We start from the raw sequence: 58176 nt of genomic DNA, 5'->3' as shown, positions 1-58176 counted from the left end.
CTAGGGGATATTTTCCCTGAAAATTCAGGTCACCATCTAATCCAGAAAGAGAATAGGAACTTTATTATATTCTGGAAGAAAGGAGATAATAGTGACAATAATATAAATCAAATCATGTCCCTTTTCTGTGCAAAACCCTCCAGAGACAGGAAGTAGACAAGAAGTAGCTTGGCAATAGCCTAGAGGAACTGGACACAAAGGATCTCTTTGTTGGAAAGGTTCTAAACTTGGATCATGGCCATGACTGCACATCTCTACAAATTTCAGTTCAATTCAGTTGTCGCTCAGTCGTGTCCGACTCTTTGTGACCCCATGGACTCCGCAACCCCATGGACTCTATAAACTTACCAAAAGAAATTAACAGTAATACAAATAATTGCACACTTGAAATGAGTGAATTTTTTGGTATGTGAATTATACCTAAATAAAGCTACTAAAAATAACTAAGCCTCCTCTGTTGCCTTGTGTCACCTAGAGTCAAAAGCAAAGTCTCAGAAACAGTTCTCACCGGGCTTATTGGACGGCAGCCACAGTGGTCTCCTTGTGGGACTGAAGTTCTGGCTTGGGGTGGGGCTGCTGGTAAACTGGTTCTCTGAGAACAAAAACCGCACAAGTGATTTACAGTGTTTGTCAGTACCTGTGGTTAAAATTCCCACCATGGCCAGTTTCAATTCCCACAGGTTCCAACCTACAAGAGTTGCAAAATTTCTAAATATTAACAAGCCCTCAGGCTGGCTCTGGCCAGTGCTGCTTCAGGTCTTCCTTCAGATCCTCTGCCAGGAAGCTCCATCCACATGGCTCAGCTCATGGAGCCTTCAACCCACTCCCTCATCAAAAGTGGAATCCTCTCCTATCTGATGCTTCCTATCCACTGTTCTCTGCTCAATCTTCCTCCACAGGATTTATCACTTTAATCCAAGTCTATGCCCCAACCAGTAATGCTGAAGAAGTTGAAGTTGAATGGTTCTATGAAGACCTACCAGACCTTTTAGAACTAACACCCAAAAAAGATGTCTGTTTCATTATAGGGGACTGGAATGCAAAAGTAGGAAGTCAAGAAACACCTGGACTAACAGGCAAATTTGGTCTTGGAATACAGAATGAAGCAGGGCAAAGACTAATAGAGTTTTGCCAAGAAAACGCACTGGTCATAGCAAACACCCTCTTCCAACAACACAAGAGAAGACTCTACACATGGACATCACCAGATGGTCAACACCGAAATCAGATTGATTACATTCTTTGCAGCCAAAGATGGAGAAGCTCTATACAGTCAGCAAAAACAAGACCAGGAGCTGACTGTGGCTCAGACCATGAACTCCTTATTACCAAATTCAGACTGAAATTGAAGAAAGTAGGGAAAACCACTAGACTATTCAGGTATGACCTAAATCAAATCCCTTATGACTGTACAGTGGAAGTGAGAAATAGATTTAAGGGACTAGATCTGATAGAGTGCCTGAAGAACTATGGAATGAGGTTTGTGGCATTGTAGAGGAGACAGAGATCAAGACCATCCCCATGGAAAAGAAATGCAAAAAAGCAAAATGGCTGTCTGGGGAGGCCTTATAAATAGTTGTGAAAAGAAGAGAAGGGAAAAGCAAAGGAGAAAAGGAAAGATATAAGCATGTGAATGCAGAGTTCCAAAGAATAGCAAGAAGAGATAAGAAAGCCTTCTTCAGTGATCACTGCAAAGAAATAGAGGAAAACAACAGAATGGGAAAGACTAGAGATCTCTTCAAGAAAATTAGAGATACCAAGGGAACATTTCATACAAAGATGGGCTCGATAAAGGACAGAAATGGTAGGGACCTAACAGAAGCAGAAGATATTAAGAAGAGGTGGCAAGAATACACAGAAGAACTGTACAAAAAAGGTCTTCAAGATCCAGATAATCACGATGGTGTGATCATTCACCTAGAGCCAGATATCCTGGAATGTGAAGTCAAGTGGGCCTTAGAAAACATTACAAGGAACAAAGCTGGTGGAGGTGATGGAATTCCAGTTGAGCTATTTCAAATCCTGAAAGATGATGCTGTGAAAGTGCTGCACTCAATATGCCAGCAAATTTGCACAACTCAGCAGTGGCCACAGGACTGGAAAAGGTCAGTTTTCATTCCAATCCCAAAGAAAGGCAATGCCAAAGAATGCTCAAACTACCACACAATTGCACTCATCTCACATGCTAGTAAAGTAATGCTCAAAATTCTCCAAGCCAGGCTTCAGCAATACGTGAACCATGAACTTCCTGATGTTCAAGCTGGTTTTAGAAAAGGCAGAGGAACAAGAGACCAAATTGCCAACATCTGCTGGATCATCAAAAAAGCAAGAGAGTTCCAGAAAAACATCTATTTCTGCTTTATTGACTATGCCAAAGCCTTTGACTGTGTGGATCACAATCAACTGTGGAAAATTCTGAAAGAGATGGGAATACCAGACCACCTGATCTGTCTCTTGAGAAATTTGTATGCAGGTCAGGAAGCAACAGTTAGAACTGGACATGGAACAACAGACTGGTTCCAAATAGGAAAAGGAGTACGTCAAGGTTGTATATTGTCACCCTGCTTATTTAACTTATATGCAGAGTACATCATGAGAAACACTGGACTGGAAGAAGCACAAGCTGGAATCAAGATTGCTGGGAGAAATATCAATAACCTCAGATATGCAGATGACACCACCCTTATGGCAGAAAGTGAAGAGGAACTCAAAAGCCTCTTGATGAAAGTGAAAGAGGAGAGTGAAAAAGTTGGCTTAAAGCTCAACATTCAGAAAATGATGATCATGGCATCTGGTCCCATGACTTCATGGGAAATAGATGGGGAAACAGTGGAAACAGTGTCAGACTTTATTTTTTGGGGCTCCAAAATCGCTGCAGATGGTGACTGCAGCCATGAAATTAAAAGACACTTACTCCTTGGAAGGAAAGTTATGACCAACCTAGATAGCATATTCAAAAGCAGAGACATTACTTTGCCAACAAAGGTCCTTCTAGTCAAGGCTATGGTTTTTCCAGTGGTCATGTATGGATGTGAGAGTTGGACTGTGAAGAAAGCTGAGCACTGAAGAATTTATGCTTTTGAACTGTGGTGTTGGAGAAGACTCTTGAGAGTCCCTTGGACTGCAAGGAGATCCAACCAGTCCATTCTGAAGGAGATCAGCCCTGGGATTTCTTTGGAAGGAATGATGCTAAAGCTGAAACTCTAGTAGTTTGGCCACCTCATGCAAAGAGTTGACTCATTGGAAAAGACTCTGATGCTGGGAGGGATTGGGGGCAGGAGGAGAAGGGGACAACAGAGGATGAGATGGCTGGATGGCATCACTGACTCAATGGACGTGAGTCTGAGTGAAGTCCAGGAGTTGGTGATGGACAGGGAGGTCTGGTATGCTATGATTCATGGGGTCGCAAAGAGTTGGACACGATTGAGCGACTGAACTGAACTGAACAGTCGATATATGTTAAAATATGTTTTTATTTTTATTTTTCTTCAACTTCACGGAGGTATTGATTCTGGACACATGCAGCAGCAAGTGGTAGCTGGAAACAGGGTCTTAGTTTCCCAGACTGGAGTCCTAACCACTGAACCACAGGGGCCTGCCTAGTCAAGAACGAATTCAGGTGAGGAGGCAGAAGGTAAAGAGTAAAGTAAAAAGCTTATTGAAAGGAAAAGTACCTGCGGAAAGGCTCATGGGCGAGCTCAGAGAGACAGTCAAGCCTCTGGGAAGTTTAAATCCTTTATAAGGGGCATTTCTCCAGGTCTGTCTTCCCTCAGGTCAATCACCTTGCTTTGTTCCACACTGGTTAATTTGTCTCAGGACACTCCCCTGGGGTGCACATGTACACTTTAGCCATTAAGGTGTGGCTAATCTCATGCACACCATTTGAATCTCAGAGTGAAGTCTTCTGGGAGGAGCAAGACCTATTATGGCCTGGAATTACCCTCTAACTTTTGACTCCAAGGAGCCTTTCTGTATGTGTATCGGTTCAGTTCAGTACAGTTGCTCAGTTGTGTTCAACTCTTCGCGACCCCATGGACTGTAGCATGCCAGGCCTCCCTGTCCATCACCGACTCCCAGAGTTTACTCAAACTCATGTCCATTGAGTCGGTGGTGACATCCAACCATGTCATCCTCTGTTGTCCCCTTCTCCTCCCTCCTTCAATCCTTCCCAGCATCAGGATCTTTTCAAATGAGTCAGCTCTTCGCATCAGGTGGCCAAAGTATTGGAGTTTCAGCTTCAGCATCAGTCCTTCCAATGAATATTCAGGACTGATTTTTTTTCGGATTGACTGGTTTGATCTCTTTGCAGTCCAAGGACTCTCAAGAGTCTTCTCCAACACCACAGTTCAAAAGCATCAATTTCTCAGCGCTCAGCTTTCTTTATAGTCCAACTCTCACATCCATACATGACCACTGGAAAAACCATAGCCTTGACTAGACGGACCTTTGTTGGCAAAGTAATGTCTCTGCTTTTGAATATGCTGTCTAGGTTGGTCATAACTTTTCTTCTAAGGAGTAAGCATCTTTTAATTTCATGGCTGCAGTCACCATCTGCAGTGATTTTGGAGCCCAAAAAAATAAAGTCTGACACTGTTTCCACTGTTTCCCCATCTATTTCCCATGAAGTCATGGGACCAGATGCCATGATCATCATTTTCTGAATGTTGAGCTTTAAGCCAACTTTTTCACTCTCCTCTTTCACTTTCTTCAAGAGGCTCTTTAGTTCTTCTTCACTTTCTGCCATAAGGGTGGTATCATCTGCATATCTGAGGTTTCTCCCAGCAATCTCAATTCCAGCTTGTGCTTCAACCAGCCCAGCGTTTCTCATGAGGTACTCTGCATATCAGTTAAATAAGCAGGGTGACAATGTAAGCCTTGATGTACTCCTTTTCCTATTTGGAACCAGTCTGTTTTTCCATGTCCAATTCTATTGCTTCCTGACCTGCATACAGATTTCTCAGGTCAGGTGGTCTGGTATTCCCATCTCTTTAAGAATTTTCCACAGTCTGTGGTGATCCACAAAGTCAAAGGCTTTGTGGTAGTCAATAAAGCAGAAATAGAAGTTTTTCTGAAACTCTCTTGCTTTTTTGATAATCCAAAAAATGGTGGTCTCCCTTATTTTTTACTCAGACAAGACATGGTTTTTTCCTTCTCTTTGTCTTTGCCATGATTATTCCCTTGAGGTGTTTAGAAGAGACTCCAGTTCAGTTCAGTCACTTAGTCATATCTGACTCTTTGTGACCCCATGGACTGTAGCACTCCAGGCTTCCCTGTCCATCATCAACTCCTGGAGCTTGCTCAAACTCATGTCCATTGAGTCCGTGATGCCTTCCAACCATCTCATCCTCTGTCGTCCCCTTCTCCTGCCTTCAATCTTTCCCAGCATTGGGGTCGATTCCAATGAGTCAGTTCTTTGCAACAGATGGCCAAATATTGGAGTTTCAGCTTCAGCATCAGCCCTTTCGATGAATATTCAGGACTGATTTCCTTTAGGATGGACTGGTTGGATCTTCTTGAGTCCAAGGGACTCTCAAGAGTCTTCTCCAACACCACAGTTCAAAAGCATCAATTCTTCAGTGCTCAGCTTTCTTTATGGTCCAACTCTCATATCCATACACTGGAAAAACCATAGCTTTGACTAGATGGAACTTTGTTGGCAAATAATATCTCTGCTTTTTTAATATAGCTCTACAAGGCATGTTGGATGTTAGCTCCCTGTGTGTTAGTTGCTCAGTTGTGTCTGACTTTTTGCAACCCCATGGACTGTAACCCACCAGATTCCTCTGTCTATGGGATTCTCCAGGCAAGAGTACTGGAGTGGATTGCCAATCCCTTCACCAGAGGATCTTCCCGACCCAGATATGAAACCCTGGTCTCCTTCATTGCAGGCAGATTCTTTACCATTTGAGCTACAGGGAAGTCTCTTGTTACAAGAGACTAAGACTGGCTATTTACCAGTCAACAGGGGGCTGGTTGTGAATGCCTCAGCTGGACCCCACCTGTCTCTTATCTCAGGAGGCTGACTGATTGTAAAGCTCCAGCCTGGAGCTTTCAGTATGACTGACAAATGAAGTTGTATATACTTAGGCATACAATGTGATGACTTGATACACATGTACATGATTACCAGGGCAGGGTTTCCTGCCTTCCAGGTACTACCTGTAGGTATCATCTCATCTAACACTTACAACCCTTCTAGGTGTTGTATGTCATTTTGAAATGAGAAGAAAGGGGGCAGGGCACAACTTTTGAAAGAATGACATAGCCCATGGATATAACATAAACCAGTTAGAATCCAATGGGCCCCAGATGGCAGACAAGTCAACTTCGACTAGACTTTGATTCTCAATCAGCAAGCTAAATGACACACCCAGAGGTGCCATGACAGTTCTACTGCTAAGTCACTTCAGTTGTGTCTGACTCTGTGTGACCCCATAGACGGCAGCCCACCAGGCTCCCCCGTCCCTGGGATTCTCCAGGCAAGAACCCTGGAGTGGGTTGCCATTTCCTTCTCCAATGCAGGAAAGTGAAAAGTGAAAGTGAAGTCGCTTAGCTGTATCCAACTCTTAGTAACCCCATGGACTGCAGCCTACCAGGCTCCTCCATCCATGGGATTTTCCAGGCAAGAGTACTGGAGTGGGGTGCCATTGCCTTCTCCATGACAGTTCTAAGCCACCATCAAAACCAAAAAGTGGTCAGTGGCCCAACTCCTGGAAATCTCCACCCCCTCCCCAAAGTAGTTAGAATAATCCTCCCACTCATTAGCCTATGAAATTGCCCAGCCCATAAAAGCTAACCGCACCACATTTGGGGGCCCCTGTTTTCATTCTCTGCAATGGCCCCACACTTTGTCTATGGAGTATGTTTCTGTCTGAATAAAGCCACTTCTTAACTATCACTTTGTCTCTCACTGAATTATTTCTGTGATGAGACATCAAGAACCTCAGTTTCATTACTATGGGTTTTGGCTGGGTTCAAGTGCTGGTCATGTGAGTTCAAGTCCCAATCTAAGGTAAATGGTTTCAATTTTACTGGTGAGGAAACTGAGCCTCAGAAAGCCTAAGTGATGCTCCTGAGATCACACAGATGCTTAGAAACAGAGCTGGGATCCAAATTCCAATCTATAGGTGCCTTTGATGGGGACACCCAGTACCCTGTAGTGTGTTTTGTTTCTGGCCCTTCTTGTGACCTTCAGTCCCCCTCCCCCAACTCAGCATGGGCAGAGGAGGCCCCCCCTCTTACTCAACAATGGCCTATTTTTCTCCCGGGCCACCCCTGGTCCTCCAGAACTCCAGAACTCAGAATACTGTGGCTACGGCTACTGCAGCCTCAGTGTGTCCAGGAAGGGCCTCCATTTCTGCCTCTGGATTTCTTTAGGACACTCAGCTGCTTTTGGGTCCTTCTCTGGTCACAAAGAGAAGTCAGGAACTTACTCTTCAGCACATGACTGCCCTCCTCAAGGGCCAGAAGAGTTCGTTGTCCCAGCCCTGGCTCAGCCCCAGTAGGCCTGAGAGAAACCAGGCTTCTTGCAGGTATGAACTTGAGTGAAAACAGCAATTCTGACTAAAGGGCCCTGCCTTGACAGCCTTCCTTCTGCCAAGGTGGTTACGAATTTAAGTGTGAATTTCAGCATAAATGGTTATACATTAAGATGACCAAGAGGGCTTAAAAAGAAAAGATACCCAGACTCACCCCACCCCAGATCAATGGAATTGAATCCAGTGCATTTGAGTTCAAGCATCAGTATTTGGCTGAGAACTACTGAAACAGACTTGTGGAGTTTGCGTGAGAATTAAATTAGCATATTTATTCATTCATTAATTCAAATCCCTTGAGCTCCAAATCTTGGCCGGATACCATTCCAGGAGGAGGGGAAACAGCCACAGCCATGAACAAGGGCACTTACATTAAAAAGTTAGAAATATAAACAAGATGCTGTGGGAAGTAAAAACACAAAATTTGAAGCAAACTGTTGTGATGTGACCAAGAGTGCTCAAAGTTGGGGTTTGGGGAGACAGAGTGGCCTGCGGAGACCCTTCTGAGTTGCTGGTGTTTGCACCCGGACCCTCAGAAAAGGCTGAATGAAGAGCAGGATGAGGGATTCCAGGCCAAGGCAAAGGCCCAGAAGCAGGGTGTGTTTGAGGAGAGGAAAGGAAAGCAATGTGGCTGGTGCCCTGTGAATGGGGGTGGAGAATGGAGGGCTGGTGTCAGAGGGGAAAAGAGCTATGGAGGCCGGAGTTGGCCTGAGGGGCCTGAGAGGACAGACGTGTGGTGGGATTGTCCGGACAGCAAGCCATGGACCTTTTAGTAAGAGAGCAATGTAATCTACATTATGTTTAGAAAGAAAATTGATAACTGAGGGGAAGTAAAGAGAATAAGGGGAGGGATCAGACAGGAAGGAGGCCACTGCTCCAACTGGACGAGGGCCGACAGTACGGGGACGAGGGGCCTCTCTGGGAATGCTGGTGGAGACAATGCACACACCGTGCTCAGCGCACTGGCCGGCGGGCAGGAAGCCCCTCCGTGGCAGCTATTCTTATTCTTATTAATAAACATTTCCTATCACGGCACAGTTCTCCCAAGTGAGTGAGGTGAGACCACTGGCCCAGGCTTCCCTTCCCTCTGATAAGAGCCATCCGGATCTCTCAGAGAGAGCCTAGCAACCTCAGATCTTGAGATTTCTTTCCAAAAGACCCATTGGTACTTTGGCAAATCCCTCCCACCCCTGCCAAACAAGAGATTTTGGGTGCCAAGGGGTTTGAAAGTGGTCACCAATGGTCAGTCACAGAAAGGCTCTGGGTGGCTCTCACTGTCTTATGTTTGCATAATAGATAAGGGATTATTCTGGTGATTGTCTGTAAAATAAAAGTTAACTCTCTGGCACTTTAATGTCTCCATCTAGACAAAGAAATTTAGATGAGAGTTTCTCTTGCAAGTAAATTAATCAATGAACAAACAAGCAAACAGGTGCTAATGAAAGAATAGAGCTCACCACCTGGTTCTATAAGAATTAAGTCATTAGTCATTGCAGTCCCTGACCTTCAATACATCCTGAAAGGAGTTCAGGGCAAAGATGAAGAATGAAGTACTCTGTGCTCTGGGAAAACTGGCAGAATAGGTCTTCAAAATAGTTAGATATTTTTAGGAGAAATTTTTATGAACCCAGTTTCTTGCATTTTCTCATGTTTAGAAAAGCACTAAAACCAATAACTAGAACATTGGTTCCTTGTGATCAATAGCAACCTTCTACTGAGATGCGTGTTTGATTACATATACTCCTTCACCAGAATTATATATACACTGACCTCCTCCCTTAACATCTTTTGAGCAGTTTCTCAGAGCCATCTGAGAGGCTGTCTCCCCAGGCTATAGTCTTCAACAAGATACTAAGTTCAACTCACAGCTCTTACGTTGTGTGTTTTTTCCCAAGTCGACAAAAGTGAATTAATACTGAAAACAAAAGCTCCATCTAATAGTCATCATCCTGTACCAGACTTCCCCAGGACTAACAAGTGGCTTGTTATCTGTGGGTCCTGGGATTCTGGGGATCATTAAGCACCCTTCAGGCTGGGTGGTAGTAATGAGCCCTTTGGTTGAAATGTAGATTTGAATAATATACATCACAGCTTTCCAGAAAACCAGGCTCTCCACTCTGCCTTCATCCTTATCTCAACTCTCCTTTATTGATTTTATTTGACCATGTAGTTCTCAACCTATAGGCTGCAGGATGAATCACCTGGAAGGCTTAAGAGATCCAACACGTGTATCCTATGACAATACACGAATCTCAGTTAGATTCTGACTCAAACAAACCTAAAACTTATGAAATAATCAGAGTAGTTTATTGTCTAGGTATTTGATGATATGAGGGATTAGAGTGAATTTTGTTGTGTGATAATGGTGTTGTAGCTATGTTTTATTATCAGATTTTCATCTTTTAGAGATTCACGATGAAATATCTATGGATGAAATAATATGATGCATGGGACTGGCTTCAAAATAATCCAGGGTGGGGAGTTGACAGGAGTATAAAAGATATGATTGGGAGTGACAACTGAGGTTGAGTGGTGAGTTGCCTTGGGGGTATGTTGTACCATACCATTCTGTTTTTATGTTCAAAATTTTCTAAATAGAAGGTTAAAATAATCACCTGGAGAGCTTTTAAAACATACATATATCTGGACCCCATCTTGAGCAATTTTGAATTAATAAAGGGTCAGAGGAGCATCAGTATCACCTTAAAAACTCCCTAGAGAATTTTAATGTGAATCCAGGTTCTTAGTTCATGTTAGTCGTTCAGTCATGTCCAACTTGTTGCCAGCCTGTGGACTGTAGCCTGCCAGGTTCCTCCGTCCATGGGATTCTCCAGGCAAGAATACTGGAGTGGCAGTGCCATTTCCTCCTCCAAGGTATGTTCTCAACCCAGGGATAGAAACCGATCTCCTGCATTGTGCTAATCAAGCACAAGTTCTTTATGAATCTTCACAACTACTCTGGGATGAAAGGCCACTCACCCATTCTGCAGAGGGAGGTACTGTGCTCTGATTTGCTTTGCAAATCTGAGAATCTGTGACCACTTCCCAAGTACAAAATCTGAGGTATGAACATGAGGGCAGTGTGGTATGGTGATTTAGACCCGAGGTTAGCAAACTTTTCCTGAAGAGGGCCAGATAATAAATATTTTTGGCTTTGCTGGCCACATAGGGTCTCTATTACAACTACTTAATTTAGTAGTTGTGGTAATGGCTGCTGCTGCTAAGTCACTTCTGTCGTGTCTGACTCTGTGTGGACCCCATAGATGGCAGCCCACCAGGCTCCCCCGTCCCTGGGATTCTCCAGGCAAGAACCCTGGAGTGGGTTGCCATTTCCTTCTCCAATGCATGAAAGTGAAAAGTGAAAGTGAAGCCGCTCAGTCGTGTCCGACTCTTCGCGACCCCATGGACTGCAGCCTACCAGGCTCCTCCGTCCATGGGATTTTCCAGGCAAGAGTACTGGAGTGGGGTGCCATCACCTTCTCCGGTAGTAAAGGCAACCGTAGGCAATTGTGATGGGATGGGTATAGCTGTGAATCCTCTAACATGGTATTTACAAGAAAGGCAGAGGGCTGTAGATTGCGAGTCCTGGTTTAGCCCCATATGCATTAGGCTTAGATATACCTGAGCTTAAGTCTTGCTCCTTCTTCTAGGGTGGGTCTCTACTTTTGTAAGTTGGGCTTCATAATTGTACCTACCTCACAGACATGCTGTGAGGGTTAATGAGATGATGCGTGTAAAGCTCAAATGCTAGCTTAATACATGGTGATTCACTTATTACTGTGACCAGAGTGTGACTGGGGATGGGGACTGCAGTGGTGAGCAAAAAGAGAAGGGACAGAGGGTCAGAACCCTTTCTCAGGACCCTAGAAGCATCAAAGCTCTTGCCATTCCTCCCTGCCCTTCTGATAAGAAGGCACACTTTTATCTCCTTTGGGGAAGGTAAGGTAAATGTTCCTTCTGTCAACGTCTTCTTCCTTACCTAGAGTTTATAGCAGAAACCTTTGAGTAGTCAAAAACCCTTTTATATTTTCCTGAAAAGCTTAGTTCTTACAATTAGAACCTTGACTTGCAAGCCCCTCCTGAGTTTTAAAGGCCTGTTTTGTAACCCCAAACCAAAAATTTTGATTCTGTTCTGTTGCCAGCCTCAGTCCTCCCCTTCTGAGACACAGCATGATTAGATGGTGGATACCAGAGATGGTGGTTGGAGTCAGGGAGCCTCAGTTACTGTCTCAAGACACTGTTCACTGCACCAGTTTTACAGGGGGCATAGAGAGACAGTACATCATTCTGGTTAAGGACATGGATTCTGTAGCTAGATTGCCTTGTTTGAAATCCTGGCTCTGTCACATATTAGCTGTATGGCCTTGGACAAATCACTTAACACAAATCTATGTGCCTCATTTTATAGTCACTAAATGGGGATTATAATATTACTATCTTATAGAATTGTCATAGGAGAGATGATGGCATGGAATGCATAGAACAGCCATACATGACAAGTATATTTAGCTACAGGTATTTATAAAATTTAACACTTGATACATAATTTAACAAGTGTGTTTAGCTATAGTAAAGTGAAGTCGCTCAGTCATGTCCGACACTTCACGACCCCATGGACTGTAGCCTACCAGGTTCCACCATCCATGGGGTTTTCCAGGCAAGAATACTGGAGTGGGTTGCCATTTCCTTCTCCAGGAGATCTTCCCGATCCAGGGATTGAACCCGGGTCTCCCACATGGTAGGCATTGTAGGCAGATGCTTTAGCTAGTTATAGGTATTTATAAAATTTAAGACTTGTGACCAATTATCTAATACCAATTATTTTGGTATTAGACCAAAAAATTACATTAGAAGATCTACTTTTAAAAAATCCTCAGATAGTGTGCCAAACATATTTACCAGGTACATATCAAATATCCACTCATTCATTCATGTTTATTTGCCTATCATAAATACCAAATGCTAGGAACACAGCACTCAAAGAAATTGAGGTCCTTATAAATTTAATCTGGACCAGCTATTTGCCATGTTCAAAACACTTGAGTAGTCTGTATGCTACATAGGAAAATGGCTCTGTGCTTGAGGACAACATGCAAAGATCTGTGACAGTGAGCCTATGCTCTAGATTATTAGGGAAACATTACTGGGGAGAGTGGCACTTAAGGAGAGACAACTGCTGACCCAAACCATCTGAACAGATAAGAATTGTAAAAGAAAAAAAAATGAGGGGGAAAAAAAGAGGAAAGGAAATCATGTTATAGACCTAATATGTACTCTTATCAAAAAGGTATCTGGAATATATTTTACATCACTGAGTAAGACAGTTGGACAATGAACAGTATTGCCTAATTCCATTTATTAATATGTTTATATATATACAGTTAAATACACATTCATACTGGCATTTTCAACATTGGTGAAGATTCATTCCAAACTGAGTCACTTTCTCAGAGGTGGGGTAATGGGAGAAATTTTTGTTTTCTAATTAACATTTTTTTATTGTGTTGCTTGGAATTTTTACATGAGTGCATTATGGTGATTACTTTTGAAAGAAACATTTACACTTGAGAAAATTTGCTCAAAAATCAAATGGGTTACACTGCCAGCAGTAAGCTTCCCATCAAAAGAGGTATTCAAGCAGGAGTTGGGGGAGCATGAAGCAGAGGCTGTGATAGGGATTGGATTAGTCATCTCTGAGACCCAGAGGCTCGCCTTGGGATTCTGGACTGAGTTTCATATCTAAAAATATTCTTACCTAGTGTCTGGGGAGCCAGTGGGCTTGAGTGTTGGTTTGTGATTTGGCTTTCTGTTGCTCCGAGTGGGACCCTGCTGCTCTGAGCTAATCCCATGCAGTTTCAATGGGCCCCAAGGTTAACCTCACTGGCAAAGTTTGCCTCTCCTTTACCAGCTTGCTTTGCTGAGCTCTGGGCACTGCTAAGAAGCCAGTGGGGAGTGCTGAGGCCATATTCTCCACATCAGGACTGACCTTTTAGGAAAGGAGATGGGGAGGGAGTGATGACGTGGGTCCCCACCACCCGTGTTGGTAAGAGTTCTTGTTCTTTCTCCTGCCCTTGAAGGACAGCTATGGAGCTGCTCTGTATGTCTCTGCTGCTGGTAGCCTCTTGTGTTGGCACTGTCCAGGGCTCACCAGAGATGAATGGCAAGAAGGAGAGCATCAACATGTCCCAGCCCTTGCATATCCTTGTGGAGGAAAACTTGATGGTGCTAACACCTGCTGGCCTGACTCAGATGCTGAACGAGACGCGCTTCCTGATGGTGCTCTTCCGTGAGTGTCCCTAACTCCTGGGCAATGGGTGATGGGTGGGCTGAGACCTGCCCCCTTTCTTCTGGCAGCCAGAGGAATTTTAAGTATTGTTAAACAGGTGGCACTAGTGGAAAAGAACCTGCCTGACTGTACAGGAGATGTAAGAGACGTGAGTTCGATCCCACGTTGGGAAGATCCCCTGGATAAGGAAATGGCAACCCACTCCAGTATTCTTGCCTGAAAAATCCCATGGGCAGAGGACCCTGGCAGGCTACAGTCCATGGGGTCCGCAAAGAGTCGGACACAACGGAAGAAACTTAGCATAAATACATGAGAACACATTTCAATAATAATTAAAAAAATAGCATCATCCTTAATTCCCAGATGAGAGTACTGAGGTCCAGGGAAACTAAGTCATTTGCAAGATACTATGTCACCTCTTTGGTCTTGATTTGTATCTGGCTCCTCTGTTCCACTGAAGGCAAGAAGCCAGGATTTACCTTCCGGTGTCTTTACCATTCTGAACCTTAGTTTTCTCCTCTGTAAAATGGATATAAACACAAGTGCCATACTGGATTATTGTGAAGACAAAATATGTTGTTAAGTTGCTAAATAATATTGTAAGTTGCTGGGACACAGTTATGGGCACTGTCTCAAGGAAGATTTTTAGATCATCAGGTTTTTCATCTGAATTTATAGTCTTCAGATTTTGCATCAGCAGGCATTTTGATGGAGGAAACGGACTCCTTTTCCCTGAGACACCGACACAGACCCATGTCTATGCTTTGAGACGGGATGGAAGGGATGTTCATAACAACTTTCACATAGCGGGCACTTACTGTGTGCCGGGAACTGTCCTTATAGCCCCGCTAAATGTTCTCACACAGCACTCCTCATAATCACCCAGTGTACTGCCACTATTTGTCTCCCTATTTGGGGACATTTCATAATTGAAATTCAATTTTTACATCTGCTCTTGAAAAACCAAAAGACCTGGAAGCCCTGGCTTACGTTCCTATAATGTGACAGTTGGCTGGAGCTAAGTGACAATTTGCCCCTTGTGATCAGGAAACAGCACACTTGTCAGTTGCCACATTCCTAGTCAGCCGGCCCCACATAGTCACACCCCTGCCTCACCCCTCTAGCATTTGAGTCTGTGTCTTCTGCCTGAAATTCAGGCCTCCCAGCTCCTTCCTCAATTCTTGTCTCTTCTCATTTGATACATTCTCTCTGAGTTGCGCCACTTCAGCGGGCGGTCTTTGCATCAGCAGGCATTTTGTGACACTGAGAGTGTCAGTAGCTCAGTTACCATGAATCCCATTGCTTCCTCAGCTGACTTGTGCAGCCACTTTATAGCAACATACGACAAGCTTAACCTTAACCCTGCCCTTAACCTTGGTAGTTCCCAGGAGACAAAATCTAACTGGGTCATTTTGCCTCCTTCCAATTTTCACCCTTATGGCAGACAGTGAAGAAGAACTAAAGAGCCTCTTGATGAAAGTGAGAGAGGAGAGTGAAAAAGTTGGCTTAAAGCTCGATATTCAGAAAACTAAGATCATGGCATCAGGTCCCATCACTTCATGGCAAATAGATGGGGAAACAGTGGAAACAGTGGCTGACTTTATTTTTGGGGGCTCCAAAATCACTGCAGATGGTGATTGCAGCCATGAAATTCAAAGACGCTTACTCCTTGGAAGGAAAGTTATGACCAACCAGACAGCATATTAAAAATCAGAGACATTATTTTGTCAACAAAGGTCCGTCTAGTCAAGGCTATGGTTTTTCCAGTAGTCATCCAGTCATCCAGTATGGATGTGAGAGTTGGACTATAAAGAAAGCTGAGTGCAAAAGAATTGATTCTTTTGAACTGTGGTGCTGGAGAAGACTCTAGAGAGTCCCTTGGACTGCAAGGAGATCCAACCAGTCCATCCTAAAGGAAATCAGTCCTGGGTGTTCATTGGAAGGACTGATGTTGAAGCTGAAACTCCAGTATTTTGGCCACCTGATGTGAAGGTCTGACTCATTTGAAAAGACCCTGATGTTGGGAAAGATTGAAGGCAAGAGGAGAAGGGGATGACAGAGGACGAGATGGTTGGATGGCATCACTGACTCAATGGACATGAGTTTGGGTAAACTCTGGGAGTTGGTGATGGACAGGGAGGCCTGGTATGCTGCAGTTCATGGGGTCGCAAAGAGTCAGACACGACTGAGCAACTGAACTGAACTGAACATGAAGTGTGCCTGTTGTGTAAAGTTCTCTCAAAATAATTCCAAGCCTCCGACCTCCATCCAGTTCAGGCTGTTAATGGTTTGTTTCCTTCAAAGTGTCAGAATGCACACCTGATTTTGCTTCAAGCCCATGGAGCAAGACCTAGGTGAGATCCAGTTTGGGTCATTTTCTTTATAGGAGCCTGTGAGCAGGACATAATTTCCACCTTACTGAACTACTCCTCCAGCTGGTTCCCTAGCTCCCTCATCCACATCAAGACTTGGGTCACTACTTGAACATTTGGTTCATGGTTTTTTTTTTCCTCAGGGAAGAATTGAGAACTCTACAGCTGCTGTGGCTTGTGAGTTAATGGTTTGCACAGGTCAGCCATCTAAGCCGTCTTCTCTTTTTTGCTGCAGGCTTAATCCCTGAATCCTGGACCCTCAGTGGAGATATTGAAGTATTTAGAGCCACACACTTTGCATGACACAACACACCCCACAACACTCATTTATGCTTCCAAAATGACCCGGCAGGTGGACAAACCTGGGTAACCTATCCAATATGTGTGAGAATGCAAGACTCTGTCCACGACTACTCTGCTTTAATCGGGGCAGAAGGGCAAGTTCATGGTTCTTTGGGATATTGACATTTTATAACTTAGGGATTGACATTGAGCCTGGGACTATGAAGGGAGCCAATCCATTTTATATTCTTTAATTATACCTGATAACAACCAATTTGAATACTTGAAAGTCTTCCCACCAGCAGGTATTTCAATTCGGTGAACACCGGCAGAGATGCTATCTAAAAGACACTCAAACTCATTTCATTTGAAAATTTAATTTCTTCAAATATGCAGTTTATATAAAAATGAATTCTCAAAAACTGGCAGACCCTTTAAAATGACCTTTGGAAAAACGAATCACTTAGGATGAGCATTATAAAAAGTTCTTTTTTTATTTTTTCAGGAGTAAATGGCTCTTTACAAAAAGGTCTTTCCAATATTGTCCAGGGAAATACTGTCCTGCTAACTATCAAATCCTTAGCTGCTGCCCAGTTTCTCATTTCTCCAAGGACTCCAGATTCAAGAATCAACACTCAGAGGCATCTTTTCTCTTGGATATCTCACACATCTCAATGCCACATGTGTCCAAAATAGACCTCAGCATCTTTACTTGATTTGCTTTTTCTCACATCCTGTCTTGATTGACAGCATGGCTATCTTTATAATGTCAAAGTCAGAAATCCTAGATCATTCTTGACTCCTTTCTAGTCTCATCTCTAATCTCTCACAGAGTCCTATTGAAACTACCTCCCGAAGCCCTCTGCAATCTCCAGTCCTCCCCATTCCTCCTGCCACTGCTGTAGTTATGGCCTCATCATTCTCTCCCTGAACCACTGTGGCATCTTCTAGATCAGGGGTAAGAACTGGGCCACACAGCAGGAGGTGAGTGGTGGGTCAGCAAGCAAAGCTTCATCTGTATTTACAGCCACTCCTCGTTATTTGCATTACTGCCTGAGCTCTGCCTTCTGTCATGTCACTGACGGCATTAGATTCTCACAGGAGCACAAACCCTACTATGAATTGCACATACAAGGGGTCTAGGTTGTGTGTTCCTTCTGAGAATCTAATGCCTGATGATCTGATGTGGAGCTGAGGCAGAGATCATAATAAATCAATTGCTTGCAGACTCATCAAAAAGCTGCATCTGGGGGCAGACTTTATAGTGGCAAGGGAGGTGAATTTCCTCAGTTGTACAGTTGCACCTTGGTGGCAGGCTTTAAGTTAGAATCCAGCACTTATTTCAGTCCATGCATGGCCTGCCCGTGTTTTATTTACCACTTCTGTCTCTGCCTCTTTTCCACACTGTGCACTTGTCTCAGTCACAGTTTTGGCAAACTCACAAGCTAACTCTAGCCAAAATGAGTAAAAAATAAGTGTCACTGGGGAGCTTTTTGAAAAGGGGGAAAGACTAAATTATGAGATAGCAGAATATTCTAAGACTGCCAACAAAAAGAAAGCCACAGTTACAAGAAAATATCAAGAGACTTAAGTTACAGGCTCATTGCAACAGGTGATTTATATTCTCTAAGCTCACTTTCTATGGTGACCAGCTATCCATCAAAGCCATGAAATCTTCAAATCTGCTTTGCCACATGGAGACCTAGCACCCTGCATTAAAAGACAAGCCTTTGGAGCTTTTCAAAAGAAAAAATGTGAACAGGAAGAACAGACGCAATTATTGAAGGGCACCACACCATCAAGCATTTCTGCACTGACAGCATCATTCTTAGAGGCTAAAATGCACGTCTGATTGGATCACTTTCTGATTGAAAATCCCCAAGTTTCCAAACTCCTTAACATAGCTACAATGTCCTTGGCTTGATTTAACCCAGGCCTGCTTTTCCATTCCACTTGAAGTCTGTGCTCTACACCCGGAGTGTGGCTACCTGGTAGGTCACACTGGCATTAGCCTCCTGGCCTTTACACTTGAGGTTCCCTCTACCTGTAGTGTCCTTCCTGAACTTCTTAAGCTGGATTATGAAGTTTAAGTTCATGAAGTTGCCTTGTCAAGAGGCTGTGTTCACCTCCCTCCCACCTAGGCTCTGGCATGCTCACTCAGCCCTCTGCACCCTGCTTTTTATAACATTTGGCACACCGCTTTGAAATTGCGTTTAAACTTGTAAGTCCCACAGGGAACAGGGGTCAAAACTGATTCATCTCTTGATTGCTAACATCTAGGATTGTGCCTGGAGCACAGTAGTCATTTGGAGATGTTGGTAAATAAATGAGCTTTCCTTTGGCCCACAGTGTTCTCCATAAATGAGACAAGAGAAAAGGAAAAGCTACATTTAGTGGAGGAGGCCAAAATGAGACTTAAAAGGAGCAGTTTCTAGGTTCACTAATTAGTAATCATCCGTAAGGCAGAGGTGGCAAGAGTCTGTCTTGGGAGCAGATTAGATGATGTAGATGGTATAGTAGATGAGGATGGTGATGATGGTGATGATGCGGACAATCGTCATGCTGAAAATGAGGAAGACCATTTACTCAGACCTGTATTCCAGGCACTGGGCTTGTTCTCATTGTTCCTGTCTTATATTATGAGGCAAATAAAGTCTCAGAAAGGTTTAGGATTTGCCCAAAATTATACAACTGGTAAGTGATGAGGATTTCAGACCAGGTCTAACACTCAATTCTTCTTAAACTGTGCTAATAATTGAAACATTCATTCATTAAACACTTATTGAATATTTATTATATGCCAGATCTCTTCTAGGCACCAAGTGGTAAGCAAAACAGACAGACCCTTGCTTTACAGATCTTTTATCATGGAGAGGCAAGTGAAAATGAAAGTGAAAGTTGCTCAGTCGTGTCCAACTCTGGGACTCCATGGACTATACAGTTCATGGAATTCTCCAGGCCAGAACAGTGGAATGGGTAGCCTTTTCCTTCTCCAGGGGATCTTTCCAACCCAGGGATTGAACCCAGGTCTCCCGCATTGCAGGCGGATTCTTTACCAGCTGAACCACAAGGGAAGCTTGGAGAGAGGAGACTCAAGATAAAATGATGCAGAAGTGAAAAATGTAGCATATCTTAAGGGTAGAAGTACTATGGAGAAAAACAGAGCAGGGCCCTTAGGAAGTACAAGGAGTGGTGCAAGTGGGTGAAGTACAGGGTAGCCAGAGAAGGCTTTCCTGTGAAGATGGAAATTGAACAAAGACCTGAAGACAGTAAAACAGCAACCTGAGAAAATTTCAGGCAGAAGGAACAGCAAGTGCAAAGGCCCCGAGGTGGGAATGTGCAGGGTGGCTTAGCTGAGTTGCCAAAGAGAAAAGTAGTGGGAAATAAGATCAGAAGGGTAAGGAGCAGATTTTTAGAGTTTTGTAGGCCTTTTCAATGGTCAAAGAAACATGTTGGCTGGACCCTGAGGAACTGGGAGTTGGAGACCATACTGAAGTCCTTATCACCTACGAGCACTATAAAGCATCCTATGGAATGCTGAGAGTATTATACTCATAAGCCTTTTCCATGCTTGATCTTGAACTTGGTCTAAAGTGGGGTTTCTCATCCTCAGCCCTGTTGACATTTCTGCTGGCTAATTCTTAGCACAGTCTCTCTATGTATGTGTGTGTGTGCGCGCGCGTGTGTGTGTGAGACAGGGGAGGAGGGTGTCTTGTGCACTGTGGGATATTTAGTAACATCCCTTGCTTTTAACAACTAGATACCAGTAGCATTCCAGATGTGACAACCAGTAATGACTCCAGATAGGGCCAAATGTGCCCTGTTGAGAACCACAATCTAAAGAAAGGCAGACTCCAGCTCCCTGTGCTGGGATCGAATCTCCATTTCCTACACTCACACCTCCCCCATCCATCAGCCCCTCCCCTGACCCACATTGGCTGCTCCAAAAAGGGAGCATGGGGTTACCTACTAAAGACCCAGGCAAACAGTGATTCTAGGTCCACTAGCCATTAACACATTTACACACTAGGCACACTCTCGAGAGCCACTGCCAACTCTAATGGGACCCTGGGTGCCATTTGCTTAACCCCAAAACCCATGAGAGAGCCACAGAATAGGCCTCAGCCTTGTTTTGGATGGCTTGTCACCCTTGTCTTCCTTTCCCCAGGAATAAGAAGATTTGCTGAAGATCCTGATAACTACATAGGATCCTTCCTCCCCAGAGAACATCTGGTCAGAGCAAGACCATGAATTTCCCCCATGTTATCATAATGCTCAATGTTTATTGGGCACTTCTGTATCAGAGCTTTGCATACCTTGGCTTACTATGTAGGCTTATTCTAAGGTATGGAAACTTATCACTATCCCCATTCTATAGGTGAGGAAGCTAAGGTTCAGAGATGTTTAAAAAACTCCTCTTCTGGACCACAGGTGCTGTAAGCCACCATAACTGTCTCTGATATATGAAACAACCTAAGGAAATGATGTTCATTGAGTATCTAGTATGTGCCAGACCATGGACCCTAGTTAGAACCTGAGGAGGGCTAAAACTGAAGGAGCTCCCAGCAAAGGGCTCCCTGCCCATCCACAGTCCACTGGGCACTGCTTTGCCCAGGTTCCAATATACAGCTGAATTGACTCTATGCCCGATGAGACATAGTCACCAAGACCTGAGGGTGTATGCATTCATTTTACCTTTACACGCTTGGTATTCAAGGCTCCAGAGGTAAACACTGATTTGCAAATTTTAAAAAGATAGAAACTAGTAAACAGGACTGGACATAAAAAGTAGATTTTGTTCTCCAGAGTCTATCTGCTCTGATATGAACCACCCAGAGCAGGGGAGATTGGAAACTCACCCCTCCAGGGAAAAAGAGCATTTTTTCAGTCTGGCTTGCCTTCGAGGTCAGTTAGAGCATGGAGTTTGGAGTCAGCCAGCCTTGGAGCTGGAGAAGGCAATGGCACCCCAATCCAGTACTCTTGCCTGGAAAATCCCACGGACGGAGGAGCCTGGTAGGCCGAAGTCCATGGGGTTGCACAGAGTCAGACATGACTGAAGCGACTTAGCAGCAGCCTTGGAGCTGAGTCTTGGCCTAATGCTTACTAGCTGTGAGACTCCTGGGTTTCTGTTTCCTTGTCTAACATTCCTCACCTGTAATAGTAGATGACTATCTACAACAGTAGATGACTCCTAGGCTTTTTCTGAGGACTAATCAAGATAATGCACGTAACACTTAGCAAAGTACTTGGCATAGTAAGTGTTCAATAAATGCTGTTATCTTGTTATCAATACTACGATCATCATCACAATCATTACCATCATCATCACTATCATCATCCTTCTGGTTGCTCAGGTCAAAATGTCAGAGTCATCCTTGATTTCTTTCATTTACATTCCATCTCCAATCCATCAATAAACCTTGTCAATTCCTCCTTCAAGACCCCTCCAGGCTCTGACCACTTCTCACCCTCTCCATTGCCACTCCCCTGATTCAAGCCATTAACATTTCTTACCTGGATTATTACAGTGGCCTCCAGCTGGCCTCCTTTTTCCTCTGTGGTCTAATCTCCATGTAACATTCAAAACAATCCAGTAAAAATGTATATCATCACATCCAACACTGCTCCAAACCCTCTAGTACATTTCCACAAGCTTCAGAGGAAAGACCAAAGTCTATTCAGTGGTCTACGAGGCCTGTGTCTCCAGACCCAATGGACTTCTTGTCATCCCTCAAACATGTTGCTGCTACTGCTGCTAAGTCGCTTCAGTCATGTCCGACTCTGTGCGACCCCATAGACGTCAGCCCACCAGGCTCCCCTGTCCCTGGGATTCTTCAGGCAAGAACACTGGAGTGGGTTGCCATTTCCTTCTCCAGTGCATGAAAGTGAAAAAATAAAGTGAAGTCGCTCAGTCGTGTCCGACTCCTAGTGACCCCATGGACTGCAGTGCACCAGGCCCTTTTGTCCATGGGATTTTCCAGGCATGTTGCATGTGTTCTTACTTCAAGGCCTTTGCTCATATGGCTCCTTTGCCTGGAACTCTCTCCCTCCTGTGAGTGAGCACACAGCTGGTTCCCTCATCATCTTCAGTCTTCATTAAAATGTTCCATTCTCTTCTCGTGAGACCTCCGTTTACCTCCCTACTTAAACTCCATTCCCAGACACTCCCAACTTCCATGTCTGCTTCTTTTTTCTCCATAGCACTTAGCTTCTAGCATAGAATACAGCCTGTTTCTTTACTTTATTCTTTACTTTATTTTCTGGCTTTTCCAATGAGAGCAGTGATTTTTATCAGTCTGTTCATTATTAAGTCCTCAATACCTAAAATACTTCCTGGCACATGGAAGATTCTAAAAAAGATTTGTCAGATGAGTGAATGAATGAATCCCATTACTGTAGCTATTAGGTCCCATCTATCCAACTCTCAGGCCCCAGTTGTCACAGTCTCTTTCTCTCACTTCCATGTTAGACACCAAAAAGCACTGGGCTATGTGTGGAACATCAAAAACTCCACTGTTTGGGCAATCATTCCAAGTGTTTCTCTTGTCCCAAGCTTAGAAACTCAGATTCGGATGCTATGTCAATCAGCAGCCCTGAGCCAGGCATGGCCAAATCCGTGAGGAAGTCAGAGGAGAGGCCTGCAGGCCAGAGCTTCTGGCAACAGGCCAACCCCTGCTGATGGTGCGGGATGGGGTATCGAAGGCAATGCCGGTGACAAAGCAGGCAGTGGAGAGGCACTGATCAACAAGGGAGGCGAAAAGTCACACTTCGTGTCCATTGATTGAGAGTTTAATGAAAGTGATCATTCACATTTGGGTTCCATTACCGGAGCAGTGTGCTGACTGGCAATGGGGTGTGTGCCAGTTGTCCCAGGCCTGGCTTTCTGGGTTTTGCTTTTCAAAAGCCCTCTCTCTTGTACTTGGAACTTGCCCATGGCAGTGGAAATGACTTGCACTGGTTTCAAGTGCTCCAGATGGACAAGGGAGTTTGAGAAAGATAAAGCATTCTGGCTTAAAAGGGAATCAATGACCCTCTACCCTGGCTCAACCCACCTGCTGCAGACACTGGGCTGTGAGAACCAGCGAGGGGCCTACAATCTCTCAACATTATCAGGAGGAAGGGAGACAAATGTGATTGCCTTTTAGCCCCTCCCATTTAGGCCAGGAAGTCTTCTACCGCTGCTGGGATCGCATGCCAGTCCCCTGGGGCTCTTTCCAGAAAAGGGCCCCTCACTTCTACTTCCAGCCCACCACCCGGCAATGTGAGAGGCCAAGGAATCTTGATCAATAGTGTCAGGTCTCTTCAACACTCTGGACCAAGGAGATGAGCTGGGTGGGTAGGGGGTCATCATAACCTCCCCCCACCCCCTTACCCTTCTCACATCTGGCCTCCTTTTCACAAGCATGTCCCCTGCCATATTACATGCAGATACAGGGCAAATGAAGGTGCAGAACCTGTCCTGTTAGCTCCAGGAACTTCCACCAGATGGTGCTCATTCTCCCTCTCTCTCCATGCCCGCCCACCCACTTCTCTTTTTCTCTCCTCTCACCTCCCTCCTTCTCACTCTCTCCCTCTACTATGATTTCTGATAGACATTTTAACCATAATGACAGTATTAATAAGAAGGCATTATATACTGACCAAGTGCCAGGCCTGATGCTAAGGACAGGCCCAGTGGAGGTTAGAGAGCAAGCACCCAAGCCAGAGTGAGTGAGTCCCATCCTGCTACACCTTCTATTGCCATGAAACTTTGGGCAAATAAGTCATTTCAATTATGCAACAGTTTCCTCCTCTGTCACAGTGAGATAATAATAGCCATACCTACTCCATAGAGGCTTCTCTGGTGGTTCAGATGGTAAAGAATCTGCCTGGAATGTGAGAGACCCAGGTTCGATCCCTGGGTTGGGAAGATCCCCTGGAGAAGGAAATGGCAACCCACTCCAGTATTCTTGCCTGGAGAATTACATGGACAGAGGGGGCTACAGTCCATGGGGTTGCAAAGAGTCAGACATGACTGAGAGCAACTAACACACACACACACACACACACACACACACCCCATAGGGGTACTAGGAGGATTCAGTGGGTTAATCCACATAAACCTCTTTGAAAGTAATAAGCACTATATAATAGATTGTTAAATCTTTTGACTCAGCTTCACAAAGCCGCCACTATTTCCCCACTTTATTGATGAGGCACATGGGTCTCTGAGAAGTTAAATTGCCCAAAGTTGTATTATTTCCAGTGTTGCTGAACCCCAAAAAATCCTGATGCATATCTCCCAAACTGATCAGTTTCATGAACTGTGATATCCGTCACATTTCTGAATCTACCCATTAGCAGTAGAACATGAGAAAAACCCAGGAGTTAGGCAGGCCTTAACTTTAAAAAAAAAAAAAAAAAAATCCTTAATAAAGGCTTAAACTTAACAAAGCCTCCTCCTTGGGAGATGGGATGGAGGAGAGGTTCTAGTGAGTTCTGTCTTCTTATTGGCTCTTTCAGATAACCCATCCTCAAAGCAATCCAGAAGCTTAGCTGAGGAGCTGGGCAAAGCCGTGGAGATCATGGGCAAAGGCAAGAATGGGATTGGCTTTGGCAAAGTGGATGTCACAGTTGAGAAGGAACTTCAGAAGGAGTTTGATGTCAAGAAGGCCCCAGAGTTGAAGCTGTTTTTTGAGGGCAACAGATCACAGCCCATCAGCTGTGAAGGTAATGGTATTTGTGTGTCAATCAAAGGAATGCTAACTATGGAAACACAAAAATCTGCATTTCAGTGGCTTAACAGAATTACAAGTTTATGTCTTGGTTGCACCAAACCTAGTTGTAGCCAAGGTTGGGTGTGGGGCTTCTGGTCCACACAATCTTTCAAGGACCCAAGTCCCTGTCAGCCTGTGGCACTGTCCTCCCCTAGGACCTCTGATTCTCTGGCTGTTCCCTCTGTGTGTGGCCAGAAGTCGGTGCTGGGAGGCAGAGGAGTGCCACCGGCACAGTCCATAGCCCAGACCTGGAGGTGGTGAATATCACTTCTATTCTCATCCTATTGACCTGAATTCTGTTATGTGGCTCCACCCAACTGAAAGGCTCGGAAATATGGCCCTGCTCTATGACCATAAGAAAAAAATGGATTTTGGTGGACATGTAGTTACCTCCACCATATCTGAGCTGGTGGGCCCTGAGGCACACAAGATGGCACAGTGAGGTACATGGTTTCTAAACTAAAAAGACCAGAGAGTGAGTTCCCAGCTTACCTAACTGCCCACTCCCACTGCACTCTTCCACTTTAGAATGATCTTGATGGGTCTCAGGCCAAGGAAGCACTGACTGATCAAAAGGGAGACTGGGAGGTTCTAGAACGAGATGCATATGGGACGGGGTGACTACTAAATGAAAGCTAAAGCCTCTGTCACCATCCATTTCACTAACTCATTCACCCACTTATTCCATACCTTTTTATTAAGAACCTAACGTGTCAAGCCCCATCTTTTAAAAATATTCATTTATTTTTATTTATTTGGCTGCACTGGGTCTTAGTTATGGCATGTGGAATCTAGTTCCCTGACCAGGGATTGAACCCAAGCTCCCTGTATTAGAAGCACAGAGTCTTAGCCCCTGGAACATCTGGGAAGTCCCTCAAGCCCTATCTTAATGCTGGGGAATTTGAAGAATTTTGTGCCTCAGTGTGAGTAGGTCTTAATTTTTAAAAAGTGTTAAATATATGGAGAAGCTAAAGGTAAAGGGGAAAAAGGAAAGATATATCCATTTGAATGCAGAGTTCCAAAGAATAGCAAGGAGAAACAAGAAAGCCTTCCTCAGTGAAAAAAGCAAAGAAACAGAGGAAAAAAACAGAATGGGAAAGACTAGAAATCTCTTCAAGAAAATTAGAGGCACCAGGGAAACATTTCATGCAAAGATGGGCACAATAAAGGACAGAAACTGTATTGATTTAACAGAAGCAGAAGTTAGTAAGAACTGGCAAGAATAAACAGAAGAACTATACAAAAAAGATCTTCTTGACTCAGATAACCACTGTGGAGTGATCACTCACCTAGAGCCAGACATCCTGGAATGCGAAGTCAAGTGGGCTTTAGGAAGCATCACTATGAACAAAGCTAGGGGAAGTGATGGAATTCCAGTTGAGCTATTTCTAAATCCTAAAAGACAATGCTGTGAAAGTGCTGCACTCAACATGCCAGTAAATTTGGAAAACTCAGCAGTGGCCACAGGACTGGAAAGGGTCAGTTTTCATCCCAATCTCAAAGAAAGGCAATGCCAAAGAATGTTCAGCCTACCACACAATTGCACTCATCTCACACACTAGCAAGGTAATGCTCAAAATTCTCCAAGCCAGGTTTCAACAATACATGAACCGTGAACTTCCAGATGTTCAAGCTGGATTTAGAAAAGGCAGGGGAACCAGAGATCAAATTGCCAACATCTGTTAGATCTTCGAAAAAGCAAGAGAATTCCAGAAAAACATCTACCTCAACTGTGTGGATCACAACAAACTGGAAAATTCTTAGAGATGGGAGTAACAGACCATATTACCTGCCTCCTGAGAAATCTATATGCAGGACAAAAAGCAAAAGTTAGAACCGGACATGGAACAACAGACTGGTTCCAAATTGGGAGAAGAGTACGTCAATGGTGTATATAGTCACCTTGCTTATTTAACTTATATGCAGAGTTCAGTTCAGTTCAGTCACTCAGTCATGTGCAAGTCTTTGCAACCCCATGAATTGCAGCACGCCAGGCCTCCCTGTCCATCACCAACCCCCAGATTTTACTCAAATTCATGTCCATCAAGTCGGTGATGCCATCCAGCCATCTCATCCTCTGTCGTCCCCTTCTTCTCCTGCCCCCAACCCCTCCCAGCATCAGGGTCTTTTCCAATGAGTCAATTCTTCTCATGAGGTGGCCAAAGTATTGGAGTTTCAGCTTTAGCATCATTCCTTCCAAAGAAATCCCAGGGCTGATCTCCTTTAGGATGGACTGGTTGGATCTCCTTGCAGTCCAAGAGACTCTCAAGAGTCTTCTTCAACACCACTGTTCAAAAGCATCAATTCTTCAGCGCTCAGCTTTCTTCACAGTCTAACTCTCACATCCATACATGACCACAGGAAAAACCACAGCCTTGACTAGACGGACCTTTGTTGGCAAAGTAATGTCTCTGCTTTTCAATATGCTATCTAGGTTGGTCATAACGTTCCTTCCAAGGAGTAAGCATCTTTTAATTTCATGGCTGCAATCACCATCTGCAGTGATTTTGGAGCCCAACAAAATAAAATCTGACACTGTTTCCACTGTTTCCCCATCTATTTCCCATGAAGTGATGGGACTAGATGTCATGATCTTAGTTTTCTGAATGTTAAGCTTTAAGCCAACTTTTTCACTATCCACTTTCACTTTCATCAAGAGGCTTTTTAGTTCCTCTTCACTTCCTGCCATAAGGGTGGTGTCATCTGCATATCTGAGGTTATTGATATTTCTCCCAGCAGAGTACATCATGTGAAATGCCAGGCTGGATGAAGCACAAGCTGGAATCAATATTGCCAGGAGAAATATCAATAACCTCAGATACACAGATGATACCACCATAAAGGCAGAAAGCGAAGAAAAACTAAAGAGCCTCTTGATGACAGTGAAAGAAGAGAGTGAAAAAGTTGGCTTAAAACTCAACATTCAACAAACTAAGATCATGGCATCCGGTCCCATCACTTCATGGCAAATAGATGGGGAAACAATGGAAATAGTGACAGACTTTATTTTGTTGGGCTCCAAAATCACTGCAGATGGTGACTGCAGCTGTGAAATTAAAAGAGACTTGCTCCTTGGAAGAAAAGCTGTGATTAACCTAGACAGCATCTTAGAAAACAGAGGCATTACTTTACGAACAAAGGTCAGTCTAGTCAAAGCTATGGTTTTTCCAGTAGTCATGTATGGATGTGAGAGTTGGACTATAAGGAAAGCTGAGTGCCGAAGAATTGATGCTTTTGAACTGTGGTGTTGAAGAAGACTCTTGAGAGTCTCTTGGACTGCAAGGAGATCCAACCAGTCAATCCTACAGGAAATCAGTCCTGAATATTCACTGGAAAAACTGATGCTGAAGCTGAACCTCCAATACTTTGGCCATCTGATGCAAAGAACTGACTCATTAGAAAAGACCCTGATGCTGGGAAAGATTGAAGGTGGAAGGAGAAGGGGATGACAGAGGATGAAATGGTTGGATGGCATGACTGACTTGATGGACATGAGTTTGAGCAAGCTCCAGGAGATGGTGATAGACGGGGAAGCCTGGTGTAGTGCAATTCATGGGGTCTCAAAGATTAGGTCATGACTCACCAACTGAACTGAACTGAAATATATGGATGCAAAAATGTATGCACAATGTGTAGAAACAGTGGCTGACTTTATTTTTTTGGGCTCTAAAATCACTGCAGATGGTGACTGCAGCCATGAAATTAAAAGACGCTTACTCCTTGGAAGGAAAGTTATGACCAACCTAGACAGCATATTAAAAAGCAGAGACATTACTTTGTTAACAAAGATCCATCTAGTCAAGGCTATGGTTTTTCCGGTGGTCATGTATGGATGTGAGAGTTGGACTATAAAGAGGACTGAGCACAGAAGAATTGATGCTTTTGAACTGTGGTGTTGGAGAAGACTCTTGAGAGTCCCTTAGACTGCAAGGATATCCAACCAATCCATCCTAAGGGAAATCGGTCCTGGGTGTTCACTGGAAGGACTGATGTTGAAGCTGAAGCTCCAATACTTTGGCCACCTGATGTGAAGAGTTGACTCATTGTAAAGGACCCTGATGCTGGGAAAGATTGAGGGTGGGAGGAGAAGGGAGTGACAGAAGATGAGATGGCTGGATGGTATCATCGACTCGTTGGACATGGGTTTGGGTGGACTCCGGGAGTTGGTGATGGACAGGGAGGCCTGGCGTGCTGCGGTTCATGGGGTCGCAAAGAGTCGGACATAACTGATCGACTGAACTGAACTGAACTGATGTTGGGAAAGATTGCGGGCAGGAGGAGAAGGGGACGACAGAGGATGAGATAGTTGGATGGCATCACCGACTCAATGGACATGAGTTTGGGTAGATTCCGGGAGTTGATGTTGGACAGGGAGGCCTGGTGTGCTGTGGTTCATGGGGTTGCAAGGAGTTGGACATGACTGAGCGACTGAACTGATCTGAACGTGTAGATGAATAGATAGATGGATGGAATAAAACTGATGAACACAGAAATGCTCAACACAACCCTTCCTTTATTAGTAGAATGTCCCCATTGTGTATGTTGAATGATTCAGTCACAGAAAACTGAGCCTGTCTTTTAGCAGGGCCCAGCATTTAGCAGGAGAAAGCAATGGCACCCCATTCCAGTACTCTTGCCTGGAAAATCCCATAGAAGGCAGAGCCTGGTAGGCTGCAGTCCATGGGGTCGCTAAGAGTCGGACATGACTGAGCGACTTCACTTTCACTTTTCACTTTCATTCACTGGAGAAGGAAATGGCAACCCACTCCAGTGTTCTTGCCTGGAGAATCCCAGGGACGGGGGAGCCTGGTGGGCTTCCGTCTATGGGGTTGCACAGAGTTGGACATGACTGAAGCGACTTAGCAGCAGCAGCAGCAGCATTTAGCATGTTTGCAAAAATCCTATTCAAGAGTGGTTGCAAGAACCAAAGGGGTAGAGTGGAGAGGAACACCATGTGCAGGGGCTGCAGGCTGCCTTGCAGCTCTCAGAAGGGACACAAAGAGAGTATGAGATACACAGGCCAGACTTGCAGAAGAGCCTGCCTCAGGGCAGATTGCATAAAAGACTTGGAGCCTCCTCCTAGCTGGTTTGTTAGGAGGGTAGTGTGTGAGGGAGTAAGAAGAGAAAGAGATGAGGAGAGAGGATAGGAGTGAGAGAAAGGATAAAGACTGCTGCTTCCTGTGCGCTGAGTGATAACCCTCAATGGCTACACACTGACCTAAGCGAGGAGTCCTTTGTGATGTGTTGGTTTAGGGGAGGGCTGTGAAAAAAATAAAAGCCCAAAGTTACTTTGTTAAAATACATATCTGCTCATGGAGTTACTCAGGCTCTTGGAATACCCTCACATCCTAAAGGACAGGTGAGGTCCAACTGCACTTAAGGGTAAAAGGGTTGCAGCATAAAGAGGACTGTCTGAGCCCTCTTTGTGCTGGGAACCAGTGCCTGAAATCTCCTCATCATTCAGGAAGCATCACCATCACCTCCTCTAGGAAGTCTCCCCTGATTGCCTGGGTCATGGTGCCTGCCCTGTTTCTGTGGTCCCACAGTACCTGTCCTTCCTCCTCAAAGATCTTACCTCTCACCTGAGAGCACAGGACAGAATCCAATCTCACCTTCTTTCTTGAGATCTCTGAAAAGGCTACCAGAACTGGTGGACACTGTGACTTCAAATCCTCACTATGTACCTGAAAAGCAGCTACTTCCTCCCATCAAATTCTGATTTCTTCATCTGTAAAGTGTGAATGGCAAAGATATCTACCTCTGAGGGTTCCTGGGAAGAAAGATAAGTGCACATGTCTGAAGCATTTACTGTGTTACAGATACTGTTCTAGGCCCTTCTCAGATGTCATGACACAGTGTAGGAGGTACTTTTACAGGTAGGGAAACTGAGGTGCAGAGAGTGGAATAACTCTCAAGGCTCCCCAGCTAATAAGTAGTGAGATTCATAAACATTTTCTCCAAAGGACCAGAAAGTAAATATTTGAAGCTTTACAGGCCAATCTCTGTTGAAACAATTTAACTCTGCTGATGCTCTGAAAAAGGAGCCATACACAAACAAACAGATGTGGCTGTCCCAATAAAAATAACTTATAAAATTAGATGGCTGGTCAGATTTGGCCCATGGGCAACAGTTGATGGATCTGTCCTGCACATTGTTCTGTCCTCTAAGTAAATGGCAGATGTGGTTATTATTATTGTTGTTCATCACTCAGTCATGTCCGATTCTGTGACCCCATGGACTGCAGCACACCAGGCTCCCCTGTCCATCACCAACTCCCGGAGCTTGCTCAAACTCATATCCATTGAGTCAGTGATGCCATCCAACTATCTGCTCCTTGGTCATCTCCTTCTCCTCCTGCTTTCAATCTTTACCCACATCAGGGTCTTTTCTAATAACTTGGCTCTTCGCATCAGGTGGCCAAAGTAATGGAGCTTCAACTTCAGCATCAGTCCTTCCAATGAATATTCAGGGCTGTTTTCCTTTAGGATTGACTGGTTTGATCTCCTTGTGGTCCAATGGACTCTCAAGAGTCTTCTCCAAAACCACAGTTTAAAGCATCAATGTGGTTATTATTATCCTCAAACTATTACTTTTCTGACCCTAGTCCAGGGCCTGGAATGCTTAGGTTTTTAATGCATATTTTGTGTTTGAATGGGGTGGTATTAGAAGGTCCCCACTGCAGCAGGCTTGGAGTAAAGAAGCCAGCTCTTATTTGTACTAGGCTTAACCATCTCCTTCTTCCTCAGTATGACCCTCAACCATGGAAAGAGACTATGGAATACTGGGATGGAGTCAGGGCCCAGATTTTAGGATGAGCACTAGCTGTGAGAACTTGAGGCAGCCTTGATCTATCACTTCCTAAAAAGAATGACTTGTGCCAACTCTGCCACTTGATAGGACCTCCCTGAGCCAAGCAGGTGATGGTACTTTACTGGCCTCCTACACTGTGACTTGTATGAAAATTTCCCTCAGATGCAGGTTGGGTTTAGTTCTTGTTGAGTCAAGTTCCGGTTCTCCTCTTGTCTCCAAGGACTGATGGTGGGAGACTTGGCTTTGACCATCTCCGTTGAGGGAGGGAGACTCAGGCTGCCTCCAGGCCCTCAATTAATGATGCATTCACACCTTGTGCCTGGAAATATGCAGCAGAGTGACGGCCCCAGTTAATTATTGGCACGACATTCACACCTCAGTTGTCACTGTGTCCTCTGGCTCAGGGCCGAGCAACAGGACAGGCACCTGCATAGCAGGGACAGTGCCCAACACTCAGAAACAAACTGTTTGCCAGGCTCAGAGCTATCTCAGTCCCATGGGGCCCAGGGGGCCAAGTGGAGTCCATCCATCCCAGAGAGGAGGGTTCAAGATCAAGTTCCCTCACAGTTATCTAATGATTCATTCACCTCGTTCATTCATCCCATGATTTCCTGAACACCTACTATGAACCAGACATTACAAGATGTAGGGGAGGAAAACTTTTCCTCCCTTCTAGGTTCTTTGGGGGGGTCTAATAATTAAATTGACGTGAGAGATTAATGAAAGAAAAATTAATTTCATATGTACAGGAGTCCTAAATATATGAGGCTAAAAAGAAGTGATCAAAGCAGGCAGATTTTATACCTTTTAGACAAAGAAACAATAAAGTTGTGAAGAATTGACAAGAAAAAAGGGGTTGGGGCTTGGGGTAGAAAATTAGTGAGGAAGTAACCAAGTTTGTTATATATAGCTTCTTGACCTTAAAACCATATGAGTCGTAATAAGGATGTCATCTACCCTGCTAGTGTTGGGAGGGTACCACCACATGGGAGATTTATTTCCTGCTTTCAGAGGGATAAAGAAGAGTCAGAACATCTGTTTTGCACAGGCTGTTTCTCAAGTACCTTTAATTCAAAATAATATGCCAAAGTAGTAGAATTTGAGGTGGCATATTCTGTTATCCCTCAGGAGCTACTGAGAAAGTTAGCAAAAACTCATAACTTCAGAAACAGAGTCAATGAAGAAAATACAGCAGGTCATAATATAGAGAATGATTCAAAGGAGAGTAGGAAAAGACCAAACTGAGGATTAAATAAGCAGGATGAGATGCCCTTGAGGGCTGAGAGAAAAGGACAGCTCAGGCAGAGGGACTGGTGGATGTCACGCCCGGTGTGCTGGAAGACAAGGGTATGACTGGAGTGTGGGCACAGGGAGAGGGAAATCAGGGCAATGGTTCTGATGACCTGATATGCAAACTCGTTTGGAGGGATTTTTTTCACCTTTTTTGACATTTTCAGAATGTCTAAGCTAATTTCTTTCAGGTCACTTAGAAAAAAATAATTTTTTCAGGCAAAGCCTTTAGGAGAAAGGGTTTGTTTTCATGATGTGTGCCTCTTTCTTCCTAAAAGATGGCTTGGACCACTGTGAAAATAGAATCTCAACATTGGGCTGGCATCTGGGTTGGAGGGGTGGGGATGACTGCTGTGAGTTGAACCATGGTCTGAGGATGGCATGATGCCTCCCCACCCACTCTGTCCCTTGAGACCACCACATCATCCTCTTATGAACCTTCAGAGGCCTGACTCACCGTGACTTTTTTAATGGCCTAATCTGTATCTATTGAAGCTGGACATTGTGTCCCCATGACCAGAAATTCTTCTCTTGGGCATGTACCCAACAGAAGTGCATAAAATGTACCCCTGGAGACATGCCCAAGAATTAATTCTTAATAGCCCCAAACTGTAAACAAACCAAATGCTCATTAATAAGGAATGGATAAATAAGTCATGGAATATTCACACAACAGTGGGAATGAATCTAAAAGTGCAACATGGAGGACTCTCACATGTGTAATGAAGCCAAATCCTCAATCACATACTGTATGACTCTGTATATATGCAGTTTAAGAACAAGCTGTTAGAAGCTAGAGTAATTGTTACTTCTAGTTACCTCTAGGTGAGAGCAGGGTAGAGGCTGGGAGGGGGCACATGGGGACTTCTAAGGGGCTGATGATTTTCTGTTTCTTTATCTGGGTGGTATTTACACATGTTTGTTCATTTTATAAAAATTCATCAAACTGTATATTATAATTTGTGTACCTTTCTCCACGTTGCTGCTGCTGCTGCTAAGTCGCTTCAGTCGTGTCCGACTCTGTGCGACCCCATAGACGGCAGCCCACCAGGCTCCCCCGTCCCTGGGATTCTCCAGGCAAGAACACTGGAGTGGGTTGTCATTTCCTCCTCCAATGCATGAAAGTGAAAAGTGAAAGTGAAGTCGCTTAGTCGTGTCCGACTCTTAGCGACCCCATGGACTGCAGCCTACCAGGCTTCTCCGTCTATGGGATTTTCCAGGCAAGGGTACTGGAGTGGGGCGCCATTGCCTTCTCCATTTCTCCACGTAAACATACTTAATTAGAAAATGTTTAAAGGTCTAATGTTCTTAGGAAAGGTAAGTAAAGACACTTCATGCCCTTTCTAGTCAATTTAACAATAATGTCCTTTTCAGACAGTTTAGCAACACAGTGTGCATTCTTCAAGCCCCAGGCTGCAATTTGTCCTACCACAGGTGCTTTGCACAACCTGTTTTCTCTGCCTTTCCTTCTCTAGCTACTTCCTGTTAACTCTTAGGTATCCTTCAGTTTTCAGCTCATAAGTGATTTCCTCCAGTATTTCCTCCTCAACGTCACAGTGTAGGTCATGTATCTACTGGTCCACAGAATTTTGCTTTTTAATGCTAACTTTGGGTGTGACTACATACTTGTTTGTGCAGTTATTTGACAATTATCTTCCTCAACAGAATGAGAGGTGCATAGCAGAGACAAGGTCTTATTTCTGTTCACCATTTTATCCCCAGGACCAAACACAGCACTCTAACACGGCACTCCAATGCATATTTATCAAATGCATTAATGAGTGAAGGAATGAATCATGAGAGAAGGAATAAAGGCTTTTTTATGTCGTACAAAGCTACTCACAACCAGCATTGCTCTAGCTCATAAATTCATTTTAAATGATCCATTTTATTCTGTAACAGTCTTTGACAGAAAATATTTTAATTACCTGCCATCATATAACATCGATGATCCTTACAAGCACAGTCCATTTGTAGCCTTGTGTACATTTTGGCACACTATTATATCTCCCAGATATGGTAGATGTGTTTCAATTTTAGAAGCTTTCTGCATGCTTGGCATTTCCTATATGATAGCTGAGAAATGGAAGTCAGGATAGATGACCTTAGAGGACATCCATGTCTCAGCTAACGAATGGGAGACACAGGGAGATAATGGAATTTTCCTAAGGGTGCAGAAAAATTCTGCTGGTCTTTTTATTTACCTTTTAAATTTTTATATTTAAAAGAATAAATCCATCTTCCTTTTACTTTGAACGGTGAATAAGAAAACACGGCTGGGCATGCTTCCTCCTGGGTTTGATTCCCAGGTTCACTAGTCGGGTGGCCGATAGCAAGTTGAAACCTCAATATGTATCCCATAGGGCTACTATGGAGATGTAATACATGCAAAATGCTCAGCACAGTGCCTGGTCCTTGGTAAGTGTTTGGTAAAGTTTAGTTGTTATTAAAGTTTACATCCCTGGGGCTCAGTTTGAGGAAGAGAGGAAGAATTGACCTTGGCTTTCAAGGGGTGGGAATCTAAGGCAAGAGGTTTTTACTCATTTAACTTGGGGAAGATAGGCCTTGCTCCAGTTCAAGAGGAAATTTCTGTGGGATCCATTTAATTGTACCTCTCTCTCCAGGAGTGGTTGAATCTACTGCTTTGGTTGTTTGGTTGAGAAGACAAATTAGCCAGAAAGCATTTCTGTTCTCTAACAGCAATGAGATAGCAGAGTTTGTGAATTCCAGGCCCTTGGTCATCATCGGTTTCTTCCAGGTACTGCATTCAAGAGGTGGGAGATGGCTTCTCAGTTGCTACGTATTCCTATGTCTGGGAAGGTGCATGGGGTGAAGAGAGGTCTTCCATTTAGGTTAATTCCATGCCCATTCTTCCATTTTCAATGAGTGGTTTTCTGGGAAAACTGGAAGCATAAAAAAAAAGTGGAAGCTGAAATGGCAGGAGAAGCTAACTACAAAGGCAGAGAGTAATGGGGAGAAAGGAGAGGAGATTCATGTATTTTAAACTGGTTTTGATAGTATGCTGCTGCTGCTGGTAAGTTGCTTCAGTCGTGTCCGACTCTGTGCAACCCCATGAACGGCAGCCCAACAGATTCCTCCGTCCCTGGGATTCTCCAGGCAAGAGTACTGGAGTGGGTTGCCATTTCCTTCTCCAATGCATGAAAATGAAAAGTGAAAGTGAAGTCGCTCAGTCATGTCCAACTCTTAGCGACCCCATGGATTACAGCCTACCAGGCTCCTCCATCCATGGGATTTTCCAGACAAGAGTACTGGAGTTGGGTTGCCATTATTTGATAGTATAACTGATCTTTTTGAGGTCCACTTAGAACATCAAAGAATAATAAATGATTTTCAAATTGCCCTTGCTTTTGGAGAATGAGTTTTTTATACATCTTTGCTCATTTCCTGTAACTTTGATGACTCCTCCCTTTTTCTGAGCAGAAATCAGAACTTTGGGGTTATATTTATACACGGGGAGAATTTGAACTTTTTTCTCTCCCATATTACATTTTGACATTGTTTTGGGCCGCAGTTTTCTTTCAAGCTAAAGAATGAAGGCTGAAACTACAGTCATATCTTAATATTAAGTTCATATTTATTACTACATGTGATCAAATCAATGGCCTCTTCTGAAAGCAATTAAGGACTGTGTGTGCATGTGTGCTAAGTTGCTCAGTTGTGTCCAACTCTGCAACCTCACTGACTCTAGCCTGCCAGGCTCCTCTGCCCATGGGATTCTCCAGGCAAGAATACTGGAGTGGGTTGCCATACCCTCCTCCAGGGAATCTTCCCAACCCAGGGATTGAAACCAGGTCTCCCGCCTTACAGGCAGATTCTTTACCATCTGAGCCACCAGGGAAGTCCATTTAAGGACTAAATGTTATTAATAAAATGTGTCAACAACTGTGTTAATATAGCCTTCACTCTCATACTTGGAAAAGGTCAAGTTTATCAATTCTCTCTATTTATCTCTGTGGATTTGCCTATTTTGACCTTAGTCATAGCCATAGAGGAGAAGGCAATGACAACCCACTCAAGTACTCTTGCCTGGAGAATCCCATGGATGGAGGAGCCTGGTGGGCTGCAGTCCATGGGGTTGCGAAGTGTTGGACACAACTGAGTGGCTTCACTTTCACTTTTCACTTTCATACATTGGAGAAGGAAATGGAAACCCATTCCAGTATTCTTGCCTGGAGAATCCCAGGGACAGAGGAGCCTGGTGGGCTGCCATCTATGGGGTTGCACAGAGTCAGACATGACTAATGTGGCTTGGCAGCAGCAGCATAGCCATAGAAGTATTCTGGGTATGAAACATCCATGAAGGTGGATTTAGGTAGCTTACCAAAACCACAGAACTTGGAAAGGTGAAGAGATGAGTTAGTCAGCATTTTCACCCTGTCCTTAAAATTGTCAGGCATTTTGCTTTCTGTCGAAGTCTCATCAAACATCTCTCCCCAAATAGGACTTAGAGGAAGAAGTAGCAGAGTTGTTCTATGATATGATCAAAGACTTTCCAGAGCTAACGTTTGGAGCGATATCGATTAGACATGCCATTGGGCGTTACCATGTCACCCTTGACAGTGTTATAGTGTTCAAAAAGGTAAGACTTGAGTTTTATTGCTAGTGACAGGTCTCTAGTTCAAAATAATGAACCATGCATGGGCTTTGGGTATAAATTCTGGTTTTGCACTTGTGAACTAAGTGGCATTGACTAGTTGGTTTCTGGGAAATCAGTCTCTACACATGTCTCTGACCTTTCCAGCCATTTCACACTGGGAGCTCCTCCTTTCCTTAAAGGTAATGCCTTTAAGTAAATGCCATTAATTAAGGCTCAGTCTTCTGCCCTGCATTTTCTTCTGGTCCATCCAAGCTTCCCCATCAATCCATATACCCATGATTTACGAATCTCCATCTCCAGCCAGACTTCTCTAATCTCCAGAGCTTTAAATCCATCACCAGACATCTCAACATGGTCAAGCCTAAAGTCATGATCTCCTTTCCAAATCCTCTTCTGGTATTCTCTCTCTCTTTTTGTGAATAGCAGAAACATTTATTCCACCCAGCAGCCACTGAAGAAAAGCGAAGTTCAAAAACATTTCTTTGATTATCTTCTCAATTATAAATAGAAATAGGCATTTTTGTCAAAGAAGACATACACATGGCACATGAACACAATATAAATGTTCAACATCATGAATCATAGGGAAATGCGATCCTCTCATAGTGTGATGTCACCATCACTCCCAGCTCCTCTGTAAACAAAATCAGAACACCTAGGCATCATTCTAACACCTCTCTCTTTTCCATCCCTGCTAACCAATCCATCAGCCCAATCCCGTTGATTTTTAAATTTAAAATATTCCATGCATCTATCCACTTCTTTCTACTGCTACCATCATAGATCAAATTGACAATTCATATCCCACAACCTAGTGCAACATACATTCAACTGGTCTACCACATTTTATCTTGTCCTCTAAAGAGATATCTTTTCAAAATTAAAATCTGTTGGTTATTTTCCTCCTTCTAATTGAAAGCCCTTTAACAGCTTCCTATAATTTTTAGGATAAATATGAGTCTTTGATGAGACCCACAAGGCTTTCCACAGTCTAACCTCTATTACAAACTGCCCTCCTCTCCCTCTCTGGGATCTAGATCTGAGCTGTTCAATACAGCAACCACTAGTCACATGTGACTATTTACTGTAACATTAAAATTTTAGTTCTTCAATCAAACTAGCTATTAGTAGATAGTGGCTACTATATTTAATATCATTGATTTACAGAGCAAATCCATCATCTCAGAAAATTCTACTGAAGTGTTACTTTAGACTCTGTAGTTTGGTTCCTAGAATATGCATTATTCCCTCCCTACAGAAAGCTAAACCCTTACAATAACCATGTTACTTAAAGACATGGCTCAGAGAGGTTAGGTTACTTGCTCAAGGCCACACAGGAAGTAGATGAAATGATCCAGATGCTGGTTGACTTCTCATAGGGAAGACTGTGAGCCATTGTGTTTTACTTAGGCCCATGGAAGTCTGAAAGATTCCAAGCTAGAGAATAAAATAACCTGATTTGTGTTTTTGAATGTAGAAGTAGATCCAAATGCATACTGAAATTTAGTATTTAATAAAGATGATGTTTTAGACTAGTAGGCAGACTATGTTATTCAGTGACTAGCATTGAGAGAATTGGGTAGCCATTTGAAAAAAATTAAAGCTAAATCCATAAGTCATTCCCGCCACCAAATTAAATTTTAGATTGATCCCTGATTTAAAAATATAATAAAACTGTGGAAAGACTAGAAGATGCCATAGGAGAATTTGCTTTCTAACCTTGGAGGGAGGGGGAAAGTCCCTTTATGAAGCATGGCAGAAACCATAGAAAATATGAAAAAAACCACTGATAAATTTGGACCATACAAAAAAAAAACATTAAATTCTGAAGAATAAGTGAAGGTCACTCAGCCGTGTCCAACTCTTTGCAACCCCATGGACTGTACAGTCCATGGAATTCTCCAGGCCAGAATACTGGAGTGGGTAGCCATTCCTTTCTCCAGGGGATCTTCCCAACCCAGGGATCAAACCCAGTTCTCCTGCATTGCAAGCAGATTCGTTACAAGCTGAGCTACCAGGGAAGTCCTCTGCAGAACAAACCCAGTCACAAAATCAAAAATGAAACAGCAAACTTGGCATTGCATTTAGGAGAGATTTGGTCCATGTTAATGGTTAAGAACATGGGCACTAGAGTCAGATTGCCTGAGCTGGAATTTTGGCTCCATGTCTTAGCTTAGTTTAGCTTAGCTTAGCTTAGCAACCCTGGGCAAGTCACTTCACTCCTCTGTGCCTCAATTTTCTCAACTGTAAAATGGGCAAAATAATAGTATATGGCTCAACGAGATGTTATGAGGATTAAATGAGTTAATACATACAACATGTTTAAAACTGTGGCTGGTACAACTTGATCTCTCCGTAAGTTTAATTAGTATTATTAAACTATTATTATGACCAGACAAGAGTGTAGGCTTTATCAAGAGGACAATAAGGCTTATGTTTAAGAAAGAGTCGCATTTTAACATCACTCTGGCTGAAGTTTAGGGGACAGATTGAAGGGAAGCAGCAGGATAATTTGGAAGACTATTAGGAAACTATTGTAGGAGCCCAGGAAATATGTTTGGATTAGAGGTTGGAATTGGTATAGATGTAGAGAAGGAGATGAAGTAGAGAGAAATAAGGAGATAGCTACTTTTTTCTCCTCCCACAGACTTTGATCCTGTGCTACAGAGGATTTATATCATTTTCTGTGTTAATCCAGGTCCTTCTGAGAAGCAGTCATCAAGCAGGATTAGTCACGCAAAAATTAGGGGAAATGCCTATGAAGGAAAACGGAGAGGGGGCTGGGGAAACTTAATCAGACCATGATGCAGATCTGACCCTTGGAAGGAAGGAAGGTGAAATGGAAGTCTTTGATTGCAGTGTAGTCTTAAGAAAGTTCATCAAAGTCCTCCATAACAGAAGTCCTGCATCTCCTAGAAATGGGCTTGCCTTAGTATCCTTGAAAAATTCATTGGTTAGGAGCAGTGTGTGAAAAACTGCTCAGCATCAGCACAAATACATTGACGAGATTTCAGAGCAAGGCAGATGGGGCTGTCAGCCAACTATACTCCCTGCTCTGTAGACCAGAGATTTTCATGGCTTCCCCATATCCATATTCCACTCTCAGGTTAGTCTGCCCAGATGTCTATATTTATTAAGTATCTAGATTATATGTCACACCTGTTACCATGGTGTTTCCCTTTTATCCAAGGGGAAAATTGTACTATTTACATTTATTAAGTGATTATGTCATGGATGCTACTGCAGTCTAATTTTTTCTTCTTTTGTCCAAGGGAAGAATTGTGAACCGCCAGGAGCTTATTAATGACAATGTCAACAAACAAATCCTCAATAAACTCATAAAAGAACAACTCACAGATCTTGTTATTGAATACAACACTGAGGTTAGTGAACAAAGGGTCTCAGGAGGAGGGTAGCTGCAGTAGCTGTGTGCACAGAATGACTTGTTTTCTTTTTAATTTCAGAATAGGGATCTGATTTATGAATTGAACATCCTGAATCACATGTTGCTCTTTGTCTCCAAAAGCTCTGAGTCATTTCGTATAATAATGCAGCATTACAAGTTGGCATCGAAGATATTTCAAAACAAGGTTTGTGGAAGTTGCCATTGCTTTTTAGGGTTCTTTGGATAGGAATCAAAGTCCTGTAGACCCTGATGCCATCCATCTGCTTTGCTGATTGTAAATGAATCTAAGAAGAATTGGCATTTTCATTTGCATACCTCCTGATTTGCAGTCTTCTTCCTGCCCAGTGTCTCTTTCTTTCTCACCAAAGCTTTGCTTTTCCTTCCCTCATCTTTTTGACAAGCCTACTATGGTTAACATGATTGTTTTGGCTGCTTTTTTGATGGACCAGGCTCTGCTAAGATTGGGTGACTGCACTGTGGCTAGAATCTGGCCTGGAGGAGAGGGGAAAGCAAGACCTGAGGTCAGGGACTGTGAAAAGCCTGAAGATGTGAAGCAGTACAGACAGCAGTTGCTGGGGTTCTAGGATTCAGCATCAACAGGCTTCGGTGCAAATTCTCTTCCTCTTACAAGTGATTTTGTCTTAGATGAGTTTAATCTCTCAGTCTCAGTCACTTTCAGTGAAAAACAGGTAATTAGAGCAAGAATTAGAAGTGCTTTATGTAAAGGAATGAGCAAATGTACAATAAACAGTGCTTACTTTTATTATTATCATTAGAAACACATCAGTGTTTCCTAAGTATTATATCCATATATATGTAGTTACCACTGTCTGGATTACGGAGGCTATTTACTTCCTTTTTCTCTTTATTTTTATAAGAAGTAAGGTAAGAAAATTATTCTGAAATTTAAACAAAACAATTAAAAACTTTGAAGACTCAAATGAATACATAATAAAGCCACTATGCACTAACATTTAAAGACCATGCTATATCCCACATCATTATTCTCCAGGAAAGCTGTTCTAATTACAGAAACATCTGTTCTAAATGCATTCCTCTGTGTGTGTGTGTGTGTGTGTGTGTGCGCACGTGCTCAGTCGTGTCCTACTCATTGTGACTCCATGGACTGCAGCCCTCCAGGCTCCTCTGTCCGTGGGATTTCCCAGGCAAGAATACTGGAGTGGCTTGCCAGTTCCTTCTCCAGGTAATCTTTCCAACCCAGGGATCCAATCTGCTCATCTTATGTCTCCTGCATTGGCAGGTGGTTCTTTATCCCTAGCACAACCTAGGAAGCAATATGTTCCTGGTTTATTCAATTTTAACCTAGATTTTTGATGTAATTAAATTGATTACAATCTGATTGCTTTCCCGCTATTTTCGTTATAATGGTCAATTTGTTGTTGCTTAGTCACTAAGAGAAGTGAAAGACAAAGGAGAAAAAGAAAATATACCCCTCTGAATGCAGAGTTTCAGAGAATAGCAAGGAGAGAGAAGAAAGCTTTCTTAAGTGAACAATGCAAAAAAAAAAAAAATAGAGGAAAACAATAGAATGGGAAAGACTAGAGATCTCTTGAAGAATACAGATATTCATGCAAAGATAGACACAATAAAGGACAGAAATGGTATGGACCTAACAGAAGCAGAAGACAGTAAGAAGAGGTGGCAAGAATACACAGAAGAATTGTACAAAAAAGATCTTCACGACCCAGATAATCACAATGGTATGATCACTCACCTAGAGCCAGACATGCTGGAGTGCGAAGTCAAGTGGGCCTTAGGAAGCATCACTGTGAACAAAGCTTGAGGAGGTGATGGAATTCCAGTTGAGTTATTTCAAATCCTAAAAGATGATGCTGTGAAAGTGCTGTACTCAACATGCCAGCAAATCTGGAAAACTCAGCAGTGGCCACAGGACTGGAAAAGGTCAGTTTTCATTCCAATCCCAAAGAACGGCAATACCAAAGAATGTTCACACTGTTGCATAATGGCACTCATTTCACATACTAGCAAAGTAATGCTCAAAATCCTTCAAGGTAGGCTTCAACAATATGTGAACCGAGAACTGCCAGATGTTCAAGCTGGATTTAGAAAAGGCAGACATACCAGAGATCAAACTGCCAGTATCCTCTGGATCATAGAAAAAGCAAGTTCAGTTTAGTTTAGTTGCTCAGTTGTGTCCAACTCTTTGCGATCCCATGAATCGCAGAACGCCAGGCCTCCCTGTCCGTCACCAACTCCCGAAAAAGCAAGAGTTCCAGAAAAAATCTATTCCTGCTTAACTAACTATGCTAAAGCTTTTGACTGTGTAGATCTCAACAAACAGTGGAAAATTCTTAAAGAGATGGGAATACCAGACCACCTGACCTACCTCCTGAGATACTTGTATGTAGGTCAAGGAGCAACAGTTAGAACTGTACATGGAACAACTGACCAGTTCAAAATCGGGAAAGGGGTATACCAAGGCTGTATATTGTCACCCTGCTTATTTAACTTATATGCAGAGAGAGTACATCATGAGAAATGCCAGGCTGGATGAAGCACAAGCTGGAATCAAGATTGCCAGGAGAACTATCAATAACCTCAGATATGCAGATGACACCACCCTTATGGAAAAGAGTGAAGAGGAATTATAAAGCCTCTTGGTGAATGTTGAAAGAGGAGAGTGGAAAAGCTGTCTTACAACTCAACATTCAGAAAATTAAGATCATGGCATCCAGCCCCATCACTTCATGGCAAATAGAAGGGGAAACAATGGAAATAGTGACAGACTTTATTTTATGGGCTCCAAAATCACTGTGGATAGTGACTGCAGCTATGAAACTAAAAGACACTTGCTCCTTGGAAGAAAAGCAATGACAAACCTAGACAGTGTATTAAAAAGTAGAGACATCACTTTGCTGACAAATGTCCATATAGTCAAAGCTATGGTTTTTCCTGTAGTCATGTAAGCTGTGGTACATATACACAATGGAGTATTATTCAGCCATTAAGAAGAATACATTTGAATCAGTTCTAATGAGGTGGATGAAACTGGAGCCTATTATACAGAGTGAAGTAAGCCAGAAAGAAAAACACCAATACAGTATACTAACGCATATATATGGAATTTAGAAAGATGGTAACAATAACCCTGTGTACGAGACAGCAAAAGAGACACTGATGTATAGAACAGTCTTATGGACTCTGTGGGAGAGGGAGAGGGTGGGAAGATTTGGGAGAATGGCATTGAAACATGCAAAATATCATGTATGAAATGAGTTTCCAGTCCAGGTTCGATGCACGATACTGGATGCTTGGGGCTGGTGCACTGGGACGACCCAGAGGGATGGAATGGGGAGGGAGAAGGGAGGAGGGTTCAGGATGGGGAACACATGTATACCTGTGGCAGATTCATTTTGATATTTGGCAAAACTAATACAGTTATGTAAAGTTTAAAAATAAAATAAAATTTAAAAAAAAAAAAAAGAAAGAAAATGAAAAAAAAAAAAAAGGCTGAGCACTGAAGAATTGATACTTTCGAACTGTGGTGCTGGAGAAGACTCTTGAGAGTCCCTTGAACAGCAAGGAGATCAAACCAGTCAATCCTAAAGGAACTCAACCCTAAATATTCATTGGAAGGACTGATGCTGAAACTTAAGCTCCAATACTCTGGCCACCTGATGCAAAGAGCTGATTCATAGATTCATTGAAAAGACCCTGATGCTGGGAATGATTGATGGCAGAAGGAGAAGGCAATGACAGAGGATGAGATGATTGAATGGCATGACTGACTAAATGGATATGAGTTTGAGCAAACTCCAGGTGATGGTGAAGGACAGGGAAGTCTGGCGTACTGCAGTCCATGGGGTGGCAAAGACTTGTACATGACTGAGCTACTGAACAACAAGTTGCTAAGTCATATCCGACTCTTTTCTGACCCCATGGACTGTAGCCCTCCAGGCTTTTCTGTCCATGAGCTCTCCCAGCAAGAATACTGGGGTAGGTTGCCATTTTCTTCTCCAGGGGAATCTTCCTGACCCAGGGATCGTATGCACATCTACTGAATCATCATGTGGATTCTTTACCACTGAGCCACCAGGGAAGCATAATTGCTTAGCCATAATTCTTCTAGATTGAGTTTTTAATTTATCTCTTTAATCTAGATGGAATTTATTTTGGCATATATCAAAAGATTGAAGTTGTTGATTGCCTTTATCCCATTTAGCAAGCTTGTTGAATGTCATTTATTGATTGTGCTCCATTTTCGAGGCAAAGTTATACAGTTGGATAAATATTATTCCAACAGGTCATGCCCCTTATCTTGTTCTCCTCTAACAAATGTTTATTGAAAATATACATGATTTTAATATGTCTACTTTGTTTTTCACTCTCTCCCCAGCACCTGGAAGACTGTCTGACACACAGTAGGACTTTTAATATTTTGAATCATGAATGACCTGAGAGTATCCAAATCCAGAGTCTTCAAGAGCCTCTAAATGGTCTCCTTTCACACTTTCTTCTTATCTATAACCAGAGTGGCCTTTTAAAATTATCACCATGTCACACTCTGGCTTATTATTCTCAGAAACTTCTCATCTCTTTCATATCAACTCTCAGCTCCTCACTGTAGATCTGACCTTATCTCTCACCATCTCCCATGACTCTATCCCTCATGGTATTGTAGCCACACTGGGTGCCTCTCTGTTCTAGAACACTCTAAGCATTCCCCATCCCTCCACCCAGGCCTTTTCAGTGACAGTCTTCACTGCTTAAATAAGTGATCCCCTGACTAGTTACTCATCACTCAGGTCCAAGCTCAAATGTCACCTCCTCAAATATGCTTCCTGACCTTCTATTGGGCCCCTATGTCACCCTATCTGTGCAGTCACTCTCTCACAATGCCCTGTCTCATTATCCAGTTGGCACTCACTCATTGCTCTCTAGTTGATTAATTTCTTTACTCATTTCTTGCCTGTCTTCTCCACTAGAATGTGAGCTCCATGAAGGCATGAATTTTGTCTACCTTGTATCCCCAGTACTTGGTAAAATTCCTAGTAGCCACTCCACAAATAGGTGTAGAATGCATGGTTGAATGAGTTATGAGTTTCCTAGATGGAAGAATAATTTAGAATAATAATGAGTTGACATGTACTGAGCAATTTTCTACCTCCCAGTCACTGAACTAAGCCTTTTATATACAGTGTCCTGTTGCATTCTCACAGCAACCCTGTAATGTAATTATCACTTTATAGATAAGAAAACTGTAGCGCATAGAGGGGATGTTATTGTTTTGCCCAAAGAATTGAGATGAAAACTTAGGATCTCCTGACTTCCTGCAGTTGTATGTCTTGCACAAGGATGATGAAACCAGGATGACAGCTAATGCCTCTCTATGCAGTGGTGTTCAGGCCTGCACCTGATGAAAGGGAGCCTTTACAGAGATGCTCCATAGATGCTGTTATTTGCATTTTATTAAGTGCCTTGCCGGGCTTCCCTGGTGGCTCAGACAGTCAAGAATCTCCCTGCAATGCAGGAGACTCGGATTCAATCTCTGGGTCAGGAAGATTCCCCGGAGAAGGGAAAGGCTACCCACTCCAGTATTCTTCCTGGAGAATTCCATGGACAGAGGAACCTGATGGGCTACAGTCCGTGGGGTTACAAAGAGTCGGACACGACTGAGCAATTCAAACTACTACCACTACAAGTGCCCTCCCGTAGCTTCCCACAGTTTCTCTCCCTCGCCCTCTCCATACCTCCAGTCCAGACAGACATGGGTTTCATTTGATTTGGCAGATCCTTTTCATCCTTGTGGATACAGATGTGCCCAGAAATAGACGTGTCTTCAAATACTTCCAGATCAGAGAGGTCGATGTCCCATGTATCCAAATCCTAAACTTAAGCTCCGATGCAAGGTACAAAATGCCTTTCGAGGAAATAACCTACGAAAACCTCCGGAACTTCGGCCAGAGCTTCCTGAATAGAAAGGCTAAGGTAAGCCCGTCCTTGGATAATGATTATTCAAAACCTCAAAATAATTCTTTTTTGGCTGTGCTGGGTCTTCACTGCTTTGCTTAGGCTTTCTCTAGTTGCAGTGAGCAGTGGCTACTCTTCGTTGCAATGCTCAGGCTTCTCATTGTGTTGGCTTCTCTTATTTCCCAACATAGGTTCTAGGCAAGCTTGGATTCAGTAGTTGTGGTGTACAACCTTAGTTGCCCTGAAGCATGTGGAATCTTCCTTGACTAGGGATTGAACCCACATCCCCTGCACTGGCAGGCAGAATCTTATCCACTGTGCCACCAGGGAGGTCCTCAAAATAATTATTTTTCTGTCATTCTGCTGGCTTTGGGCATCTGAATGGAAAGATCAGTCTTACGGTTCTTGTGATGAAATACCCGCAGCTCCCCATCTCAAATCTATTCAACTTTTGATATGTCCTGACCTTATAATTCCACCATTAATTCGTTATTCTTAAATTTAAGACATTTTCTCTATAGGAATCTCCAATTGAAATGAGCACTCCCAGCCTGGCATAGTCTCAAAATAGGTTCTTATTCTTCTTTCAGACTTTAAAGTGAAAGATTTACTTGGGCACAGGGTAGATGTTTGCTTGGGGGAGAAGATGGGGTGGCATATATGGAGCAATCAGGACTTAACCTCAAAGACTTTAGGGACTAAGGAGGAGAGGCTTCAAAAAGAGGGCTACAAACACTATGTTGCCCCATTACATAACCACCTGCTGTTTATTTAGCTCTTGCTATATCCTCAACCACCTTTCTGAGTTACTTCCTGCTGAGTTAGGTGATCATATTATTTATTTTTCCAAATGTGGACACTTTTGAGAGTAATGGGAGCATTCTTTGGAAGTATTTTAAATGGCAGGAATAAACTGGGATACTCCAGGCAAACAGGAATGTATGATCACCTTATTTTGGAGGACTCCCTCTACTTCTGTCCATCCCCCCACAGACACTGCTTCCTCTGCAGCCTTCTCAAATGAAAGCTGATTTTTATTTTATGTACAGCATTATCACACACCAGTTGGTAAGACTGGTGTCCTCCATGCCACTTCTAAACCTTTTCTCCTCTTGGCTTTTAAAAACTCCAAATTCTTTAGATTCCACGCCTTTGTACTTTAGACCACCAGCTCCTGCCTCCCATGGCTGTCCTGGTCACTTCCCTTTCACTTTCTGAGGATGCAGATATGCCCTCTACCCCTATTCTGTCCTTATTTACAGAAATGTCAATATCCAAAACCCTCATCTCTTTTCCAGTAATGGTATGTCCATGCCTTCTCAGCCACTTGCTCTTAGGGCCATACTCTAGAGATGGCAGCCCCTCTGAAAGCCTGATTTCACCCTTCCTGTCCCCTCAGTTCCCTTCCCTAGTAGCCACATGGCTACAACCCCTTACCCGTTTCTCATGGCTCCAGTCTCCTGATCTTATTTCATAATCCCTTTAATGCCCTCCTTTGTTAACTTGGATTCCAGGTCCATCACCCTGATGATGATACCCTTAACTCTGCCGTCCCTTCCACCTTCTACCTCCTCTACATCCCCTAGCATTTCCCAGGCAAAATCACAACTCCAGTTGAACCCACTTAACTTTCCTATAGATTCTAGGCCAATTCTGGAAAAAAAGAACATCACCCTGAGGCAGGCTGGCTTCATGGAGTCACAAACCAAACCTCCTGTGGGCTCTTAGAAATGTTCTGACATTTATAGAAATTTCACTTAATGTGTTCATTCTCTTAATCTTGGAGTCTATTTCTCCTCAACCTCATTCCTACTTTCAGTCTGAGCTGAGTATTCGAATATATCCCTAAGAAAATAGAAGGTTTCAGACAGGGTCCCCTCATTTTCTATCACCACATCTGCAGATCTAAGATGGAGCTCTGCCTGTCCTCTTTTTCTCATGCTGGTTCTATCTCAGGAGGTGTTTGTCTTCCTCTCAAGGACCAGCACATCCTCTTGTGTTCTTGGGACAAAGAGGAGCATCTTTCATCTGACCTATAAGATGTCATGAGTCTGATCTGGCCCATTACTAATTCTCCATCATTTTCTCCATTTCCCATCCCTCACATCCAGTCCCCTCACAAAGAATCTTCAGGTCCTTTCCAGAGGTGGGGGTAGGGATGAGGGAAGCTATTGTAGGTGACAAGACTGGTGAGTTGGGCAAAGACCACACAGCAAGGACTTGTAAGCATATTAAGGACTTGGTATTCTCAAAGCAATGGGAAGCCACATTTGCCTGGTGAAAGTAGAACCTGCTTTTAGGAGAATAAAGGTGTGAAGAGGATTAGGAGGAGATAAAGAGAGGACACTGTAATAACAGTGACCTAGATGAGAGATGAAAGCTACCTGGCCAAAGTAGTAGCAGTGCAGACAGAAAGGTGTGAATTGAAGAGATATTCAGAAAACAAAGGTTGCAAAGAAAAATACATGTTCTGAGATTTTTCATTGCCTCCTTTAAAGAGAAGCAAGAACTGAGTTCATTTTTTCATTTGTTCACAATATTGACTGAGGTCTCATGATGTACCAGTACTCAGTGGTACTCAGTGATAAGGGAAGAAAAGTCCTTTGTGAGGACTCAGATAGGGACACATTAATCACATAACCATAAAATAAAAATACATGATAAATAAGTGATACAGGAAAAGCACCAAGTATTATGAGAATTTATGAAAGCAGGGCTGTGACCTAGTCTGGGGGAGAGTCAGGGAAATCTTCCTCTGAGATCATTCTGAAAGACAAATCTAAGTTAGAGATAATTCTGATAGAGAAGGGAGCATGGGAATGAGGAAGTGGGCAGAAGGCTAGCCCTTTGAGTGAATAGACCAGTGTGGCTGAAAAAAGCAAGGAAAGAATGATGAACGTGGAAAAGGTGGCGGGAAACAAAGTATAATATATATTTTATAGGTGACGTAAGTGATCCTAGTTTGATTCTTGGAATAATTGAGGACAGCTATATTTTTGGGAGAAGGGACATAGACTGGTTTAGATGTTAATGATGTGAAACCCACTCTTATCTAAGAATTCTAAGAATCATGTATTCAGAATTCTGGAATCCACCCTGGTTTGGGACTCTGCTGCCTTCTCAGCCCTCTGACTCCAGTGCCCTGGACAATCCAGGTTGCACATTTAGCTCATGACCTTTCTTAGCATTTCAAAGGCTTTCCCAAGGCTGCTATAAAAACAAGAGAAAATTTTCTATTGTTTCCAGCCGTGGTGGGGACCCCAACTGCCAACCCATTTCTGGAGGCTGTTAAAATGTCTCAAATTTATTTCCTAGAAACATCTATCCAGTGAAGAAATTCCAAATTATTGGGACCAGGGGCCGGTTAAACAGCTTGTTGGGAAGAACTTCAACGTCGTCGTGTTTGACAAGGAAAGGGACGTGTTTGTGATGTTCTGTGAGTATCTCTGCAGAGGCCTCTGGAGGCCGTGGCTCTAACGTTACTTTTTCAAGTGTAGGTTCCTGAATTCTTGGGTACCAAAATCTCCAAAACCTACCAAAGCATCATGCCAAGAATGGTCTTCAGACATCCATAGTTTGGCTCAAGATGCTGTCAGCTACAAAGCAACTCTCCCCCCAGATCAAATTCTTGAAGTGTGTGGAATACCTTTCACATAATCGAAGCCTGTGGTTATTTGTAACAACAGTAATACTGATGGCTAACGCTGATTGGATGCTAAGCCGCCACGCCTGCGCCGTCACACTACACTCTCTCACTCAACCCTCACACCTTACTTTTGAAAGTAGCTCCTTTATTGCTCTCACCTTACAGGTGAGTAAACAAAGTCCCAGGGAAGTGAAACTTTACTGAAGTTAGGCAGCTAGTGGGTGACCTTAACTAAGTAAGGGATTGGAACCTAGTCAGCCTGAATCCAGTGGCTACATGGGTAACTGCTGTACCGGTGTAAGTTAAGTAACATCAAATAGCCCATATTTAACATACCTGAGTTGGGGCAACCAAAATGAAGACTCATGTCATACATGTAAAAGACCTGGAACAGTGTCTGGCATGTTGTAAGCACAGATAAAAGGCAGGTACTATTGCCATTATTTCCCTTGTTATGACTGTTTCCAGTGTTCACCCAGGGACTGTTGCTCTTCCTCCATTGTTTCTGATTTGCGTGTGAAAGCCAAAGCCAAGGGACCTTCTCTTTCACCCTGAGACAGAGAAGGGTGGCAATGCAGTGACTTCAGATACCTCTTTTACTTAACAGGAGGAGTTGATATTTATTGAGCACTGATGAGTTTGCTGTTTATACACCTGCTCTCATTCCTCCTCTAACCAAGCCTCTTAGGAAGGTACAGTGGATTTCCCCATGATACAGATCAGGGAACCTAGCCTCAGAGAAAAGAATTACTTTACCCCAGATCCCATAGCAAGTAAGCTGCAAGACAAAAAGTTCAAATCCAGGTCTGATGCCATCATTTCCTAGAGGGTGAAACAAGGACTGGGTTACATTATGCAGGCCTTTAAAACTCTCATTAAAATGGACATTCATCCACAGAGCCAGGTGTTTATAAGTCTGCATGGCTGAATAACCATGATCTTTTGCCTTTAAGTGAGAGACTGGGGAGGCCTTTCTTTGCTCGTCTGACACTGGGAGTCTTGAGAATGCTCACTTGGTTCTGGTAAAAAACCAAAGTGGTCTCATTTTTTTGGAATCAGGGTTGTCAGATTAGCCTCACGACCATAGCCATTAGGCCCCCTTGGGTTCCAACCCAGGGCCTGTTGATCTCCAGGGAAGCTGCCAGGATGCAGCCAGGAGAGTAGATGATCACAGAGGCACTCGGTCTGTAAATGGAAGGATAATCATCCAAATGTAATACCCAGGGACTTTGAGCCACTCCTCCGACAAAGCCAGAATCTTTAATGGAACGAATAAGGCAAGGTTGTTTCCCCCTTTCATGGTTGGAGCTGGTCCCAATTTCTCCCCACAGTTCCAGGTGTCTGAACTGTCCACAGAGCTTAGGGAACTATCTGGAGGGAAGTTCAGTGTCTCTTTCCCAGGGATAGTAGTACTTAGCTCAACCTCAAGTTCACTTCCTAGGTGGACTCTCCTCCGTGGGACTGAAAGGGGTGTGATACAATGGTCACAAGTCAAAGCAGCCTGTCTGCTAATCCCACTTCCTCTGATTAAATCACTAAGTGACCTTGAGCTGTAAGCTTAACCGCTGTTGGAAAACTCTTGTGCTCTCTCTCACATACGCAAATACACATACTTTTTGGCAGAACATAAATATGTTTTTCTTGGTTTGGTTTTCCTGTTCAGCTGGATGGAATGAAATGTTACAGGGAAATCAGAGAATAGAAGAAAATGTCCCAACATGTTAATGTCTGAGTGGAAGGGGGACTAGGTTATTATTTTTTTTTTCTAGTTTATTTAGTGATGATCAGATACTACAGCTGAAATGTAAGATAACCTAAGTGAAGTAAGTGAAAGTGAAAGTTGCTCAGTTGTGTCTGACTCTTTGTGACTCCATGGACTATAGTCCATGGAATTCTCCAGGACAGAATACTGGAGTGGGTAGCCATTCCCTTCTCCAGGGGATCTTCCCAACCCAGGGATCTAACCCTGGTCTCCCACATTGCAGATGGGTTCTTTACCAGCTGAGCCAGGAAGGAAGCCCAAGAATACTGGGGTTGGTGGCCTATCCCTTCTCCAGCAGATCTTCCTGACCCAGGAATTGAACTGGGGTCTCCTGCATTGCAGGCGGTTTCTTTACCAACTGAGCTATCAGGGAAGCCCAAGATAACCTAACATACTATTAAAAGAGACAGGGAGTGCAACTTGCATGGCAGCAGACCATTAATGGAGCACAGTGATGGTGTCTATGGGGGAGTGTGGCTTTCAGGGTCTTTATGAGTGTGAGCTTGAGTGATGGCCCTTCTTTTCCAGATGCACCCTGGTCCCAGAAGTGCATGGTGTTGTTCCCAGTGTTGGAAGAGTTGGGCAGAAAGTATCAAAACCACTCCACAGTCACCATCGCCAAGATTGACATCACAGCAAATGACATTGAGCTGATGTACCAGGACCGATACCCCTTCTTCAGACTCTTCCCCACTGACTCTCAAAAAGTGAGGGGCTCTTGGGATTCACATAACTGGAAATGTTATATTATTGTCAAGGACTCAGTTTCTCTCAGTCTCCCTCTACCTTTTACAAAATCGACTTCATTCTCAGCTCCAACTCTTATTATCTTTTCATATTCAAGTTAGAGAAAAATTTCCACTAGCTTTCAGAAAATTCCCAACTCAGTCTGATTGGGTCCCCCTAACCCAATCATTGTGGCAAAGGGGATGTTGGTGTTTTGATGGTCAGGCCTAGGTCAAATGGTTCCCTCTGGTATTAGAGCTGAGCTTCACTCAGACTATATGGAATAAGGTAGGGGGAGTCACCATGTGAATATTGGGGGTGGGGTGGTACCAGAAGAAGGAAGACTGCATGATGGAGACAATTAAGTACTTTACACTTTGGTTTTAGAGCCATTGAACATCACCAGTGTTCATGGAATACATACTTAATGCTACTTTGGTATGTGGGGAAGTATGTCAAAGAATCACAAGCCAAGGTCCCTGGTCCCAAGAAGAGTATGATTAAGTGTTGGATAAAGTCATGGAATGTGAAGTCAAGTGGGCCTTAGGAAGTATCGCTGCGAACAAAGCTAGTGGAGGTAATGGAATTCCAGTTGAGCTATTTAAAATCCTAAAAGATGATGCTGTGAAAGTGCTGCACTCAATATGTCAGCAAATTTGGAAAACTCAGCAGTGGCCACAGGACTGGAAAAGTTTTCATTCCAATCCCAAAGAAAGGAAATGCCAAAGAATGCTCAAGCTACTGCACAGTCTCACTCATCTCACACACTAGTAAAGTAATGCTCAAAATTCTTCAAGCCAGGCTTCAGCAATATGTGAACCATGAACTTCCAGATGTTCAAGCTGGTTTTAGAAAAGGCAGAGAAACAAGAGATCAAATTGCCAACATTTGCTGGATCATTGAAAAAGCAAAAAAGTTCCAGAAAAACATCTATTTCTGCTGTATTGACTATGCCAAAACCTTTGACTGTGTGGATCACAATCAACTGTGGAAAATTCTGAAAGAGATGGGAATACCAGACCACATGACCTGCCTCTTAAGAAACCTATATACAGATCAGGAAGCAACAGTTAAAACTGAACATGGAACAACAGACTGGTTCCAAATAGGAAAAGGAGTACGTCAAGGCTGTATATTGTCACCCTGCTTTATTTAACTTCTATGCAGAGTACATCATAAGAAACGCTGGGCTGGAAGAAGCACAAGCTGGAATCAAGATTGCCAGTAAAAATATCAATAACCTCAGATATGCAGATGACACCACCCTTATGGGAGAAAGTGAAGAAGAACTAAAGAGCCTCTTGATGAAAGTGAAAGAGGAGAGTAAAAATGTTGGCTTAAAGCACAACATTCAGAACACTAAGATCATGCCATCTGGTCCCATCACTTCATGGAAAATAGATGAGGAAACAGTGTAAACAGTGGTTGACTTTATTTTGCTGGGCTCCAAAATCACTGCAGATGGTGACTGCAGCCATGAATGCCATGCAGGCATTCCAAGCTTACTCCTTGGAAGGAAAGTTATGACCAACCTAGATAGCATATTCAAAAGCAGAGACATTACTTTGCCAACAAAGGTCCATCTAGTCAAGGCTATGGTTTTTCCAGTGGTCATGTATGGATGTGAGAGTTGGACTGTGAAGAAAGCTGAGTGCCAAAGGATTGATGCTTTTGAACTGTGGTGTTGAAGAAGACTCTTGAGAGTCCCTTGGACTGCAAGGAGATCCAACCAGTCCATCCTAAAGGAAATCAGTCTTGGGTGTTCATTGGAAGGACTGATGTTGAAGCTGAAACTCCAGTATTTTGGCCACCTGATGCGAAGAGCTGACTCATTTGAAAAGACCCTGATGCTGGGAAAGATTGAAGATGGGAGGAGAAGGGGATGACAGAGGATGAGATGGTTGGATGGCATCACCGACTCAATGGATGTAGTTTGGGTAAACTCCAGGAGTTGGTGATGGACAGGGAGGCCTGGCGTGCTGTGGTTCATGGAGTCACAAAGAGTTGGACATGACTGAGTGACTGATCTGAACCTAACTGAAAGTCATGGTATAGCCTCATCTCCGAATGCAATTGGCATTAAATAGGGCAGATTCTGGAGGGCTTATATGGTTGGAAGTCTTCATGAAAATATGACACTTTGAAGAATGCTAGGGATTTAAATCAGAAGTGTGTGAATTATAAGTAGGGAGTATAATATAAACAAGGGGGTAGGCAGAGGGCTAACCACAGAACTGTGAAAGAGATGTCATCCTCCTGGTGTAGAAGATGCACATGAAAAATGAGGCTAGATTGAAAGGGTGGATGGACCTTGTTCAGATCTTCAGTTATCTGAAAAGGAGTTTAGACAGCCAGAGGGCAGTAAGCAGTTTCCTAATCTTCTTAAAGACTGAAAAAGGAAAGAAAGCTAGTGATAGCTGAGCAAGAACATACGCCAGACCCTTTGTAAAACAAATATTCTCATTCTTTAGTAATAAAATAGCATATATATCTAGATATAGATATATATAGTGCTCCTATGAGTCAAGCATTGTTTTAACTGCCTTTTGCATGTTGTTTGCGACCCCATGGACTGTAAGCCCACCAGGCTTCTCTGTCCATGAGATTTTCCAGGCAAGAGTATGGGAGTGGATTGCCATTTTTTTTTCTCCAGGGGCTCTTCCCAGCCCAGGAATAGAACCCAGGTCTCCTGCATTGCAGGCAGGTTTATCTCTGAGCAACCAGGGAAGCCTCCTTTTCACATAGTAACTCATTAAATCCAAAGAACAACACCATGAGCGAGGGACTGTTATTATCTTCATCTTACAGTTAAGGAAACTGAGTCATAGAGTGGTTAAGCTTCCAGACAACACTGCAAAGTGATGAAGCCAGGGATCGAGCCCCAACAGTGTGGCCCCATAGTTCTTGCTCTGAATGACTACATCACAGCCCTATGATGGAGGATATTTCATTATTCTTATGGTAATGAAAGCTCAGAGAAGTTAAGGAACTTGCTCACTGCACTCAGGTTGTTAGGAATTTGACTCCGGATTTGTCTGTGGACCATCCCTGAGTATCCTGCAGGAAGAGGCTACCATTTCATCTCTGTTCCATTTTCTTCCTAGGCTGTACTGTACAATGGTGAACATACCCTGAAGGGCTTTTCTGACTTCCTGGAAAGTCAAATCAAGATTCAGATTGAGGATGAAGATGAGGTAAGGGGAAACAGCAGTAGCCTAGACCATTCTGTCCCACACAGAACCATCAAGAGCTCAACAGATTAGGAAAGAGGGTGCCAAGAGTTCTATAATCTTGTGGGAGAGAATGGAGGAGGGATCCAGGTTGGATGACTTTATTTCAAGGACACATGCTATTAGAATTCGGCAGAGTTGAGAAACACATAAAATTAATAAATTTATATTAAAAAAAAAAAGGACAAGGTCTCACACAGCTCCTAGGCTGCTTCCATAAGTCCACTATTCTTGAGTGCTTAACCACATGTTCTGATGGGCTCCTGTGCCCTGGCATTGTTCTACAATTTCCATTCCCTCCTAATTCTGTCCATGCCTCAGTAAGCTGAAAGGGGTCATCTGTATTAGTTAGGACCCTTTCAGTTGCAAATGTCAGAAACTATAGCACTGTTTGGCTTAAGCAGCAATGGGAATTTATCCCCTGTAACCAGGAGAACATCAAAGGTGGGTGGATTCTGAAGCTCAGAGTCATTTTCTGTCTCCCCATCTGTTTTCCTCTGTTTGCTTCATTCCCAAACAGGCACTTCCCCACGGAGGGGCAGTGACTGCTCCACAGCTCTCAGCTAACATCTTCTCAGCTGGCAAAGAAAGTATTATTAATAATACCAGGTCTTTAGTAGTCCTAGCACATGTCCTGGAACGAATCTCAGCAGCCAGGCCTGGGGCAGCACCTCTGGGCTTAGAGCAGTGAAAGGCTGCTTGGCAATACAATGGCAATTCCTGCATAATTCTTGCCTCTATTTATTTTTCCTCCTCCAACCCTTTCTCCCTCCCTCTCTTCTTTTCTTAAATAGCTACTCTCTGTTGAGCAAAGTGAAGAGACAGAAAAGGAGGTATTAGTGGAGGAAAAGGAGGAACATTTTATGAAGAAAAAGCTACCAGAACAGAATTTGCCTGAGCTGGAGAATGTGACCAAGCTCGAAGGGCCAACTGAGCAGAAAGAAAAGGCTGAGGAGGAGAAGGTAGCTGAGCCAAAGGAACCTCCAACACAGGTGGAGAAACCAAGAGTGAAGGAAGAACTGTAAGGCTCTCCAAAGCCAGGAAGAGAGGGTGCCCATTTTCCAGATCCTGGCATCATTTTCTGAGTTTATCTACTCCAAATAAAATTCTATATAATTGTGGTAGGTGGGTGGAGGCTGGATAATAAAAGCCCCTGAATGTCTTTGGCCCCATGTTACTCATTACCTTTTTTCTGCTTGGTGTTGCCTTAGAAGAGCTCTTTGGCCTCGAATTCAGATAGGGCTGCAAGGGAAGCCATAATAGTAACATTTAATGAGTGTTTACAACATACTGGGCATTCGCCTCGTTCTCACAGCCTCGCTGAGAGCTAGGTTTCATTATCCCCATTTTACAGATGAGGAAACTGAGGCAAAGAGAGGTTGAGCAACCAGGTAGGATCACAAGGCTAGAAAGCCCTTGAAATATGATTCTGGGCAATCTCACTCCACAGGTGGTGCACACATCACCATCACCACTACCACATTGGGATCCCCAGAGAGGGTGG

At 43.4% G+C, this 58176-nt stretch overlaps 1 protein-coding gene across 1 annotated transcript; it reads left to right on the top strand.

The window, feature by feature from the left end:
* Positions 1-11324: 11324 nt before the first annotated feature.
* On the top strand, positions 11325-57697 carry PDILT (protein disulfide isomerase like, testis expressed). The gene is made up of 12 exons (XM_055561544.1): positions 11325-11474; positions 13613-13821; positions 24978-25184; positions 35957-36090; positions 37795-37932; positions 41223-41333; positions 41415-41540; positions 47129-47326; positions 50624-50744; positions 53245-53423; positions 56547-56636; positions 57467-57697. Exons 2-12 carry the CDS (start codon positions 13620-13622, stop codon positions 57695-57697), a joined length of 1737 nt encoding a protein of 578 aa, XP_055417519.1. The 5' UTR covers positions 11325-11474; positions 13613-13619.
* The last annotated feature ends 479 nt before the right edge of the window (positions 57698-58176 follow it).

This window comes from Bubalus kerabau, chromosome 23 (assembly GCF_029407905.1).
Source record: "Bubalus kerabau isolate K-KA32 ecotype Philippines breed swamp buffalo chromosome 23, PCC_UOA_SB_1v2, whole genome shotgun sequence".
Classification (NCBI taxonomy): Eukaryota; Metazoa; Chordata; class Mammalia; order Artiodactyla; family Bovidae; genus Bubalus; species Bubalus kerabau.
This window is presented reverse-complemented; position numbering and strand designations above follow the sequence as displayed.

Excerpts from the sequence above, each read along its gene's own strand:
- PDILT (XM_055561544.1), top strand. The coding sequence starts at position 13,620 with ATGGAGCTGCTCTGTATGTCTCTGCTGCTGGTAGCCTCTTGTGTTGGC. Across the intron at positions 37,933-41,222 it reads GTGTTATAGTGTTCAAAAAG|GGAAGAATTGTGAACCGCCA; the intron begins GTAAGACTTGAG and ends CTTTTGTCCAAG. Across the intron at positions 56,637-57,466 it reads AGATTGAGGATGAAGATGAG|CTACTCTCTGTTGAGCAAAG; the intron begins GTAAGGGGAAAC and ends TTTCTTAAATAG.